We start from the raw sequence: 71,793 nt of genomic DNA, 5'->3' as shown, positions 1-71,793 counted from the left end.
TCCATGGTGGTCCAGTGGTTAAGACTCCACGCTTCCACTGCAGGGCGTGCGGGTTCGAACCCTGGTCGGGGAACTAAGATCCTGCATGCTGTGCAGCCAAAAAAACCAAGACAAAACAACAACAACAAAAAATGTATATATTTATATGTTTTAACAATTACAGGTAGAGTTCATCTTAGCACAGCTCAGCTTCATCGGGGACTCCTTGGTGCCCAGTACCGGAAATCATCCCATCCCTGTCACCTGGGAGCCCACGCCTTCACACATGAAAGGCAGGGGCTTAGGATGGGTTTCCACCCCATGGAAGGAGGACTGGACTCATCAAAGTCTTGGCTTGAAGTCCTAGTTCTGGCACTTTCTGGCTGTGGTCTCTCCTGACTGCCTGGGGTTTGGCGACTACCAAAAGATGGCTGAGACACTGAGGTCAGGTGTTAGACTCTGATGGGAGCAGTTCTGGGGTTTGGGAGAGAAGACAGCAGAGAGAAGAAAGAGAATGAGTGGAGTTCCTTCCAGGCCCACCATTCTCAGAAAAACCAAAAAGAAATTTGGTAAACAGTCTTATTTTAAAATTATTAAACTTTTATACTATTAATGACTTATAGTTTCTTTGTAATTCATTCTTTAAAAGTCTCACAGAGTCACCCGTTGTCATCCTTTCAATAGTGTGGCATTAGCACCTGGTGGAGGCAGCGTGGAGGGCTTCTTCCTGATGCTCCAGGCTGGGGTGGGGGTGGGGTGGGGGTAGGGTGGGGTGGATGATTTTGCCTCCAAGCCTTACATCACTGTTTACAAGTTCTTTCCTCCATGCCTCATCACTTCAGTGCCCATAAAAATGGATCACCCTAGAGTGACTGTACATCAAATAACGACAATGTCACCTTTACCTCCTGTGTCCTGTGTCCTGTGTTTTACCTCCCTCTCTTCTTCAATCTCATCGCTCGTTCTTCCTGGGTTTGGCCGATGAGAAACTGGTCAAGTGCTGCCACCTACTGGCCAAAATGTATATAACTAAGGAGCTGTGACCCGGAAAACGTTAAAACCTAGGGTTTCCAATACAAGGTGCTTTGTTGTAAGTGACTGGACTGCTGCTATTCACGTTATTCCGTTAGCAACCTATAAAGCAAGGAAGGGGTCCACAACTGCACTTTCAGAGAAAAATGAATTTGGGCAAAGTTGTTTAAAGCAAAGTTTTTAAACCTTTTATGTTGAAATAATTTTAGACTTACAGAAAAGTTGCACAAATAGTACAGGGAGTTCTGTTTACCCTTTATTCAGCTACGCCTAATAGTCACATTTTACATAACCATAGTGCAATTATTGAAACCAGGAAACTATAACATCGACACAATACTTTTAGCTACTCTAAAGACCTAATTTGAATTTTGACTGTTTTCCTACTAATACCCTTTTTCTTGTCCAGAATCCAGTCCAGGAGCTCACATTGTCAAGTCTCCTGAGTCTTCTCCAATAGTGACAATTCCTCAGTCTTTCTTGACCTTAACACTTAAAAAAAAAAGAAAGTTTATTTATTTATTTATTTTTGGCTGCGTTGGGTCTTCGTTGCTGTGTGCGGGCTTCCTCTAGTTGAGGTGAGTGGGGGCTACTCTTCGTAGCAGAGTGCGGGCTTCTCATTGCAGTGGCTTCTCTTGGTGCAGAGCATGGGCTCTAGGCACACGGGCTTCAGTAGTTGTGGCTCACAGGCTCTAGAGCACAGGCTCAGCAGTTGTGGTGCACGGGCTTAGCTGTTCCACGGCCTGTGGGATCTTCCCCGACCAGGGTTCGAACCTGGGGTCTTCGTTGCTGCGCGCTGGCTTTCTCTAGTTGCAGAGAGCGGGGGCTACTCTTTGTTGTGGGGCGCGGGCTTCTCATTGCCATGGCTTCTCTTGTTGTGGAGCATGGGCTCTAGGTACGCAGGCTTCAGTAGTTGTGGCACGCAGGCTCAGTAGTTGTGGCTCCCGGGCTCTAGAGCGCAGGCTCAGTAGTTGTGGCGCATGGGCTTAGCTGCTCTGCGGCGTGTGGGATCTTCCTGGACCAGGGCTCGAACCCGTGCCCCCTGCACTGGCAGGCAGATTCTTAACCACTGCGCCACCAGGTAAGTCCCGACCTTAACACTTTTGAAGAGTACTGGCCAGTTAATTTTGTATAATGTTCCTCCGTTTGTCTGATACTTTCTCAGGATTAGATTGAAGAAATATATTTTGGGTGGGGTACTGATGTTGATATGTCTTATTTATAAATAGTGATGCTAACTTTGATGTCTTGGTTAAGGAGCTGTCTGTCAGGTTTCTCTGCTGTAAAGTTACTATTTTCCCCTTTGTAATTAGTAAGCATCTTCTGGGAAGATACTTCGAGGTTTTGCACGTATCCAATTTCTCATCATACTTTTACCTACTGATTTCAGCATTCATCAATGGTTGTTGCCTGCAGCACTTATTACGGTGGGGTGGTGTTTGCCTAGTGGTGATTATCTATTTCAGTCTCTCCTTCTACATTTTTTTAATTGGAATTCTACTGTAGAGAAAGGCTGTCCCTTCCTCCCTTTAATTTATTTATTCAGTTATGTATTTATATTAGTATAAACTCATGGATATTTATTTACTTTATTGTATGGGTTATAATCCAATACTCTCATTATTTATTTTGTAGTTCAAATTGTTCAGACTGAAGCCTTTGGGAGCTCTTTTGAAGTCTGCTCCTGTGCCCTTCAACATGCCTCATTATTTTAGAAATAACAGAATTATTAAGATATAATTCACATAAAATTTACCCTTTTATAGTGTACAATTCAGTGGTTTTTCGTATATTCACAAGATTGTGCAACCATCACCACTGTCTAATTCTAGAACATTCTAATCACCCCCCAAAGAAACCCCACACCCATTAGCAGTCACTCCCCATTTCCCCTTTTTCTCAGGCCCTGGCAACCACTAATCCACTTTCTTTTTCTATGGACTTGCCTATTCTGGACATTTCATATAAATGGAATCATACAGTATTTGGCCTTTTGTGTCTGACTTCTTTCACTTAGCATAACATTTTTCAAGTCCATCCATGTTGTAGCATGTATCAGTTCTTTTTATAGCTGAATAACAGTTCAATACATGGACATACCACATATTATTTATCCATCTATCCAGTTAATGAACATTTGGGTTGTTCCCACTTTTTAGCTGTTATGATTAATGCTGCTATGAGCATTTGTGTACAGGTTTTTGTGTGAACATATGTTTTCAGTTGTTCTGGTTATATACCTACTAGTAGAATTGCTAGATCAAATAATATAGCCAGTCTAGTAGGCATGAAGTACTATTTCCTTGTGGGTTGGATTTGCATTTTCCTTATGACTAATGATGCTGAGTATCTTTTCCTGTGCTCATCTTCCCTGACATTTATCATATTTTAATTTACTTAGATCATATTTTTCTTTCAATGATGTGTTGCAGTTTTCAGTGTACAAGTCTTGTGCTTTCATCAAATCTATTGCTAAGTATTTTATTCTTTTTGTTGTTAATGTAAATAGAACTCTTTTCTTAACTTCATTTTTAGATTGTTCATTGCCAGTGTATACAAATACAATTGATTTTTGTATAATGATCTTGTATCCTGCAAGCTTGCTGAATTTACTTATTAGTTCTATTAATTTTTTGTAGATCCCTTAGGATTTTCTAAATACAAGACCATGTCATCTGTGAACAGAGGTAGTTTTTTTTTTTTTTTTTTTTTTTTAACAGAGGTAGTTTTACCTCTTCCTTTCCAGTCTAGCTGCCTTTTTCTTTTTCTTGACTAATTGCCCTAGCTAGAAACTCCAGTACAATTTTGAATAGAAGTGATGATCCTATACATTCTTGTTTTGTTCCTGATCTTAGGAGGAAAGCATTCAGTCTTTTGCCATTAAGTACGATGTTAGCCATGAGTTTATCATAGATGTGTTTTACCCGGCTGAGGAAGTTCCCTTCTACTTCTACTTTGTTGAGAGTTTTCATCATGAGAAGGTGTTGAATTTTGTCAAATGCCTTTTCTGCATTCCATTAAGATGATCATGTGGATATTGTTCCTCACTGTATTAATATGGTATATTACATTAATTGGTACTCAGATGTTAAATTAATCTTGCATTTTCAGGATAAATCCCCCTCAATCATGGTGTATCATCCTTTTTATAGGTTGCTGAATTTGGCTTGCTGTTGTTGCCGTGGAGAGCAAAATCATGCCTGGTTGAAAATCACTGCTGGAGGAAGGACTAAATTATCTTTCTATTCTTTTTATAGTGAACATCTATGTAAGGAGGAAATCTAAGAGTATGTAGCCAAGGCCTTGGCCTGATGGAAGTAGACTTTATATGAAGAAAAAGACTTCCCAGCCCCTCCTTCTGGTGGGCACAGCTGTATATGGCAGCCATTGCTGCTATGGAACTGAGGACAGATGGGGCAATCCTTGAGTCAGGCATAGGCCGAGGAGGCAATCAAATGTGTGTATCACCCGGGAGCTGGACATGTTAAATCTCAGATCCCACTTCAGAGGTTGAATCAGAATATGCATTTTAACAAGAACCCCAGGTGATGTGTGTGCACGTTAGTCTGAGAAGCACCAAGCTGAGAGACTTGTTGAAGATCGTAGAGACAAAAAAGCCAAAAGTGGGACCCATATCTCCTGACTCCTGCCTATTGTGTATTTATGTGTGTGTTGTTTGTGAGTAGCCATCGTGGATTTAATTAAATCCACAAAAGTGTATTAAAAGCCTCCCATGTACCAGTTAGTGTGCTGATGAAAACTCCATTTACAGGGCTTTTTTTTTTTTTTTTTTTTAATTTCACCTGACTCAGAGCTCACTCAATTTCAATAACCTTTTCCCTGGGGCACTTGTCAAAAACAGTCAAGTACAATTGTTTAACATTGCAGCTGCTTGAGGTAGTGACAGCAGGTGGGGCAAACAAGAAGCTGACCAAAAAAACTTAAAAGGAAAAGCTGGGGAATGAGATATCCATAAAGGGTTCTGAAAAGCTCTGAAGGATTCCTGGGAATCTGGACATCTATGCACATCGGTGTGGGATAATCTCTTTTACTTAGAGTCAAATTATGAACTGTAATCGCATCCACAAAATTCCTTCATAGCAATACCTAGATTAGTGTTTGATTGACTAACTGGAGACCAGAAACATAAAACTGACCATTATAGAAGAGAATAGAGCTATAGAGAAGCAAAGTTTTACATACTATTGAACTAAAGTTGGAGGTTTCTTAGAAAATTCCCAACAGGTCAAATAATGATAATTCTCCGAGAAGTGTGTTTGAGGAGAGCTCCAACCCCTTCTGCCCTCTCCAGTGGCTGCTAGACTGTTGGTTTTCACTGTTCTTACCGAGATTCAGCTGTTTTTCTTAAATAAGCGTTCTTCAGATTGTTTCAATCTGTGAGTTAATTCTAGGGTTCTGAGAAAGCTGATTTTGACAGTTTTTGCCAGTGTTGTCATTGCTTTTATGAAGGAGTGGCTTTTTGGAGATCCTCACTCTAACATCCCCCTGTCCTAGGGACACAAGCACAGAGGTGTGTCCAGGTGCCCTCTTAGCAAAGAAACCAGCCAATGCAGGCCAGTGACAACAATCTTCAGAACTCATAGTGTTTTTGAAACCCATGTAACTTCTCCATGGTTGTTACTTTTGTCATGTCAAGTCTGTTTCTCCTCAGGGTAAAATGCTAAGGTCCTGAGGGCCTGGATTGGGCACAGTGATGTGTCATGTGAGGTTCCTGAGACAGTTAAGAGACATTTCAACCCTGAAATCGTCTTTTGGTCAGTTCACTGTAGAGGGGGCCATGAAATAAATGATTGCAAATGTAAAATCTAAGCAACAGGAAAGCATGGTGATGGTCAGATATTTTGTGAGGAATGATTTCACAGGGTATATGCCCAAGTGAGCAAGCCAGATGTGGTGTCCACCCACCTGGAGAGCGAGTGTGTGTGTGTGTGTGTGTGTGCTGGAAGAGGGAGCAGACAAAAGCAGGCAAATAGATACATGAATAAAAATTAAGAAAAGAGTCATGGAGATAAGGGGCAAGAGGCTGTGCTAGAGAATGAGAGGGAGGGAACCAACTATTTCAGCTAGTTGGTCATGAGGAAAAGATGTTCAAGAGACTTAAAGGATGAGGATCCAGCCTGTGAAGATCAGTGAGCAATTCTGCATGATAAAGGGAGGGACAGCATTGCAGACAAAAGGAATTACCTTCAAAGTCTAAGCAGGCTGGGGCTGGGAGGGAAAGCCTGGGGAAGGTGGCATGATGTTTAGTAGGTCAGTAAGGGGCCAGCTCACACAGGATCTTAAGTGACTGTGTGTCCTGGTTTGCCTGGCATATGGTTTAGATGATAAATTTTATGGTTACCTTACTTATAGGCTATGGTAAACAACATGAATGTTAAGAATATGAATTTTATCCTAAGTACAATGGAGAGCCATGTGTTTTGGGGAGAAGATAAACCTTGATTAGGACAATTGATTGGGCTGCAAAATAACAGGTTATACATAACCAGCCAGACTGTTTCACAGAGTTTATCAAATTGTTGACAGTGAGGTACTGAAGTTCCCAGCAATTATGATATTGATCTCTAATTCTCCCTTCAGATGTGTTAGTATTGGATTAATATATTTAGGTGCTCTGATGTTGAGTGCATATATATTTATGTGTTATATCCTCTTAATGAGTTGACCCTTTATCATACAATGACCATCTTTGTCTCTTGTTACAGCTTTTGAGTTAATGACCTTCTTTGTCTCTTGTTACAGCTTTTGAGTTAAAGTCTAGTTTCTCTGATATAAGTGTAGCTACCCCTGCTCTCTTTTGGTTTCCACTTGCATGGAATATCTTTTTCCATTTCTTCAATTTGAGCCTATGTGTTTCCTTAAAGCTAGAGTGAATCTTTTGTAGGCAGTATATAGTTAGGTCTTTTTTTAAAAAATCCATTCAGTCACTCTGTGCCTTATGATTTGAGAATTTAATCCATTTACATTCAGATTAATTATTGAAAGTAAGGACTTACAAATGGCATCTAATTTTTTCTGGCTATTTTGTAGTTCCCTGTTCCTTTCCTCCTCTTTTTCTCCCTTCCTTTGTTTTTTTAAAATTTATTTATTTAACTTTTTTTTTAATTTTAATTTTTGGCTGTGTTGGATCTTCATTGCTGCGCATGGACTTTCTCTAGTTGTGGCGAGCAGGAGCTACTCTTCATTGCAGCGTGGGCTTCTCATTGCAGTGGCTTCTCTTGTTGCGGAACATGGGCTCTAGGCATGCGGGCTTCAGTAGTTGTGGCATGCGGGCTCAGTAGTTGTGGCTCATGGGCTCTAGAGTGCAGCCTCAGTAGTTGTGGTGCATGGGCTTAGTTGCTCCGTGGCATGTGGGATCTTCCTGGACCAGGGCTCGAACCCGTGTCCCCTGCACTGGCAGGTGGATTCTTAACCACTGTGCCACCAGGGAAGTCCCTCCCTTCCTTTGTGAATTGATGATTTTCTATAGTGGTATGCTTTGATTCCCTTCTCTTTATCTTTTGTGTATCTACTGTTGGTTTTTGCTTTGTGGTTACCATGAGGCTTACATAAAACATTTTATCAACATAATGGTCTATTTTAAGCTGATAACAACTTAACTTTGAGTGCATACAAAAACTCTATCTCTTTACTTCCCCTCTCTTATGTTTCTGATGTCACAATTTACCTCTTTTTATATTGTGTATTCATTAATAAATTATTATAGCTATAGTTATTTCTAATACTTTTGTCCTTTAACCTTTATACTAGAGGTAATTGGTTAACCCACCACCATATTATATATTATAGTATTCTGAATTTGAATATATACTTACCTTTATTGGTGTGTTGTATATTTTCATATGTTTTCACATTACTAATTAGCATCTTTTCATTTCAGCTTGATGAATGCCTTTCAGCATTTCTTATAAGGCAGGTCTAGTGGTAATGAACTCCCTTAGTTTTTGTTTGTCTGGAAAAGTCTTTATCGCTGCTTCATTTATGAAGGATGACTTTGCTGGATAGTGTATTCTTGATTGATATATTTTTTTCTTTCAGCACTTTGAATATATCATTCTGTTCTCTCCTGACCTGTAAGGTTTCTGTGGAGAAATCCGCTGATAGCCTTCTGGTGGTTCCCTTGTAAGTTACAAGCTTTTCTCTTGCTATTTTAAGATGCTCTATTTGTCTTTGATTTTTGACAGTTTTATTATAATGTGTCCTAGAGAAGATCTCTTTGAGTTTGTTTGGGGACTTATGAGCTCCATGAACTTGGGATGTCTAAATCTCTCCCCAGGTTTGGTAAGTTTTTAGCCATTTTTTCCTTAATAAGCTGGGGGTGCCCATGGCCAGTTGGAGGGGATCTGTCAGCAAGACGTCCCCAGTAGATCATGGGTGAGCTTCTTGATGGAGTCTGTGATGTAGTTAGTAGGATCTGCATCATTTTAATGCCCACTGGGAATCCTATCTGCCACTCTTCCTGCCACTTCCTACTCCAGTTGTGAGCTCACAATTCTGTACTCTGGATGGAGTGAGAGAGAAATGGACCTCTTTGGCAGCATCCTGCACAGCTGGGGAAAACGGGTGCTCACTCACATACTCTCATTTTCCCCTGTGGGAGAAATCACAGGCCAAGAAGGTATCTCTTGGCCCTGAGCTTTGCTGCCTTGGGTGATGCACTAAAGTTAAACTGTTCCTCTTACCTTCCCCAATGCATCCAATCTCATTTATTTTTGCCCTAATGTTGTGCTGGAACTTCTCTGCTGGACTCCTGGACTTCAACAGAAGCTCTCTTGTCCATGGGTAACTGTCTAAGACAGTGTTCTCCAGGGGCTCCTAGACCACAGCCAAGAGGGGGTGGAGTCAGCTCACACTCCATTGCAGGGTCAACAGCTACAATTGAAGTCTGTATGTCTATTACCTAATGCACACGTGGGCGAGACTCCACCCGGGTTCCTTGGTGTATGGTACTGGATCCCACAGCTCCCACAAAGGCACTTTTTTCCATGGATGGATGCCAAGTTGTTATTGTTGAAGAGGGGATATGAGTGAGTAACTTCTTATTTGGGCATCTTGCTGATGTCACTCCCCAGGTGTTGGTTTCAATAGCTGTTTTCTTAGGCTGCTGGTTAAAAAAAGATGCCATATCCTATGACCAAAATTCTTGTTGTCTTGGAAAGATGGCTTTTTTTTTCTTTTTTCTTTTGAGAGGTGGCTTTTGAGACCTAATGCCTTCCCCCGACTCCAAATCAAAAAACCTTAAAGAAGACGCCAAAGGCAAAAATACTCCTGCTTAACATTTTCTAAGGAACTGGCTGATGTAATAACCATTGTGGTCCTGACCACAGCAACTTGACTAAAATTCAAGTGGGGAAAAGTGAATGACCTGATAGTGGAAACTTCTTGTGGTTCTGTTGCTGAACCAAGTTTGGTTTGCCTGATGGGCTGAGATGCCAAAGTTTGCAGCAAAGAGAGGGTTTTATTCACAAGACAGCCAAGCTAGGAGACTGGAAAGCAAATTTCAGACCCACTTCCCTGAAAGCAGGGGGCTTGTGGTATTTATGGGATAAAGAATAAAGAAGCAGGGCAGTCTGAGGCTTGGGGAGCATGGGGAGACGTGATTGGAAAAAGGTGTGGGAATTGTGGTTCTGCACAGGCGTTAACTAAACTACAGGGCTCCGCACCTTCATGAGTGGAGGAGCTTGGCATGATCTGAAGGTGGAGTTTTCGGCCCTCTGATGTCAAAAGGTCACTGAGTGGACGTCCTTGCATACCCAGTTGGAGGGTCAGTGGTCCTATCCAGTCTTCACCAGCTCAGCTTGAACTAGACACAGCTGGAAAACAACTCAGGAAAACATCTTACTGTTTAGGCTATGTGCCCCTAGAGGACATGAAAGTCTTTTGTAGCAACAATTGAAATGACCTCGATTAGTGAAGGCAGGTGAAATAGATTTGACTAAAGATTACCCAGGGTTTCAGTAACACATCAGAGGGCTGGAGGTTGGGTAAAGTTTAAACACCTGAGAAAAGAACAAGGCGCGTTCTCTCCCATCACCTCCTTCATGCCCGTGAACACATATACTGAGTGCATCATACTCTTCACAAGTGTAATCACTGGAAGTGAGGACCCTGCCGAGGAGGGGAGAAATAGGAAAAACTGCTTTGGAAGGAATTGAAATCAATGAAAATTTATAAATATTTGTTTGCCATCTGCAAGCAGTATGTACACACACCATTTTCAGCACTTCAGTGAAATAGAAGAGAAATACTGACCCCATCTGGAGACTTCCATGTTTCTTCTGGCTTCCCTCCCCTGGGCTTTATTTATAACCCTTCCTCAGGGACTTTTAATCCCCCTACATCCTCCCTGTGGAGCTTTCTAAATCTACCCAAATTAACTTCACTCTCTTATGGACTCTACAGCTGACGCCTTTAGGGGATGGTGTTTGGGATGCCTCCAGAAGTCTCCCCCTCCTTTATAAGACTCAAGGTCACCCGCCCTTCAAAAACTTCCAGCCAACAGATAATTCTTTTTTCCTTTCTAGTGTCCTGGTACATAGACATTAAGATGGAGACCTCTTCAGGGTCAACCCACTGGACCACTTGAGAGGGCCACATTCACATTTTATTCTACAGCTTTCCCCACGTACCTCTGGAGAATATGATGTAATTACTGGGATTATGTCAATAAAGTAGCCCTGCTCTTATATTTAAAAAATGAAAAAACCTGACTTAGAAAGTAGTGTTTTTCTTAAATTGGAAAAAATCTGCATTTTAAGATATTTACCAATAATAATACAAATAGCTAAGATTTATTGAAGATTTGCCATATGCCTGACACTGTGCTAAGCTTAACTCACTTCAAATTTCTAATCCTCACAGCGACCCTGTAATATAGATATTTATCCCCATTTTACAGATGAGGAAACTGAGATGTAGGGATGTTAAATAATTAAATTATTTGCCCAAAGTCACATAGCTAGTAATCAGTACAGCAGGAATTCCAAACCCAGTTTCTCTTTTCCCTGAGCCAGGCCTCTTACTCAGTCAGTATACTCTATTAAAATACAAGAGGATCCTAATTTTTCAGCCCTCTCCTAGCTCCACACACACACAACACACACATACACACACACACATGCACGAGTTATTTTACTGGAGAGGATTTTAAAGGCCATCCTCTCTAATAATAATTTTCATTTCTTCTGAGGGTCAATCAGGTTAATATAAATGGCTAACATCTAAAAATAGAACGTCCCACTTCCATTTAAAAATATCCTAGTGCTCCACTAGAGAACACCTCTTTCTTTTTTTCCCCCTTAATTAATCTTTCTTTAAATCATGGCACTGGCTTGAGTTCTCAAGCCTGTTGTCCTCTTAACTTCACCCTTCCTCCAAAGAAAACCCACAAGCCACTCACTGAGGATTGCAGAGAGAATAAAAACAAAATAAGGCAAGAATTGTCTAAATTTAAAGTGCTGGAAAATCCAACATTTTATTTACTACATTTTGGTGACTACATAAATGCTGAAACATTTTAACACTGAAAAGCATGATGGCATCATCACTTGCTTTTTTTTCTTTTTTTCTTTTTTGCTTAGCAAACACAGCTGATGATATTGCACGGCATAAAGTGAGAACAGTAGCGAAGCTTAAAACAAATGAAAGAAACCTTAATGCAGTACAGGAGATACTCATAAACCAGAATAACGCCTAATGCATTACACTTTTTGTTGCTACACACAAAAATACAGAAGAAGCATTGGACAGAGAGAAAGAGAGACAAAATATCAGCAAACAACCATAACTGGGTACAATAATCATTTAGTCTGAAATGTAGATGCAACGTAGAAACTACCACTGCTTTCTAATTGACAAAGAAAATGACAGCAACATTTGTCTTTTATCAAAAATCTTCTAAGCCCCTCATGGTTAGGTTTTAAAATTATTATTTAATTATGTATTTACCTTTTTTTTTTCTTTTTTTCATTGCTAAGGAAGAACTCCCTCTGCTCTTGGAAGATTTTCTACTCTACTGATCTTTTTTTTAATTTAAATTTTTTTTTTTTTTTTTTTTTACCTGATGATTGTCTTAGGCACCCTCCTTACATAATAAACCATCAAGCTAACTTGAACAGGGAAACTGAGTCACACTCAAACAATAGCTAAGGTCAAAGGTACTGAAAATAGAAGAGGGGGAAAGGACAGGTCTAAGTGAGTGACAGATGGGCTGACTTCAGAAGGGACAGGAAACAGGGAGATATGAAGACAACTACCGAAGCAAGTGGAAGACAATGTTTTAAAGTTTATTTTGTTAAAAAATACTTGTCACTTGGTTCAGACGGCAAATGTAAAATGAACCCACAATGATTATGTAATAAATGCAGAACATACCACAAAAAAAATCGAGACTCACACAGAGACAGAAAATACGACCTTGTGAATATAACTGTTCAGCGTTTCATTGCTGATGGTAAAAGTCTACTCCCTCAACCATTTTCCTGGGCTTTCTATAATTCACTGCACAGCATTTGTATTAATAACAAGTAATTGATCAATGCTTACCAACAGAGCACTGAATGATCCTGCAACTCAGAGCAGATTTATTGCCCTATTAAAATACATAACAAGTATAAAAATGTTTCTAAGAAAATGTAACATTTGACCCAAAGTCTAAACCCTCCCTTTCCTTCCCCACCCCAAACACCCTTGCAAAAGAAAATAAGGTAAAATTCTTGTATTGGGAGAAAAAGTATTTACATCTATAGATTTATGCCATGTAGTTGAAGCAACTTATTTTAGCAAAATAAAACAAAACAGTGGGCACCGGGTGTTCTGAGGATGCCCTAGTCAGCTGAGAATTCTTCGTGTGTGCTGATCTGAAGCAGGGCCAAGTACCTGAACAGCCTCAATTAAGGGGGCCCGGGGCAGGGACCATCTTTAGTGTGGACAAAAAAACTAGTGGGAAGAGGAAGAGTGAGAAGACATAAACTGAAATAAGTCTGAAGTTCATTCACCCCCGGGACTCTGACATTTGAGAATTCTTCTAGTGCTGGTTGGGGGGAGGTGGTTTGGGGGGAGAAGGGAGTAATTGTGGGTAGTAGATTCCAAGAAAAAAACGTGGGGAGGAATACATAGCTTTGAAACGTCTTTCTTAAATTTGATTGCTAATTGGGGCTCAGCAATTGTGTTTTGCTTCTTCTGTGGGTTGGCTAGACCGGCAGGGGCCAGGTGAGCTGCCCCTCACCCTTGACTTTCTCTGTACGGTATGGAACCGTGATACTCTCTTAGCTCTGTGAAAGGGAACTGTGTCTCCATGCCCTGTCCCCTGCCTTGAAGCAGTTCAGAAACTTGGTGAAACTTAAGAGGATTTCCAAATTCAAGTTAGCTTGTCTCTTTGGGTTTTTACACTTTTTACTTCTCACACCCGGGGGAATGGTTGAAAAAAAAAAAAAGTAGCAAAGTTTCTCACAAATGCCGGTGCTTTGAAACATTAAACAAGTCTTAAATTCTTTGGAATTTCAGGTCTAACCTGCAAAGTAATCTTTTCTTAAAAAAAAAAAACTTAATAAATTAAAGGAAGAACAAGAATAATGCCTTTCTTCTCTCTAAGTGACAAAAAAAAAAAAGACTACTTCGAAACACCCATTTTGGCATGTACAGATCTTTTGAGGGGGGGAGCCTGGAGGTGTTCACAACACACATTGAAGTGCCTGCTAAGAAAAGCTAAAGATACACCCTGCAGTTAAGAGAAGCTCTTGCCTTCAGCTTATCTTAGCATCGAGAACAAAAAGATTGTAACGTAAAGCTTTGGCCATTTCCATTCTACTATATACATTTTAAAAACAACACAGTCATAAATTAATGCAGTGATTAAATAAGCTCATATAAAGTGTAATTTAAATTTTAAAAAAATCACAGCACATTATAGAGAAAAATAGGAACCAGTTTCACAAAAAAGAGATTATACATACTTTTTTTTACCCTGTGGAAACAAATTTACTACGAAACACAAAAACTTCATAAGTAACCATCAAAATGAAAATCAATTTCTTGTTCCATTCTTGCATTTTTACACAACCCTTAACCCACCTGGGGAACATTTCCAGAAATTAAGTCTTCCTTGAGCAACAGAGCAGTTCTTCTGAGAAAATAAACCCCAAACCGAAGTGGGGGGGCGGGGGACATCCCCAACATACAAACTACAAAATAAATAAGAATTATAAAGTTTTTTAAAAAGTAACCTTAACAGTTATCAAACTAGTAAGTTCTGCCTTATCACATAGACTCTCTATACAACATAACCCTAAAACTTTCTTACTATGAGGTATTTGGAGGAATTGGTAAAAGTGATGCACGGCCTGCCTGGTGAAGGGACTCGGTAAAGTGGGGGGAACTTTGAGAGGGAGCGAGGAGGAGGAGCTTTGGTTTATAAGCAAGAAATTGGGGGGAAAAAAAGTCATCCTTTGGTATCAAAGAAAGTTTCATTGCATGGTTGCACGGAAAAAGCACCACGGTGAATAATTATTCCTTTTTTTTTTTTTTTTTCATTAGTGGCCTTTCTAAGAGGCTGAGGTATTCAAAGAGTATAAGGTGAGAGAGGTCAACAGCGGTTTAACACTTTGGTTCAAGCAAGGCACTCGTCCTAGGAGTTTACAAAGGTTGCAACATGTTTGCCTAGAGATTTACAAGTAGAGCTACCAGTAATAAGAGTAGTATTTCCTAACGTTGTTATCATTATCGTATTATTATTATTAAGAATGAAGACAAGATTACACACTGAGTGAAGAGTGAGGTGGGGAGAAGAGGCGGGGGTGGGGAAGGGGCGGAGCTCCCTCTGCAGACCAAGGCCGTGCATGAAAATATCTTTGGTATTCTTTGGTATCATCAATGTGATTAAAATCACCAATGGAAATCGAGTGAGGTAGCGTCTTTGGTTCACACTATAAATAGTAGATCTTTACACTTTTTTTTTTTTTTTTTAATACACGTGGAAGTAGCTATTTCTTACCTTCTGCTTCTTTGTCCTTACTATTTAGGAAATAGTTACCAAATGTACTGTAAAGCTAACCACACCACAAGAATAATCCAGAAGGCCAATCGCATCTCAAAACGGCCTCTGGTGTTTGAACGCACCCTAAACAACTAGATAGGAAAGGGAGAAGTGCTTTCTCTTTGTTTGCTAAATGCATAGTTTTCATCCTTTATGTACAAAGAAGGGAGGACCTTTCTTAGGGAAAATGCCTTTATAGCTCATGTGAAAATGTCCTAGGACTCTTTGGTATAGCAAAGTTTGCATTTAACCTGCAAAGACCGGTTGTTCACCTGGGGTAGCAATGGGAGTGGCGTGAATCCAAAAACAGCACAGAGCTTTTACTTTTTTTCCTGGAAAATTATGCTTTTGAGGGGCAGAGTGAGTGACATGTTCAGTTAGAACTTCTAAATTTCCCCACACATTTTCTTTGGTTTTGGGGGCCTGTTCCAGCTGCACACAGGAACTGGAATACTCAGTGTCTGACATGCAGAATTCTTTTACCTGAACATTTACTGATGTCTGGGCTTTTGGGGTGTCCAGACATCACACCTCCCACTCTTTCTCTTGGCCCCCTTTCAGGGAAGCTTCCGGTCATGAGAGGACCTGAATGATTTATGGCCCAAACCAGTCTAACTTCCATTCTACCAAAAAAACCCAAAATGTGTTATTTGGAGTGCAGTTTTGGAATAAACAGGCATACAAAGAAAAGAGTGAGATATCTTTTTACATGAATTTTGCTAAAGGATTGAGAAATGATGCGTGAACAAATGGCACGGGATCTGCTCTGTAGAGTGTGGTAGGTGAAGAAACCTGAGTCATAAATTAACGCTAGACTAAACAAGAATAGAAGCATTTTCTACGTGCCAAGTCAGAAGCAATAAAGAATCAGTCATACATGATGTAATACATGTATTGCTTGTGAGAAGCTGAGTTTGTCCACTAGGATTTCTAAAAAGCAAAGGTTGTGGGTATGCTTAAACAGTCAAGTTAAAAAAAACTGCTTTTCAGGCTCTGATTTGTGCATCTGTTTATGAGAAAATATATCTCTAGGCCCTGAAATTGCATAATGGGTGCACATTCGATGCTGGTATGAAAATTATCTTTGGTGTTAGCAAATAGGATCACTGGTTATTTTTCAAAAAGAAAAAAAAAACCATTATGGGGACTTCCCTGGTGGTCCAGTGGTTAGGACTCCATGCTTCCACTGCAGGGGGCATGGGTTTGATCCCTGGTTGGGGAACTAAGATCCCGAATGCTGGGAGGTGCAGCCAAAAAAAAAAAACATTATGGTGGGAATATTAAAAATGTAGCAATATTCTTTGAGACTGTGTCTACACAGTACCAAAATAATTGGTTGAAAATGTAAATCACAGTCAGATTAATCTGAGGGGGTTATATAGGAAAAACAAAGCAAAAGACATGGTTGTCTGAATTCAACTATTGTTTTTCCTGGGGTATTGAATTTGGTAAGATTGTGTGTAGACACAACTTGAATTTCCCTGCATTTAAAATGCTCATGTTTTAAATAAATAAGGCTTTCCTCCCTCCTAAATGATAAATACATTATACAGCTGTACCCTGGCCCCTTCCTTTCCTGGAGAGAGAGAAAAAGTTCATCAGTTTTTTTCTTTTTCGTTTATGTCATTGACAAGATTACATTTTTAGCAAATCTCGAAGGGTGGCCATTTAAATGATCTCTTTTAATAGCTGAACTATAATTGTGCCATATTTAGAAGGGAAAATTTAAAGATGGAATTTGGAGCGAGATTAAAAAAAATACTAAGACAAAATGTGTCAAGGCAAATGCACTATTTCATCAAAGGAGAAGTATGTCTTGGTTTCCTTTTCTCATCCCACAGCAGACATGAAGGAGACACAGATGGCTTGTGGGTTTAGCCTCATCTCTCCAGGTGCCTGCTGCTTTTAGACCTGGACAAGATGCTGAGATTTGATCCTAAGGAGTTAGGTTTTGTGTCAAAATAGTTTAAGTTTTTCTTTAGCATTTTAACAAATCTCAATAAACAGCTTATTGTTGAGATAATATTTAATTTTATATTTCTAGTTAGGTGTGGTGATTAAGAGTACCCAATTCTTTACCTACTAGTACAAAAGGCATCTACTTAACGTGAGCTACAGGTCAACTGAATCCAGAGAGAATTTTCCTGGGACTCAAGCAATTCACTTGGGTACTACCAGAACAACTGTACTACTATTATTATTATTATTATTATTTTGCCTTGATTTCTATAGCCCTGGTTAAGTGATTTGGAAAAATAGAAATTAAAAATTTTGTATTTGTAAGTTCAGGTCTAGTTTTTAATCTGTCCCTGTTAGACAGTGGAATCTATGTTATAAAATTTCCAGCTTAATGCAGTAGCAAGAAAGAATGTAGTATTCTTTAGAGGCTATGCTTAGTGAAATAAATAGCTTAATACCTATGGAACCCAAGGTCTTGTCTTCCACTAGAACTCTTGCTTTTTCTATGCAGTTCCACCATTTCTCCGTTGCACTTGCTATTTTTATTGGTGTCCAAGTCACAAAATGTCTGGGGTTGGCAATAAAATCAGTTGATTATATTTTCAGGATATAATGAACTGCATAGTTCATTTTAATAGTAATGTTGGTCTGCCTATTTTGTGTGTTTGTAACGTATTTTAAATAGGTATTTGGTGTCAAATGCATAAAGCAAATTTAAGTCGAATTAACCTAAATATGGGGTCCTTTATTCAGTGGCCTTTTACTAAAAAGCATTACTTTGAACAAATTTTCTAATTTAGTTACCTGTCCTGTTAAACTTAGTTTTCTAAGTTTACAAATCGGTCCTACTTCAGAAGAATCCCCAGGTTTTCTCAGCTATGAACAGATCATGGAATCATGTCTATATGTTTACTTAAGTGACATTTACGGATCCCGAAAGGGAGGGTGCCATCTGGATGTACATGTATACAGCATCGACCTCTCTGTTATGATATTGCTTCCCTGAAGCTACATTCTTTCTTGCCAGTTCTGAAAACTAATATTTCAAATGCTTCAAGAGTCATAAATAATAGTCATGATTCTACGTGGTATGTGTATTACAGCTAGATCAGTTCATACGTATAACTTTACATAGTATCTTGTGTAAAAATAGCTTTGGTTATTAAAATCATTGCAATAAAATACCTGCACTATAATATTGTGTTCTTTGGTACCTAGGTGATTTTCTTTTTTAATGGATGGACTCTTGTTTCATTTCTTAAAAAATATCTGAACAGTCCTTAACAAACAAAGAGAATGCACTGGTTTAGGTGTCATTCAAATTTCTTTGCTGGGTTTGAATCTGCATTTAGGTCGCGGGCCTGCAGGTTCAAACGCTAGGCTAGACGAGCAAAATCACACTCCTAAGCCAATGAACTCAGACAACCCCACACTATGTCGGTTGCACTCCTACAGCACAACCCTTCCTGAAGACCAGCCCTGCCTAAGTCCCTAACCACTGGTGGTGGTGGAGGTGGTGGTGGTGATGGTGGTGGTGGTGGAGGTGGTGGTGTGTGTGTGTGTGTATGTGTGTATATTCATGCACATACCCACACACAGTACTGAGACACCATACACCTTTGTGGCGCAGTGGAGTGGATGAGAAAGTCTGATCTTAAAGATGTCCACTCAATGGCTCAAAATCACTATGCTCCAAACCACGGAACAGCCAAGCACAGCGAGGATGATCATGGACTGAAGCTGTAAGATCCAGTGGTGTCTTCCCGCTAGTAATTTTTCTTGCCAAGTCATCACCTGGCTGAAGTGTGTGTCTCCGAAGAAAGTCCGAATGCAGGTGAGCTAAGTCTTTGGTTTCTTTGGACTATAAATAACACTTTTTTTTTTTCTTCAAATATTTCTAAGTATAAACCTGCTATCTTGAGGTCCTGGTCTTTAAAAAAAATTTTTTTTTTTTTTTTTTTTCATTTAAAGCTTTTCCACCGAGGTTTCAGTTCGTGGTTATTCCTTCATGCTTTGGTACAAGTGCTTGATGAAGAAGATGAGTTGCCCGAATTGGAGCTGCCCTCGTCCTGCCACTTGTCCAGACTCCTCCTCCTCGCGTTCATGAAGAAGTTGCTGACGGTGCTGAGCTCCAACCCCAGCTGCTGGGAAATGGTGATTTGCAATTCTTTGGAAGGACGCTTATTTTCCTTGAATATCGCGTGTAGAGTTCGACGCTGGACATCTGTGAAGACCAACCTGGGCTTTTTGGGTGTGTTGCCTCTATCTTTCCCGTGTTCTTGCTCTTTCCTTTTGCAGGCTGCAAAGAAGCACAGAGGGTGTTAGAAGAGACTGCCTGGGAGAATCGAGAGTAGAAAGGCACAGCCCATATAATCTGTTAGGCATTCCTCATGGCCATGTTCTGCCTGCTGACCTCTGATTTTAGCACCATCGTGGGCTGCGAGGGAAGTGTAACAAAAGCATGGAGAATGAGGAGGAGGTGGAGTTCTGTGAGTCTTGAGCATGGGTCCTGGCTTTGATGAGTATCTATTTTGTTGGTGGTAAATCAATTAACCGACACCTGGGCCTCGATTTCTCATCTGCAGAATGTTGGGTTTTAGACAAATGAACTTATTGTTCGAATTTTTATATCACTATCTGTAAAGTGGATATAAGAACATCTACCTTGCTGGGTGTGGTAAGCATATATGAAATAATATGTAAAAGATAATGTTAACTAAAGTGCTTTACAAATGCAAAGTTTTATCACCTAGAAGTGGTTGTAGCCCTCAAAGGATTTACGGTCTGCTGCTAGTGGAATACTAAGAGCCTCTGTGAGGGTCTAAAAACCAAATAAAAAGGAATTGCATTTGCTTCTGATCTTTTTTGTTTCCTAGGAAACTGTATGTAAGAAAACTCTGTATAGAGTGTCCTACCATGCCCATCAAACAGTTTTCCACTGATTCTTCAGTGGAACCAGGACTTGGGGAGCTGTGGTGAAACCCACTTCCTCAACACTGGGGCTAAACCTGTGACATTAGCCATGTTCACCTTTGGGGTCTCCCTGTGCCTCTCTTTTGTTCTTCACGAGAGTCTTACTCTTGGAATCCCCCCTCTTCCCTTACCTCATCTCCACTGAGAAGGCCCATTCCCTGCGCATGCCTTTTGGTCCTGTATCATGAAGCTGCCTCTAGGCTGCTAGAGCTATTCTGGTGCATCATCCCAATGTGGTCCTCAGGTCCACAGGGTTTGGTGCTGGATCAGGGTCTCCTCACCTCAGATGCTGTACTCCTCTTTCTTGCCTAATGTAGCTCACTAGCTTCCACCTGCCAAAGGGGCACTGAATTGCTAATGACTCCCTCCCCCTCCCCGCCCCCAACCTCCACCATCAATGAATCCCTGCAAGCCATCCCCAGATAACCACGCAACTCAAGTAAAAACAGTGCTCTGGTGAGCTCCTATGCCCTAACTCCTGTCCCTCAGCTCCCCTGTGTAGGGGTTCTGGAGCAGCCATGGCTATCTTCACACCTGGCTGGTTACGCTCTGATGTGCGCTCCAACCACAGCAAAAGGCAGACAGGGCAGGGCATCTTCCTGGTGGAGGTAGGGACTGTCGCTCTTTCATGTCGCCTCCAGCTGGCTGCCCTGCCTACTGCTCTCTCCTGCTCCCCCCCTGTCCTTTTGTATTCCAGGTTCTCAATTCCTTCTTAGATGGTTCACCAGCTCTGGCTAGATGCAGCCTCTGTACTCTCCCCAGGTAGCCCTGCTCTTCAGCCTGCCCCTACCTTTCATTCCCAGCTGCTCCACATCGTGGATTCCCCTAAGGCCTTAGGTACCCATTAGCACAAATTAGCTAGGCAATCAGAGCAGCTAAAAAGCTAATGGATAAAGGTTGAAGAAGCCTCCAGTCTTTGGAGTCCAATCTAGGAGTCTCCAAGTTTTTTTAATCATGTGCTATTTAGTAAAAAATGTTTTGAGTATTACATTCCCTTACATTATTTCTTTATAAATGATATGCATGTGTTACTATACTACTGTATTATTATACAGTAGTATAATTAAAAAGCATACACAAAATATAGAAAATTTTAAAGGGGTAAAATAACATAAATAGACATAGAAATTCTCTTCTACAGGTGCATCAGCTTGCCCAGGCCCCAGAGTGCATTTGCCTCACTCCAGGGACCACAGGTCCAATATATTAGGAAATATAAGAATAAGAATTTCAGAAGGGACATGAGGGGAGACCTCAGTCATAAAAGAGAGATTTTTAGGCTAGTCAGGTCTTCTGGTACCTTTTATAACACATTCCATAGATCACTGGCTATGCCCTTTGCCCACCATGATGGAAAGCATCAACATAATGGGAAAGATTTATTAAACGCCCAGCTCCCTCAGAGCATTGAGCTATATATACTAAACTAGGTGAGAGTCCCCAAATACAGTCCCTCCCCCCAGGAACCCACAGCCTTCACTGGGCAACTAGATTAAGTCCCTGAAAAAAAAAGCTGAGACTAGGCTGAAGTCAAGCCTAGTTAGTTTGAGTCAGCCCATGTAGACACAGCTTTATATAATACTGATACACATGGCTGGTTGATTCATTCACTTACATTCAAAGATGAATATAACACAAGCCTTTCTCTTAATGAGGTCAGTCTAGTGGTTATGTAAGCAAATAACTGCAAGAGCATGAAAAGAGTATACAGGATATTATCTCTGCTTGAGGATATTAAGGAAGGCATCACACAAGAGGGGTGCTTACGCTAGGCCTTAAAGGATGAATAGGAGTTTGCTAGTGAGAAAAGTGGGAAAAACTCATTCCCAGCAGGGGGAACAGCATTCGTGAAGGACTGATAAGTAGTAGTAGATTGGTAGTGGGGCAAGAGTACATGCAAGTACATACATACTTCACAGGTAGACAGAGATCAAATTTGAACTATCTTGTAGGTAAGGTTTTGAGTAAGAGTGTCGTGTGATTAAATTTGGGTTTAGAAAAACCCCTCTGGTGGTGGTGTGGGGGATGAATTGGAAAGCATCAAGATTCAGGACCAATATGCTGTGTATGCCACTCTGACACCCTTCAGGACTAAGGCACTCACTCATTCTTGCACCTGCTGGAGGAGGCTGGTGGCTCTCAGCTGAGGTCCATACTGGGAATTGCCCTTGGCCAAAGGTTATGCCACCCTGGGGTGCAGTTGGGGGACTAGCCACACCCAGTGGGGGACGGGGGGAGTAGGGGATGGGAGTATGGATGGTGGAGGTTGAAGAGAGTAGGAATGTATTGGTTTAAGGCTCCCCCACCCCAAACCCTTGCATCAAGTAGGGACAACTCTGAAGGGTTATCTAGTTCCAGAGCACCCTGTAGGATTGGTTGAGGCTATTTTTGCAGCTACATCAAAGTTCAACTCCATCTGCCCGGTCTTACTTCCTCCACTCCCCTGACAGGGGTTAATCTCCATAGCCCTCTTCGATAACCTTCCTGCATGCAAGTCTCAGAGTCTGTTTCTCGGAAAACCTGACCTAAGACAGAAGCCAATTAGAAAATCAGTGTAACGAGGACGCCAAGATAGAAAATGCCAGTTGAAGATGGAAAATAGGAAGCAAATTTAAGAGCTTCTTGGAAGGTAGAATCAAGAGGAATTAGTAATAACAACCTGGCTGGGAGGCTGGAGTTCGGAACATCTCCCAGGTTTCTGATTGGATGGTAGTAATAAGGCCATTAGGGAATGCAGATGGAGAAATGAGTTTTATGAGAGCAGTAAGCACTTCTATGTGGGACAAATCCATTTGAAATGCGTGTTGGACATCCTGTTAAAGATCTCCAATAGGTGGTTGTCCAGCATACGGCAGGATATATGGGGCCTGGAGCTCAGGGAAGAGATCTGGGTTAGGAATACAGACTGGGAAGTCATTAGGGACCTAGATGGTAAATTGCACAGAACACATACCTATGGAAAAATAAATAACTGAGCATCGGGTGCAGACTCAACTTATTTATCATTCAAAAGGCAGAACAGGGACTTCCCTGGTGGTCCAGTGGTTAAGACTTCGCTTTCCAATGTAAGGGGTGAGGGTTCAATCCCTGGTTGGGGGGCTAAGATCCCACATGCCTCGCAGCCAAAAAACCAAAACATAAAACAGAAGCAATATTGTAACAAATTCAACAAAGACTTTAAAAATGGTCCACATCAAAATAAATCTTTAAAAAAAGGCAGAACTAAGGGAAATCACAAAGAGATATCTATTTTCTACATAACTAGTGTATCTGAATGACTTCAATGTGGTCCTTAGAATTTGGCAGGACTGAGTGGGCTGAAGCTACTCCAGAGCCACCCTTTCCCAAATGGCATCAGAGGCATGATATTGCCTCAAATAGGAGTTACTTGAAAAGATGGTTTGCAGGCCAAGTACATTCAGAAAAACCTACTATATGGCCTCTTCCTCAAAATGCGTAATATGCGTTTAGCAAATATAATTATGTTTTCCAAATTTATTTAATTCCAGAACCTTGTTTGGTAGAGACTGTCTATCAGTGTCTCATACAATACTAATGGGGAAATGCAGTTTGGAAGTTCCTGACCCGAGCTCTCAATGTTAGAACCTGGGAAGTGGGATTCACCTGGAGCAAGGAGCCTGGCAGACTCATTATGTCTCTCCAGGGCAGGCTGGCACAGTGCCTGGCTATAAGGGGAGCTCAGTGCCCATATGGGTACTGGATGGGGTGTCTGTGACTAAATTTGTGTGCTTTTACCTGGAAAGAACTTTGTGCAGAAGTTGGAGTGGCTGAATAAGAAAGCAGAGATATCTGTAGAATGGACAGTGGACTAAAGCTTGTTGACAGTCAGTGGGTAACCTCAACAAGGTGCCCAGGAGAAGCAACCCACAGAAATAAAATCATGCTTCTAGAAGCTTGTACTGAATTATAGTTGTGAGACCTGTTAAGAGAATATAAATGAGAGCAATGCTTTGGCATTCTCATGGAATTCATTTCAAGGTAGAGATTACCCATTATAAGGTAGGAAATCAGCAACTGGTCCACACAAGTGTGCAGTGGAGAGAGAGAGAGAGAGAGTGGGAGCAAAGTCTGACAACAGGAACTGCTGCTTAGGGAACAGCATTGCATGTGTTTTATGGGAAAGTTATACTTTTTTGTGTGGGTGTACAGTTTTCATTAAAGATAGAATAGTTATTATAGAACTGGATTAAAGGGAAGAAGATTCCTATTGCACGTGTAAGGTAGTACTGAAGAGGAAGAAGACCCGTCATGAGTCACCTCCATGAAGGTGGGCAAGCAGATATGTTTGTAGGATGCAGTGGCAAAGTGTAGTGGGGCTGTCTCAGGTGACTTGGATCTTCTCTGGGAATGAGGTCACCTACAGTCAGTACTATATGGGAGACAGAAGCAGACGTGGAAGACGGTAAAAGGCAGAGAACGATTTTGTGCACCACAAGAATAAAAGATTATAAAGGATTTTTTTTTTTTTTAAAAAGCAATGCATGAGGCTGCAAGCAAAGGACAAGCTTTCATCTCAGGCATGACTGGGGCCTATGCTTTGCCCATAGTTGGCAGGACAGAGCCAAGGGTATTTCAAGAAATATGAATTCTGCAGGATGTTGAAAGGCATTCCGTGAATATTGAGTTTCGAGGTCAGGCAGTTTGGGAAATGCTGAGTTAATTAATGATTAAGCAAGCTTCTTTAATGCAGGACTTCTCAGAGCCTTTAATATGCTAATGTGCACTGATACTTTCTAGCTTATGGGGTCTCCCAAACTTATTTGATTAAGCAACTCTTTATTCAGGGAATTTCTCTCAGGAATGGTGTTGCTTAGAACAGTGTCTCTCAAAATGTGGTTGCCAGACCTATGCTGGTCTGTATACTGTTACTGACCTGCAGCAAGATCAGAAAATTGAGAATAAGCAATTAGAAAGTTTTGTGGCCGCTTGGCATTGCTCCAACATTCTGTGATTATTGTTCTAGTAATACATTTTTTATCGTATTATCAAAACTATTGGTCCAGAACAGATGGAAATTAGAAACAAACAGCTAGTCCTTCACTGTTTAAGAAGCCCTGTCTTAGAATACACTTTATAAAACATGATATACAGTAACATCCTAGAATCGGCTGTCAGCCAAGCATTTGTATATCAACTTATATCCATTTTCCTGATTTAACGTCACAAAGGACATTACAACATCTAAACTGCTGATTGAACTATGCAAAAGTCTGCCAAGAATTTGTCTGGGAATAAGCAGGCACATTGCTGTACACCTGAAAATAACACAACGTTGTACATCAACTATAGTTCAATAACAATTACAAAAAAAAGATCTGTTGTACCAAATTAAAAAAAATAAGTAGGCACAGACATATGGGCCTGGGAGACATTTATAAAGCCAGATGGACTGACAATACAACTTCTTAGATGAACCTGGGCTCACAGGACACAAGCTCAAGGCCCAGCTCTGTGGCCACTGATAGATAAGTGATCTTGGGCAAGTCCCTCGCCTTCTGGAGCCTTAGTTTACCCAGCTGCAAAATAGAGGACAATGGCCTTCTTTCCTCTCAGGATTATAATAAGCATTAAATAAGATAAGCTATGTTGAACTGCTTGTTAAAACTATAAATGTTTAAGAAGTGTTCTAGATGTTTGCAAATTAATTTTCAGATCCTTCCTTTTTTCTTTGGTCAAGATGCAAGTATAAACACTGAATTTACACAGCAGGCTCAGGTCTTTGCTCTGTCTCTAGCCTGTGGTATAAACTTGGATGCATGACTTGATCTCTTTTTCTGCATCCTTTCAATGAGCAGGCAGTATTCTAAGGTCCCTGCGGGCCGGAAAGCCCTGTGGGTCAAGGAATACACCCCTGCAGTGTCTTTCCTGGTTTCCAAAGTCTAATATTATCTCAGTTAAAAAATTTCCAAGGTAACCTTACTCTGTCTTTTAGAATATATAGCCACTATGTTGACTATTCCAGTTCACCTTCTCCATCCTAATGGCTTCTCAAAAAGAGCAGGTAATGGCTCTGCAGGGACACCAGCCAGTACTGCAAATAATCCAGATTCACGTTCACCTGAATGAAGGCGATCAAACACAAACTCACATTCCTCACAGTTGCTTCAACCTCATAAGCTTTAGAGATTAAAACAATAACAACAGCAACTACCACAGACCCTGCGAACAGTTATGCATTTGCCCTCCTAGGACTCTGAGCCATTAAACAATAGGTACTCTATATTTTTACTAGTTTCTACTTTTTCATTAAAAATGTAGGAAAATTTGCTTAACTTGCTTCCTGAGGTTCTTGGTATATTTGTCCCAGAGTTGGCTGCTTCACATAGGATGGAATTGTGGATTAGAAGAGGCTGTCTTCTTGGGGGCAGTAGTATATGTTTCAATGTGCCCTTATGGAAGGAATGCCAAGGGTCCAGGTAGAACGAGGGTGTACGTTATATTCCCAGTCTATGAGGGAGGAAGGTTCTGTAAAAGCACTGCTCTAGTTGTCAAAAGTTTTGGGTTCTGGTTCTGGCTCTGTCATTAATTAGTTGGATGGCTGGGTTAAACCCCTTAACCAGGCTGGGTCCAGCTTCCTTAACTGTATAATGAAGCGACTTGACTAAATAACTTACAACCCCTTCTAGGTGCAGCTCTATGAGTTGACGTGTGTAAAGTCAACATCACTCCAGAGGGAAGATGTACAGTTCAGATTTCTACGTCATAAATGGGCACTCGGAGAAGTGTGAGGGTTGAACAGTTCACTCTAGCTGGCCCCCTCCCCGGCCACCTCCCCTCTTTTGTAAGGCTCTCCCTGTGCCACCACCTCCTTCTCCCTCCTGGCAGGCAGTGGGGAGAGAAGACTTTTGGGGTGGAGCACTTGCAGATGAGGTAGGAAAGGGAACAGGACCTGTGTGCTTAGTAAACCATATTACCAGGTAAGACCAGAAAATTGAACTTCATAAACTGTAATCGCAATTTGTAAAGGACCTTTAGAAAATTTTCACTGATCTTAGTTATACTGAAGAGGAATATGGAGAAATGTGTGTGTGTGGTGGACGCACAGACAAGTGACCGGGGAGCCACAGTATCTGCTAGAAGAAGATGGGGATGCAGCCAGATGAATGGTAAGCCATGGGTCTGTCACTTTAGAGACGTTATTTAATTTTAGCAACAGCTCTGTGAGGCATCGAATTTAATAGGAAATTTGGGACTTTAACCTGAGGAGGGGACAGTTTTGGCCTCAAGGTCTGGATGGTGAATCCTAGAGAGGCAGGATGAAAGGCTTGCGTGGGCGGGGCTGACAAAGAGCCAGGCTTGGGTGATTCAAATCAGATTTATTTGGTGGTCTGACTCTAAGGGACTGAGGAAGGAGACTGTATGCCTGCAGCTTCCCCAATCACATGTGGCTTTTACCCTGAGAGTCCTTGCACTATGGCCGTGTACTTCCTCCATACAACTGCTCCAGGGTCTGCTGTCCTAATGTGATTGAGGCGAGGTGGACCAGGGAACAGTAAGGGAAAGGGCTGGGATTCCAGGGCACGGTGAAACTGCCCTGTCGTCACAAGGGGCCTGCTAGAGACGCAGTGTCTTCCCCCTGAAGGCCGGTGCCAATGCTGAAAACGGCAACCTGCAGGGCCAAGGGCTCTTGAACAGGTAAGCCTGCGATGTCCCAAGTCACTCAGGGGAGATCCGGCCTGGATTTGGAGGAAGCGGGTCCAGGCAGCTGCTAGGGCCCTCAGCTCCTTTGCTGCTCCAGTGCTTCCGGGGAAGGTAGGGTGCACTGGGAAGGCAAAAAGCACACTCCGAAATTCTACCCAGATTCCTGACTGACTTGGTAGTGACATTCCTGCACACCCTGCTCAGGGGAGCTTGGGGCTTCGGGGACAGAGAAAAAGGATAAAAAAAGCAGCGGGGCCAGAATAGGCAAATCCATAGGGACAGAAAGAAGTTGGTGGTTGCCCGTGGCTGAGTGCGTAGTGGGGGGAAATGGGTGGGACTGCTAATGGGTATGGGGTTTCTTTTTGGGGAGGTGATAAAAAGGTTCTAAAATTGATTGTGGTGACGGTTGCACAGCTCTGTGAGTATATTAAAAACCACTGACTTATACTCTTTAAATGGGTAAATTGTATGGTACGTAAATTACTTCTTAGTACAACTATTTAAGAAAGAAGTAGCTGGGCATGCATACAGGGTGAGCTCTCGGCTCTCACTCCCCACTTGCCACCGAGAGGAAACCTCTTCTGGACTGCGGCAGGGACAAGGGGGGGTGCTGTTCATGTGTACTGAGCCCCCAAACACTGTCTCTTGACAGCTGAAACTGCTTTTCAAAGTAAACTCTACAAGACAATACATGTTCGTGGAGGAACAAGCAAGCAAATAAAACAGATTTCAGTAAAACAAGAAAGGAGGAACCATGGAAGTGAACGTGGCAGGTTCCCAAGCCCATTTTACAGGCCAGCATCCATCCTGTGGAGATCAAAGAGCCAGTGGGTGGGCTGCCCCAGCTTCAGGATTAGAGCTCAGACTCCAGGAGTGCTGGGTCATAGTGTTATCTGCTTTGCCTTGAGTTATTGTGCTGTCCTGTGCATATTTTCATAAGCCAGGCCCCCAGTTGTTTTGTCAGCTCTTAAGCAGCAGATTTGGAGAATACAGTATAAAGTACAATTTGAAAAGCTACTCCAGTGAGTTCTAACTGATACGGCCACGGGCAGCCTTTACACGGGAAGGGAACTCCTGCACAGACTATCTGGAAACAGTGATGCCCAGGGGAGGGAGGTGGGGCCGATACAACCTGCTGGACACAAGCTAGCTTTTCTGGTGTCTGTGACTTTGTGGGTAGCTCAAGCACCTATGGAAACTCTTCTGGGCATGAGTGTGAAAGATCTAATAAAAACATGCAAAGAGCAGACATTCTTAGTCAAGAATGATCACTATAACTCACCCCCGTACCTTGCTTTATGGTACTTAAATCACCTCCATTCAACCTTCCCATGTGATCCCCACAAAACTCAGGTGAGGAAGAAATGGGTATTATGTCTTTTTCTGTAGGTGAAGAAACAATGTCAAAGAGGTGAGGAGACTCGCCTATGGGCACGCAGCTGGTTCATTGGGCGACCTCCAACTCCACTGTGCCCTGGAGGCAGATGCCAGCATGGTGGACACATCATGAAAACTTTCCCCAGGATGGTTACACGGGCAGGAGCAGCTGGTGAGGGGAGCCCGGGAAGCCAGAGCCATGGTGTGTGGAGTAGGAGCAGCTAGCCGGCCAGGCGGCAGGCCCGTTGTCAGCCAGACGGGTCTGGCTCTGGCTGAAAGGACTGCAGTTGGCCCATCCAGGAAATCGGGCTGCATGGAAGTTGAGATGAAGGGAGCTCAGGCAGTGAAGGGCACGGAAGACCCACGCTGGCCTGGGAGAGGGGCCAGAGTGAGTCTAGTTTCAGTAGCGGGACAGAGGAACACTAGACACTGTCTCCGTGTGGATATCGGCTCTGAGAGGAAGCAAAAGAAAACTGAGCTGACCCAAAGGAGAAGGAAAGATGGGGAGCAGCTAAAGCCAAGAGAGGCCTGCTGCATCAAACTCAGGTTGGAAAAGTCACCCGAACCTCTCACAACCCCACCCCGTTTGCTTCTATAACTGAGCTGTCCAGGACAGAGACCTGCCTTCCCGCCCATCTGCTGCCTGGAGTCCTTCTGGAGACAGCGTATAACATATTTCCATCAATCTCTCTTCTCTAGGGACAGCTCCACAGCTGTAACCCAAGAGGTAGGGCTATTGGACTTTATGATCAAAGGAGGGCAGAGGCTGCCTGGGCCTGGGAGGGATGGAAGAGGATCAGCTGAAACGTACAGCTGCTTCCCCTGTGCTAAGCTGCACACATGTATCACCTTATGATGTCACTCAACAACTGTGGGAAGCAGGTGCTATTACAGCTGTAGGTTGCTTCCCTGGGCAGCCCCACTGCTCACAGGTGCCCACGATCTGCACTTCTTCTGATCTCCACCACCTGTCTGCCTAACCTGGCTTTAGACTGAGCATTTATTTACGAATAAAATCGTGGTGGTGGTTAAAAAAAACAAAGTTTACGTTTGTTTACAAATGTACAGCCTGAGGCTCAGAGGTTAAGGGATTGGCCCAAGGTCACCCTGATAGTAAATGGTGGATCTGGGATCAGAGCCAGGGCAGGGTCCAGTGATGGTGTGGAGGAGCTGATGGTGTGGAGGAGGTGATGGTGTGGACGAGTTGATGGTGTGGAGGTGATGGTGTGGAGGAATTGATGGTGTGGAGGAATTGATGGTGTGGAGGAGGCGATGGTGTGGAGGACGTGATGGTGTGGAGGTGATGGTGTGGAGGAGGTGATGGTGTGGAGGAGGTGATGGTGTGGAGGAGGTGATGGTGTGGAGGTGATGGTGTGGAGGAGGTGATGGTGTGGAGGTGATGGTGTGGAGGAGGTGATGGTGTGGATGAATTGATGGTGTGGAGGAATTGATGGTGTGGAGGAATTGATGGTGTGGAGGAGGCGATGGTGTGGAGGAGGTGATGGTGTAGAGGTGATGGTGTGGAGGAGGTGATGGTGTGGAGGAGGTGATGGTGTGGAGGAGGTGATGGTGTGGACGAGTTGATGGTGTGGAGGTGATGGTGTGGAGGAGGTGATGGTGTGGAGGAGGTGATGGTGTGGAGGAATTGATGGTGTGGAGGAGGCGATGGTGCGGAGGAGGCGATGGTGTGGAGGAGGTGATGGTGTGGAGGAGGCGATGGTGTGGAGGAGGCGATGGTGTGGAGGAGGTGATGGTGTGGAGGAGCTGGGGCTCGGGTATTCCTCAGGCACAGACTGGGAGGACATCAGAGAATCACACCAGCTTTCACTTTCCATGGCTCCTGAAACAGCCCTTTTTGTGTTATTCTAGACTATCTTAGTACTTCTCCTCGCAAGCTTTGTCTTCTCTCATTTTTTCTGTTCCCTCTGGTACAGGCTGAACGTGAGACAGAAAGGTGAACTGAGAATCCTGTTGAATGAATGCATTTTCATACGCATATGATATTTGCAACCATCCTCTTGCTGGCCATTCACTGTCACATGCACACATTTTCCTGTGCTTGAGCACAGGCCCAAGCTTTTTGAGACTCACCATAAGAGACACGACCACCTGACCCTTGCCTCCTTGAAGCTCTTTCCCTGCATTGCAGCTTCAAAAGAACCGGTGGGAAGAAAAGCTGCTGCCTCGCACCTGCTCCTTCAGTCAGTAACAAAAGGTAATGTGGCTCTTTAATGAAAGGTTGGCTCAGGAATTCTGATTTTTAAATTCCTAAACTTCTGCTAATGCCTGATCCATTGGGGTTTTATTACATCAGTCTCCCTCATCTTAAAGAGCCCCTCAATAGTTTGGGCTATAATAATAATAATTGGAAATATGTGATATCGATGCCCTAGTTATGATGTTGATTCTGCAAAACAGTCAAAACAAATGGCAGACCTGATGAATTACATGCTTATTATGCATTATTATCTCATGCAGGCCTATTGTGAATTGTAAGTCTTAGCTTATTGATCCCATTTCTTTAATTAATAGCCATATATAACGCTTTATAATATTCACAGCAATTGGAAGTTATAAAATGGAACTCCTTAAAAAATAACCTACAATTTTGACTTTTCGCCAAGTCATCAGACATTTTTCACAGTTAATTTCAAATTAGTGGTTTTCCTTGCTTGCATTTCTGGGAAGTCATCTGTAGAGTCAATTGTAAATGCTGTTCTCCCAATGACACATGTATTATACAATTGGCTTCACAAGGGTCTCCAGTAAGCTTGAGAGGAAAGCCCTTCTTGGCTGCTCCATCAAGATATTCAAGGACCTTGACCCTCTGACCCCAATCCCCTTTTCCATTTCACTTCCCACAACTGCCCAGCCACCATCCACACTGAGCCACACTGCTCAGAAGTCAGTCCTAAATACATTATGAATGTTCACACCTCTATTCCTTTGCTCAAGCTGTTCCCTCACCCAGAATGTCCTTCCTTCTCTTTCTTGCCCCTATGTAATCAAGGCCCAGCTCAAGCATTTCATTTTCTATTAAGTCTTCTCCATCCCCTCTCTCATCTGGGGTGAATTGTGGTCCCCTGTGCCCATAGAGCTCCCCAGATAATTAGTTATTACCTACCCATCTCTCTCACTAGGAACCCATAGGCTAGGCTGAGAACCACTATTCTAAATTAGTGCTTCTCAAACTTGAGTGTACAAACTAGAGTCATTTGGACATTTTGTTAAGATGAAGATTCTGATCCAGCAGGTCTGGGCAGAGCCTGAGATTCTGCACATTTAACAAGCTCCCAGTTGCTCACTGCTCAGTTGCTGGTCCAGGATGGCACTCTGAGCAAACAGGGTCTAGAGTCCAGAGCAGAAATTGTAAGGCGTGGGTCAAATACATCAGCATCACCTGGGAGCATGAAGGGGAGGCTTGTTCAAAACGTATATTCCAGAACCCTATCCTATCCCTACTGAATTAGATTTTCTGAGAGAATGGGATTCAGAAACACACATTTTAAACAAGTTTCCCAGGTAATTTAGAATAAAGTTGGAGGAGATTCTGTCATTAACTGATAGAACTTCCTAATGCCAAGGGGCAGAGGGGCGGTTGCTGTGGAGCTGGAGAGCACCCCCTCTGGCAAATGAAGGTACTTCACACCCATGCCTCCCTCTTCCTCCTGATTATCCACCAGGCTGGCAACGGAACAGAAACAAATAACTGGGGGCTAATCTTCTTTTACATCACACCTCCACACGCATGCTGACAAAAGGCTGTGATTAGTCTGCACTGCACCTGTTTTATGGTTGTTACATTTAGGATCTTTTAAAGTATTATTTTACATAATAACATGTTGGCACAAAGGCACACACACACACACACACACACACACACACACACACACAAACATATCACAAACCTGTTCTGCATATTTCAGGCTGTGCTTCTCAAACTTTAGTATGCTTTAGAATCATTTAGAGAGCCTGTAAGAAGACAGATTACTGGGCTCTTCCCCTGAGTTTCTGAATCAGCAGTATTTCTAGCAAGTTCCCAAGTGATGTTGGGGCATATGTATGGAGGAAGAATTGAAAATGAATGTTACAGAAAAATTTTTTAGCAGGTTTGTTTATTTTATGGGTATGGGTGAAGCAATTTTGAAATTATTTTAGGATTGAGCAAATGAGTAAGTGTGCGTGTGTGCTGGGGGGTGGATATGTTATTGAGTGCCAGGGTTCTCACTGTAGAGGAAAGGACACACAATTATGGAATGAGGGTAGGCAAGAAGAAATCCTATGGGGATATATTGCAATTAGATGTGGAGGTACTTGTGCGAACTCATGATTTTAAAAATATGTATGTAAGCATGTTTATGTGCACGTGTATATTATATATGTATGAGTGCATATGTATATTTGTGGTGTGTGTGTGTGTAAATATACATGCATATTTTTCCTGGATTTTTCTGAGGGGGCCAAAAAACAAAGTCACGCTACTAGCCATGAGCACACCTAGTGACCAGGCCTTCTTGGTCTCTAATACCATTCTCCACCAGAATAAACCAGGGCTCATCAAGGAAAGGGCATATTCTAGGGCTGGGACAGGGTAGGTAACAGATGATCTTGGAACATCTTATTATGATGCCAGGAAGTAAAAGAAAAAAAAATGGAGGAGAAGGAGGAGGAGGAGGAGGGGGAAGAGGAGAAGAAGAAGGAGTAGGAAAAGAAAGATGGAAACAAGTCACAAGAACACAGGAGCCAGATTAAAGGGGCTCCCACTGTCAAATCTGAGACAGTTTGAGCACCAAAATAGGTAAGTACAGAATTGAATGAGAAACCATTGGGAAAAAAGGAATGTGTGAATCTTATCCAATAACAAATGGATAAGTAAACGAGAGAGAAGGGGCTCTTGCTCACAGAAGAAAGCTGAGAGCTGACTGTCAAACAAGGCAGGAGTGCCGGAGATGGAAAATCATTTTGAAGCCGTCGTGATAAACAGGTCAGGCAAGAATCAATAGATGCTAAATCTGTGGGGAATTTTGATGAGGAGTAGGATATTTGCATAATCTTAAAGTATCTCCCCACAGACTGCTTATTAGTTGTAAGAGAGAGAAAAAAAATGTGATTATACAGTGGAGAAATTAGGCAACACCTCGACCAAGTGATCAAAATTAACTCTCCAGTTAAGTGGGAGACAGACAGACTTCATGGGCCTCCAGATGTGATCCCCTGAGAAGGACACACCTCACCCATGCAGCTTTCTGGGCAAGAAAGCACCACCTCAATCTAATCACGAGGAAACATCAGATAAACATAAAATGAGAAATATCTTTTTTTTTTTTTAAAGTGGGGACTATATTCTTCAAACATTTCGATGTTATAAAAGGTTAAAAAAGGCTGTGGAAATGTTTAGGATTAAAGAAAAGAAGAGATATGAAACTTAATCCCAGACTGGATCCTCTCCTGGAGAACAATGCTGTGAAGGACATTACTGGGTCAATGGACAAAAGTGAGCTGTGGCTACAGAAGGGAAGGTTCATACTCGTGGAAATACATTCTAAAGTATGTAGGGGTGAGGGGTCATGATGTATGTAACGTACTCTGAAACGGTTCATGGAAAAAAATTCTGTGCATTTGAGAGCGAGAGAGAAAGAGAGATTGAGAGAGAGAAAGAGAGAGAGCACGCGTGTGTGCACAAATGATAAAGCAAATGGGGCAAAATGTTAACAACTGGTCAACTGGTGGGTAAATGGTTTATGTTCTTATTTTATTTTTGCACCTTTTGAAAAATTTGAAAAAAACTTCCAAATAAAATTTTCTTAAATCATGCTTTTGAATAATATTTAATGACACTGAGATAAGTTTGACTGTAAATTCTTTATGAGCTCAATTTTGTGAAAAATAAAAATTAAAAATGTATCTTATTTACGTACTTTAAAAAAGCTAGAAGGAAACAAACTGACACATAAACAGGTATCATCTCTGGGTTATGGGATTATGGATGATTTGATCCTGTCATATTGTTTATAGTGTTTCATATTTTCCAAAGTTATGAGAGAAAAATTATTTTTGAAAGAGGAAAACAAATATTCAGAAAAGTTCTGTGTATGTTGCTGACTGCTGTGCCATTGACTGATAATAGCAAAAACAAAACAAAACAAAAAACTTGAAATCATTGAAATGTCCAATGAAAGGTTGTTGGAGAGGTTATGTAAGTTATGATGCTTCTAAAATATTATATAGTCATAAAATTTATGTTTGCCCAATCAATTTATGGACCAACTAAGCATCCAAAAATAGGGGATTGGTTAAATTATAGCATAGCTGTAAAACATAAAATGTGCAGAAAGCTTTTTGATCCAGAGCGCTCCAGGAGCAGAGGGAGGGCTTTGACCTCTTTGCTGTCTTGCAAACTGTAAACACTCTGTCTATACATATCTGCTAAATGAATAAGTGCTCCTCGTGAGGTATTTGGGAGGGGGCAGAAATGGTGGAATTACCAGGGGGTTTTATTGTCTCCATTTTTCTTTTATGTATTTTCAAATATTCTATCATAAATTTAATAACATGGGATTTTTAATTTAAAAAGTTATAGTATGTATGGATCATCCCATTGAGAAGAGATTGGAAAGATATTCACAAAAGGGGGGTTATCTCTGTTTGGGGGTATTATGGGTGATTCTTGTCACCTTTTTTCTTGATGAGTAGTAATAATTTTACAAAGAAGTTATTTTTAAAAGGCACTGGACCATCATTAAAAAGTCTACAAATAATAAATGCTGGAGAGGGTGTGGAGAAAAAGGAACCCTCTTGCACTGCTGGTGGAAATGTAAATTGGTGCAGCCACTATGGAGAACAGATGGAGGTTCCTTAAAAAACTAAAAATACAGTTATCATATAATCCTGCAATCCACTCCTAGGCATATATCTGGAGAAAACTCTAATTTGAAAAGATACATGCACCCCTATGTTAATTGCAGCACTATTTACAATAGCCAAGACATGGAAGCAACCTAAATGTCCACTGACAGATGAATGGATAAAGAAAATGTGGTGTAGATATACAATGGAATATTACTCAGCCATAAAGAAGAATGAAATAACGTCATCTGCAGCGACATGGATGGACCTAGAGATTATCATATTAAGTGAAGTAAGTCAGACAGAGAAAGACAATATCACGATATCGCTTATATGTGGAATCTAAAAAATGATACAAATAAAGTTCTTTACAAAACAGAAATAGACTCACAGACATGGCAAACAAATTTATGACTACCAAAGGGGATAATGGGGTGGGAAGGGGAGATAAATTAGGAGTTTGGGATTAACAGATACACACTACAAAATATAAAATAGATGAACAGCAAGGAACTGTTGTATGGCATGGGGATCTATATTCAGTGTCTTGTAGTAACCTATAATGGAAAAGAATCTGAAAAAGAATATATATTTTCTCCATCTCTGCTGACAATGGCATGCAACCCGACCCTCATCATCTATTGCCACCCTCCTAGCTAGTCCCCTGCTGCTGCTACGTCTCCTATTGGCTCACACTATGCTGCCTTTCAAAAGCACAAGCCTGACAACTTCACTCTACTAGAGGCCACAACTTCCTTCAGCTCCTGCTGTCACAGACCCAAGTCCCTTGGATGGCACAGGCATACAAGATCCTATGTACTCTCTTTTCAGCCTTCTTTCCAGTTCCCTCCCTGCTCCCACATAACTGTTTTCCTGCCTATCCCAGCACTCATCAAGGACATTGTAAGTATTTGTTTCCCCGCACACATCCTCCCGTGAGCTCCTCCAGGATACGGCACGTTGTGCCTCTTTTGAGCCCCAGTACTTAGCCCAGCGCCCTTCACATAGGAGGTACTCCATCAGCCTGAGGGCAAATGAAGGAAAATGGACCTTCTGAATGATGTAATATGACCCTCAGTGACTTGAATGTGCACATGAATCTCCTAGGGATCTTGTCAAGGTGCAGGTTCAGATTCAGTAGGTTTGGGGTGGAACCTGAGAGTCTGCATTTCTTACATGTTCTGCTGCTGGTCTGGGGACCACACTGAGTAGTAAGGACCCAGAGAACAGTAAGAGTTTTTCAGATGGAGGAAAGTATGGACACAATCATTCTTATAGGAATATTGAATTTTTTTTTAACATCTTTATTGGAGTATAATTCCTTCACAATGGTGTGTTAGTTTCTGCTTTATAACAAAGTGAATCAGTTATACATATACATATATCCCCATATCTCTTCCCTCTTGCATCTCCCTCCCTCCCACCCTCCCTATCCCACCCATCTAGGTGGTCACAAAGCACTGAGCTGCTCTCCCTGTGCTATGTGGCTGCTTCCCACTAGCTATCTATTTTACATTTGGTAGTTTATATATGTCCATGCCACTCTCTCACTTTGTCCCAGCTTACCCTTCCTCCTCCATGTGTCCTCAAGTCCATTCTCTACGTCTGTGTCTTTCTTCCTGTCCTGTCCCTAGGTTCTTCAGAACCATTTTTTATTTTTAGATTCCATATATATGTGTTAGCATACGATATTTGTTTTTCTCTTTCTGACTTACTTCACTCTGTATGACAGTCTCTAGGTCCATCCACCTCACTACAAATAACTCAATTTCGTTTCTTTTTATGGCTGAGTAATTAGGAATACTGAATTTTTGAGTGAACTTTTAACCTCAAAAGAGATAAAAGAAGTAAAACATTATAAAATGATATAATATTTATATATATTGTGTATCATTAAAAAATATACATAAAGCTATGGAACTATAGGTTATTCCAGAAAAAGGGTAAAATAAATAACAAAGGGGCAAAAATATAAGTCATTTGCTCTTAAATTCTCAATATCAATATTCTTTTTTTAATAGAAGTATAATTGATTTACAATGTTGTGTTAGTTCCTGGTGTACAGCAAAGTGATTCAGTTATATATATATATATATATATATATATATATATATATATATATATGTATATATTGTTTTTCAGATTCTTTTCCATTACAGGTTATTACAATCTATTGAATATAGTTCCCTGGGCTATACAGTAGGTCTTTGTTGTTTATCTATTTTATACATAGTAGTGCTCAATATCAATACTCTAATTATCAACTTGGAGTTATCGTAGAATCACCTGGGAGGCTTTTTAATCAGCATATATTTTCTTGCCACCTCTCTGCCACCAATCTGATTTGAGGAATATGAAACTCTCCGCCCACCCCTCCCCACTACAAAAAACTACAGCCTTGGAGAACGCTTTTGTTACTGATGGGAAGGCATCGTTTCACTCAGCTGTGCTGGGGAAGAAACAAGCTTCCAGCTATACAATAATTCGGATCCAAGAAATCTTCTGCAAAGGGGTTTTAGCCACGGCATCCACACATGCTATTGTTCCCTCTGCCTGAAAACCTCTTTCCCCAATTCTGACCAAGTCCTGTTTTTTTTTTTTTTTCCAGATCTTCAAAACTATTCCTTCATCACACCCTAAACTGTTCCTTCTTGGCACAAAAAAAGCAACCAAGCTATTTGTCTCTCTTCCCCACTAGACTATGAGCTCCAAAAGACTTGTCTGTGCTCAGTACATCCCCAGTACTGAGCACAGCACTGTCATAGCTGTACTCAAATGAATAAAGAAAAAAAACCACTCTTTCCATATCTAATGAAATTTCCTCTTTCACATCTTATGCCCTGTCCACAGTTGGCCAGATATAATTCCTAAGAGAGCTGACATTTAGTACAGGGCTAACAACTGTGTAAATGACAACTCAAATGTCCTGGGGTTTATTTGGTCCAAGTTGTTCGGGTTGGGGAATCAGACAGAAACAATCTTTTTCCTCCCCAAAGTTAAAATTAAATAATATTTACCTCTTACAAAACACGTATATTTAAGATAGGAAGCACAGGAACAAAATGAACACTGGTGAAGGCAGCACCTGACAAAAGAACTAGAACATCTGCTGTCTGCGAAGCTACAAGGGTGTTCTCTCCTTTTATCTCTAGCCTTTCCCTACTGGAGGTACCACTCTTAGGAACTTGAGTTTATTATTAGTTTGTTTTTTCCACATACTTACGTATCTCTAAACAATAAGTTGTTTAGCATTTCTTGCTTTTAAGCCTTGTAAAAATGGTATTGTTCTGGTGTGATTTTCTATAGCTTGTTTTTGTTTTTGTTTTTTTTTAAAAAGAAATTCAACACTGTTCCTAAGACTCAACTATGCTGTTGTGTATAGCTGTGGCTCATTCATTTTCATCACTCCAATATACTCCTGCATTATATGAATACATCACAGTTTATTCCTGCACTCCTCGTCAGTGGACATTTGGGATGTTTCTGGTTGTTTGTTCTTAGGAGCAACGTTGTTACAGACCACCCTTGTACTCATCTTCAGGAGCACCTGTGAGCTTATCTAGGGTATATACCAAGGGGTAGACTTCGTTCAGCTGTGGGTTCAGGTTTATAAGCCAAATTATCTTTTGAAGCAACGGTGGCAATTTACATCCCCACCAGCAGTGCATGAATTCCTGATGAGCCATATCCTCACCAACACAGGTATTGTAACCTCAAGCTGCAATATTTTTGTGCCAGAAGGCAGTGCTCCTGACTGGAAAGGCTGTTTCCTTCTGGCCATCTGATAGGAGAGCCTGATCTGAGACTCTGCCCAAGAGATGGGCCCCAGGGACTTACACCTTGTTGAATCCTGACTTTGGGACAGAGCATTAAATTGAGAAAAGAGACTGTCATGGATACACAGTCATCACAGAAGGCAATCATTCATAGAATGTGGGATCTGGAAGGACTCTAAGGCCAAATCCTTCATTCTACATTTAAGGAGACTGAGACCCAGGAAGGTTAAATGACAAGTTCACAGAGCTAATTAGTACAAGAACCTGTCTCTGGGGCTCTCATTTCTTAGTCTAGGGTTTTTTAAAAAAAATGTGTTTATTTGGTTTAGTAATTTAAGATAACACAATCTAGTAAATTAAAAATGACTCCGTAAATATTCAAATAACTGCCAATTTATCTTTAAGAGGTAGTTGTTTGACTTCCGTGACTGATGAATTTGATAACTTCAGCTTCTTGTGAAGTAAACAGTAATACTGAATTTCAATGGGAAAAACAGGGGAAAGATGCACTCTCCATAGTAATGGTTTTCAATAGGCAAATTTAACAGTATTAAAAGACACTGATCTCCTGGGGAAATTTTTTTTTTTTTTTTTTGAGATTTGCCCATGATGTTTATCTAAAGTTTGTTCAAGCTCATTGACATACAGTATCCACCGAGTAACTACATTTACAACTGTGAGTCTACACAGTAGATTTTACCCGTTCTCCTGCCGATGGGCATTTGATTGTTTCTGATTTTTTTCATGTTGTTCGGTGAATGTGTTTCTTTGGGGCACATACCTAGGAGTGGAATTGTTGGGTCACAGGGTCTATGTGTGTTCCGCTTTGGTAGATCCCACCAAACAGTTTTCCAAAGTGGTTGTACCAGGTTATGTCCCATCCTCACAGTGAGTAAGAGTTTCTCGTGCTCTGCTTCTTTGCCCACACTTGGTATTTTCTATTTCGATTCCTGGGGAAATTAATTCCCAATTTTTTGACGGATCATCCTCATCCTTGGATCACCCCCCCAGGCAAATGATAGGCGTGGGCTTAAGAAGCCATTTTATGAGGAAGGCAAACTTCAAATGCAGTGAAATTTCAATTCATCCTCCTCTTCTGAGTACTCAAAATTAACCTATCGTAGGAGGCTGGGAACTGTTTGTGGATATTATGGCAAAAGAGCCTCAGTAACCCGATGGTATATAATCTTAGATGCCTTTACTTGTGAATGTTGGAAAACTCTGAAAAGAGACCAGTTTGCAGCTGAGGTACTTAGTGTTCTTCAGAGTGTGCATAAGAGGCATGATGTGTACAAAGGAATCTGTCCCCATATACGAAGCAGTAAACATGCAACTGGGGAGGGGAGGAAGACTGCCTAATAGGAAGGGTGTCTGTGTGAAGGAGAGTGGCTTCGAAAGCCTGCAGTGGAAATCTTCATCCTGGAGCTGTTTCCTACAGGGACCCCTCCCTCCACCTCCCTTGCCCAAATGCCTTGCTCCTCTCTACCCCAAGAATCCATTTACCATTTGAAAATATCTTTGGTTTAACAGTGTCGGCAGGCTGGCAATAAAAGCTTTCCAAGAGGCATCCCTCTTTTAATGTCAGGATAAGACTCAGGAGCTGCTTATTGCTTTGGGGCGGCGGGCGGGCTTAGAGGGAAAGGACACCAAGTAATTTTGCTAGGAATGCTGACCAAATGGTACTGAGGTACTCCTGGTTCAGGTTTTCCTCCCAGCAGTCATTTTAATCAGCACTTCCCCTATTTAATGAGCTTGTAGTGCCATTACATAATCACCCAGCTCACTGGATTAATGATGAAAAGAGGAACTGATTTTTCCAGTTGCATCATTTGAAGTAAATGTTAACTTTCTGAGTCCTTAGTTAACCGCATTAGTGTGACAAATATGTCTTTGTCTAGCATAAGTAATTAGAATTTAATCACTTTAACTGCATCTTAATTACCCTAAATGAATTGAAAGGACATTTAATAGTAAAGATTAAATTGCCTTAATGAACGATTTTTGCGACTCCATCAATACTTGAATCGCGTTAGCCACTCCTCTCACGCACTTCACCTGCAGTGAGCACACGGGTCACTAGGTGGCGCGCTTCGCTCGTTTATTTATTTAATTTCCCCCATTGATCTGTTTTAGAAGACATCAGGAAAGAAAGAGAAAAGCATAGAGTTTATTATGTTCCTTTGATAACCTCTCTTTGGGACTACGAGGTCATCACCAGATGCAAAATGAAAGCAGCGATTTCAGAAACTGTCGATTCTGCGTACCCTATGGCATATGCAAAGAGAGATGAGAAACGCATGGGTAACTGGAAACTCGCGGTGCTTGAGGGAAATTGTAAGTTGCCCTCTGGATGATTGCCAACATATATACAGAGTTTAAGTCAATTTATTATTTTTTAGTGCAGAGTCCTAAAACATGAGTAACAGGCAAGCTTGGAATAGCAAGACAGGCACTGATGTGAAGCCAAGAAATATAATTGCTGTGCAAGTGCAGATCAGAACACCAATGCCTGAAAGAATGGGAGGTTTGGGCCTTTGGGCCCTCCTCGAGGCTGGCTCCCAATGGATCAGTCCTACCCACAGAACACATCTAATGAGATGGGTCTTGCCTGTGAATAATTGTTTAAGTGAACAAATGGATAGAGAGACTTGGGTTCCAGGTCTAGTTCTGTGACTGCCTCACATTCCCTCTGGCTGCTTCCTCAAAAGAGAGCAATAAAAAGTCTCTCTTATAAGTCTTGAGTAAAAAAGAAATAAGTTTCCACAAGTAACTCTCTTTGAGAGTCCCAGAGGGAAGACACACATTCTCTAATTTCGAGACCTTACTATGCAGAGACTTTCCAGATTGGTGTTTATGACAGTGGATCAGACATTTCCACATTCTGGGTCCACTGACCTAGTGGACTTGCACCCATAATCGAGGCACAGGATGGAGGGTAAGGGTGTTCTGGGCTTTGAGCTGGGAAAGCTGAGTTCAGGGTCTCAGTGATTTCCAGCTGTGTTACCACAGGTAAGTTATTCAACCTCATTGAACAGAGAAACAGGAAAAATAATGGTAATTGCCCTGTAAACTAGCAGGTCCCGAACTGTGCTGCGCATTAAAATCACCTCAGAGCTCTGAAATATCCTAGTGCCCAGGTCATGCCCTATACTACTAATGCCAGAATATTTGAGGTTTTAGCCAGGAATCATTTTTTTTAAAAAGATCCTTAAATGATTCCAATGCATAGCAAGATTTGGGAGCCACTGGCACAGACAGTGAGTATTAAATGAGAACATCTGTGTGCCTAGCACAGTACCTGACTAATAAAATGTACACAATGGACACAAACTCCTTCCTTATCAATTGACTTATCACTTGCCAAGACAAATGTGAGGGTTGTACTTCAAGGTCTGGTTCTGTTCAGCTGTTATCTTATCAGATTGTCTCACCTAAAGGAGAAGAAAATTTCTAGAAGCTAATTTGTTCCAACTTTATGATAATGTAACATCTTTTGGGAGGAACATAATGTGGATGATTCTATAGCAAGACCCTGTGATAAGACATAAATTTATATGTTTGTATCAAAATAATAAGATTGCCCTGTGATTGGTCTGGTCCTCTAAGCCAATCTCAGAAGAAAATTAAGCTTCATTAGTATTAACATACTTGTATTAAAATAAAAGTCTGTGCAAATCTGTTGATAGAAGACAGGAATTTATGATTTTGCACTAAATTCATTCACATTAGAAATCAGTTTTTTCCTTTTTACTAAACTCTGTGAGGCTAACACTTTTCACGTAAAAATAATGTGGCTTTCTTCTCCCAAACGTGCTTACCCGTCTTATTTAAGTACACACAAAATGAAAATAGTATTTAATGAATACTTGTTGAATCCTTTATCCAAGATTATAGGAAGTCTATCCTCTAACTACCATGACTTCAATAAGACCCTCCTTCTGTTGCTACCCTAGGTTGGGGACAATTCAATCTTGCCAAGAGTGTGGAAACTGCTGTTTTCAAGGGGACTGAAATGAGACTAGTCACTTCTCATCCAATCCGTCAAGGCTCCTTGGTTGACTTAAAATATTAAATTGGTGTTTAACTATTCCAATATGTGGAATTTACAAAGAGCACTGAGCACTCTTACTTGAAGGGCAAGGCTTCTAACTATGGATTTTGAGGAACAAGACACCTGAGAACCTCCTTTTTAATTACTCACCTTCATTAGACTTGAGGATTTTCTTTCTTACAAGAAAATCAAGAATAAATTTTACCGATATACTCTGTAAGAACTATTTCTTCTGAGAACTTTGGGTAGCAGCGTCTGTTTGATTAGCTGAATTTGCCACCAATGTGGAAATGATGACATCAAAACCGCTCATGTAACAACCTCCTTAAAGACCTTGTAGATTAGAGATGACTATAGATTTTCCCCAGCACGGATCAAAGGGACTGAATTGAACGTTTTAGCTTAATGATCCAACCCCTGTCACACCCATAGGGACTCGAATTCCGATTGTATAAGCAGGTGTGCCCGTGGACTCAGAGGCACACAGAAAGCTGCTGGGAAGGGAGGAAAAAGATCAACCACCTGATCGACGAGGATAGGTTTGATCTTTTCCATTACTTGACTGTGCCCGTGTATGCTACTGGTGGGGCCTCACGATTTCTCATAAACTTTGAAATATTAGCTGTTAGTTTTTGTTTCCTCATCACAACTGTTCAAAGCCATCCTAGCCACCCTCCAGGGGCAAGAGAAACCTAGGCAACAGGCCTGGCTAGGCCCTGTCCAGGGTCCTGACGCCGCACCAGGGCTCCAGGCCGCTAGGCCTCCCAGAGCCCTTTGACTCACCCCACCAGACAGCAAACAAAGACCTTCAAGCTCAGAGCCTCAGGGCAGCCTTCTAACTCCCATCAGTTAGCTGGAAGGGGAAACAACAAAGGGAACGCTAATCCACCCTGCCTTCACTACACCCCGAGCCCCAACCTCCCATTTCAGACTGCCAGGGTCACCTTCTCTACTGTGACCCTGATAGTCTCAAACAAAAACATGCCAGCAAAAGGATAATTTGGATATAATTTCCAAACATGCATCTTGAGAGGTTAGAGTTGGGGTATAATTTGGGGGGATGGCAATTTTGTCTCATCAGTGGGGTAATACCCAGGAATTGTTTAGGAGCAAGACAGATCCACTAGGTATCCTTCTCTCCCTCCACTACACTCTCTACCTGTCAAAATAGTTTTCATTTTGAAAATCACTAAGACATCAATGTTCTAAAAACAAAGCCTCTCCTCTCCGCAGCGGGTTGAACCGCGGAGGCTTGCTGGGTGCCTGGCCTTGCGGCCTGCAGGGGGCATGCACAGCTACTGGGGAAGATGAGTCCATCAGTGAGGGCAAGAGTTTAGCTTCCCGTGGTGCTCTGAGCGCTTGAAGATAAAGAAAGATGCAGCCTGGGCTTTGAGTCGCTTTGCTGCTACAACACAACCATGCTATTGTTGGCACAGACCGTCCCAAGTGCCAGCTGCAAAACAGCGACGGCAGGACTGGGTCTCTACTGACCCCGATCGCCCTCTGGGTGCTTCCAAAGGGCCTGGGGCTGCATTCGCTGGCGGGAGAGCCAACCACCCTCGGGACAGGCCGCAGGGTTTATTGTCTCAGGCAGCTGTGCTCGATGTTCTGACACCAGGTCACCACAAAATAACCATCAGGCCTCCTCAAGCCACAGCAGCAGGTCTCCTCCACTCTAGTCAAACTCTCTGCTCCAACCTTCACCACATGCACACTTCTTAACTCCATGTGCCCCTTCCTCTCCTCCCTGGGGTTTGTGCTCCCCAATGGGGACCGCAAGAGAGAACTGTTGCTACACACCCTCCAGGGGTCAGACATGGGCTGTGAGAAAGGCCCACGAAGAGCTTTCTGGCGCTTGTCCCCAAGAGCCAGACCTATTCGGCTGGCGTGTGTGTGTGTCTGTGTGTGTGTGTGTGTGTGGGCGGGGGTCCCTAGCCAACTCTCCGGGAGCACGGGCGACCCTTAGGCCTGAGTTGGTTAGGGGACTCTGGAACTCCTCGGCCTCCGCCTGACGACTGGCTGGCCCCCAGGCCACGCTGGGAGGACTCTACCATAAAGCTTCGGAGGTGGCTCTCCTCCGGGGCAGCCAGCCCCCATCGCCCCCAGGCTGCTAGGCGGACGCTGTCGGCAGCGCCCCGCGGGCCCTTTGTTCGGGCCGCAGCCGGCTGAGAGCAGCTGCACTGCCCGAGAACCGCCCCGCAGAGACGCCGGGCGTGGCGGGGGACCAGTCCACTTGGCACCTTCTCCTCCGACTCTTGGGCCCAGGAACCCTTCCAGTTCCTCCATCCCACACGCCCAGTTGTGGCTTTTCTCCCGGCCCAGAGTCTTCGAGGATTGGAGAAGCGGAGTTCCCAGGGCCCAGCATCGAACTCCTTCTGCTTGGCTCCCATGGCCCAGAGAAGTGAGGGGACAGTTGAAATGTCACCCGTTGGTATAAATATTAACAAAAAGCAAATGGACTTGCGCGGGAGCCAGTTAGTTATCAATCAACCAGGCAGCAAGGCCACTTATGGCAAACATGGCCCATGTTGGTCCGGGCGAGACTTTCTCATGGCCACCTCCCGGTCAGACTGCCCCTCCTCCCCTCGCTCCCCGATCCCCGGGTGGTCCTGGGGCAAATCCCGTCCCGGAAACAGGCGCAGTCCCGGGTGCTGGAGACACGTCTGGCTCTCTGGCGCCGCCGCTGGGAGGTTTCTTCGCCTCCAGGTACCGCAGGGTCGAAGCGGCTTAGCACCCACCCCTGGCCGATCCCGGGCCTCGCCTGCTGGGTCTTTGCAGCACCCGCTGGTGGGTGTGCAGTGGCAGCCTCTTCCTGCGCTGGCAGCTCCCCTACTGAGGCCGGAGCCTTCTGGAATCTTTAATTGGAAGCTAATCTCCCCGCGTCTTAATAGACGCCCACGTCAGAGGCGGGGCACCCACCCACCCGCCCAGCCCACCCTCCCCACCTGGGATGAGACGCAGCGTGAGCCTGGTTGCGCTGCACTTTAATGGGGAAGCAGCAAGTGTTACATTGAGGGAACATATATTGATTTTTTAAAGGTAGTTAATTTGGTGAGAATTTCCGCCTGTCTCCCGTCGTCCGCCAGCCGATGTAATTTCGTGGAGAGAAAGCGCCTCTCCAAACAGGCTGCCGCGGGCGGGCGGAGGGTTTTGACCCTCCACACCAGGCTGTACGGAACCTGGGGTACCAGGAGGGGCATGAAGAAGCCACCCTCCCGCTACCCAGCGAAGGAGCCGACCGCGATGGGCCTTGCCTCGCATGGGGTAGAAACGAGTTTGAGGGGTCTTTGAGTGCAACGGCGAGCAAGAGCTGCAAGTGGCACCTCCCTCCGTGCACGGGAGCTGGCAGTGGAGAGGAGGGAGCAATGTCTCACAGCTGCGTCCAACATGCCCTGCAATCCGTTTTTAGTCACCTGCAGTCAGGGCCTACCAGAGGTCATTTGAATGGTTCAGGAAACGGCCTCGCTTCCCCCCCCCCTAAATTAAAATGTTAACGGGACGTCTCGTTGTTCTTCGGCGACTTAATAACAAGTCTTGGCTCTTGCTGCGTAATGGGATTGATCCCGTCTGGCTCCGCACGCGCGCTCATCCCAGCCCGCCCCACCCCTTTAATGAAGTTAAAGAAAGGAAAATGGGAGAGACGACTCCGCATCCGGGTCTTAGGATAAAGAGTTCGCTGGGGGTTTGGCGCCAAACTCACGTCCCGCCAGAGTCACCGATTTTCCTTTTTTTTTTTTCGAGGAAAAGGCCACGCGCCTCTGTCCAAAGGCTGGGCATGACTCTCTACGCGCTGCTGGGTGCCAGGCAGCGGCCCCTTCGATAACCTCCTGGGTCTCGTGAGCCCGGGCGGGTACGCCCACCGCACTTCCCGTGTGCAGGTAGCAGTACTAGGGCTGCCCATGCGAGGAGGTGAGAGGGCGCTCGTACAGGGCAGGGCGCTAAGGCGGGTTTCCAGGGCCCCGGGGTCGTCCCTGAACCTAATTTATCAGTGTCTTTCGAGGGAACGATAGGAGGCAGTGGGGGAGGAGAGTCATTTAAGTCCTGAGCAAGCGCCTTGAGGAGGTGGGGGGTTTGGAACGAGCTTCCCTGGGGACGGGGGCGGGGGACGGCTCTCCATTTGCATCCCCTCCCTCCATTCCCCCCAGCCCCACTAACCTGCTTGTGTGTGCACTGCCTCGGTAAAAAGTCCTGAAACCGGGCTCGAGGCTGGCGTGTGCGTGTGAAAGGGCACTGACTACCTTGGACGCCGGCATAGGCGTATCAGTCAGGGAGAGGAATAGCCTTTTCGGCCGTCCCTTCCAGAACTTCGGCTGCCCTCGGGTCTCGGTCTACCCATGGGATGGGGGCGATCTGGTGGCTGCACACAAGCTAGAGAGTGGAATTGCGGGGGCCCCAGAGGGTACCCGGTCAACCTCCCCCCTCCCGTCCCCTTACCCCAGCCTCTCCTGGCTTCTGGGCTCAGGCTGCAAGAGTCCTCGTGGGGACTTTGGAGCCAACGAGCGCGGGGTTGGACTGAAAAACCTGGCGGGGCAGAGGCTCAGACGGTGCGGAGCTCCAGCAGGGAGGCCAGAAGAACCCAGACCCCAGGACTGCTTTGGGTCGCATCCGGCTGGAGTCGCAGGCTCGCGGGGACGCCGGCACCCGCTTCCCTCTAGCTTCTCATTGGCCCGCACGATGTGGGGGAGGGGGCCCTGGCCTCTTGCTTTGATTTTAGACTGTGAAACGGCTCAGTGCCCCCGGCTCTGCGCGGATTGACTGTCTCTCGTTCTCCAGGGACGAATTAATGGAGAACGATCAGTTAATTAACAAGCCCTCACTCCGGCTTTTACCTTTTTCTTCGCCAGGACTCAGGCTAGGGCGCCGGGCTGAGATTGGGTGGGGGAGTGGCAGCATGTACCCCAGGAGTCAATCAACTCAGCCCGGGTCTCATCAAACCGAGTCCAACCTCGGCTGCCCTTAGCTCTACCTCTCCGCTTGTCCTCCGCCCTAGGTGGTCGCTGAATCTGCTTGAAATCCTCCGTGTGATTCAGGCTGGGGTCAGTTGTCCCCTCCGCCGGTCGGCCGGCCAGAGCCTTCCCCTTACCTTGGCTTGGAGAGGCTGGGGGAACTGGGCGCTGTGTCTATGCAGCGCCGCCAAGACCTTCCCGCTCAACTCGCAAACACCAGGCCCTCGGGGTTTTGGGCCCGGCGACCTCTGCTCGAAGACTTGGTTTTTTCCCTCACACTCCCACCCACTGCATGGGGATTCAGACGAAAATTCATGCAGAGGAATAAAACAAAATGCGAAGTCCTAAGCGAGTCGGCAGCGAAATCGGTCTCTGGGCTAAGCTAGAAGCTCCCTTGTTGCTCGGCCGCCCTCACCTGGACCTTGGCACGATCTGCCTTCCTCTCTACAGCCGGTCACAAGCGCAGAGCGCGTGCTAAACCTTACGGAGCGTCTGCGCCACACACCCACCGCCGCGCGGCTTCGGAACCTTTTTTGGAACTCCCAGAGTGCGTTCCCCACCCTCCAGCCCCCCACCCCGCCCCGCGCCACTGAAGTGAGCGCGGGAGGGGGGTCACCGCAGCGAGTTCAGCCAAACATTGGCGGGCAGCTCCCGCACGCTCCAGCACAGCGCCCGGGTATGTGCCAGGGATACTGGTTGGCAGCACCTGCGCGCAGTTCCACGCACGCGTAGCCTCTCTCGCCCCCCAAACCTGGAGTGCCAAACCCAGAAGAGACGCACAGACCGTATCCAGCCAGGTGCTGGGATTTCTTTCCTCCTACGGTCGTGCGAGCTTCCTGCGCTGTCTCCCAGCACAAATGCTCCTCTGCAATCACCGAGGCCGCGCTGCTCAGTTCCCGGAGCCTTCCACATGGCCCAATGCACTGAGTCTTGCAAGAGGCTGTCTGCTCCCAGGAGCCACGCTCTGGCTTTTCCAGGCCTAGGGACCCCCCTCTCGGTGAAAGGAGGACGGGATGGAGCGTGCACAGATCTCTCTCCTTCCCTGCCTCCTTGGGTCCCTTCAGCTTCCCCAATACCTTATCTCCCCGCGCGCCCAGCTCCTTGGCCCGCTCACCTGCTAAGCGGAGCGCAGACATGCGCTGGAACTCCGGCTCCTGCAGCCACTTCCACATCCTCCGGAAGGTCTCCCGGCCGGATTTGAGTTTGCTCCAGGGTTTGGGGTTGCGCAGCAGGTCCGAGAGGGTCCCTTGGGAGCGACAGAGCACCCTCTGCGCGAAGATGGCCTGTGGTATGCTGTAGCGCTTAAGCTCGGTGGTGATACGCTGCGCCACCTCTTTGGTATTGATCTCTTCCATCTGCCCTGAATTACTTCCATTGCTGACCTGCGCACCGGTTACCGAAGGGTTGGGCTCCCGGGCCGTGCCCAGGAGTTGCCCGTGGCCCTGGGCGTTCAGGTGGGCGTGTGGGTGGTGTGGAGGAAGGCCGTTGATGGGAACCATGCCGGCCGAGGTGGGCGTGAGGTGCTGCTCCCCGTGACGGCCGAGCATGGCCGGGTGGTGGGCTTCGAAGCCATTGGGGGTGAGCATCTTGTCGGTGGGCATGGCGGCGCCCGGGTGGGCATAGTGGGGGAGCCCTTGCTGGGAGTTGTGGATGCCGCCCAGACCGGAGCCGGAGAGGGGAGAGAGGCTCTGACCCATGCCGGCCACGTCCTTGTGATAGGGGGTATAGAGGTTATTCATGGAGGCCAGCCCGCGCTCGTCCCGCATGAGCGTGAAGCTACCGCTCACGTTGCCTGCCAGGCGCTGGTGGTGGTGCGGGTGGTGGTGGTGGTGGTGGTGGTGGTGATGGTGGGGGAACTTGTCCGAGACGGTGGAGATGGGCGGCAGCGGCTGCAGAGGGGTTAAGGTGGTGTAGGTGGTGGGCATGCTCATACCTGGGGGAGTCTCGCAGGCCATGGTCATGGTGGGGTGCAGGGGGCCGGTCAGGCTGTGCTCGGGGGCCCGGTGGTGGTGGTGGTAATCGCCGCTGCCGCTGCCGCCGTCCAGCAAGGACGCCATGCCCATCGAGCGCGGGTGCGCGGGGGGCAGGTGGCTGCCGCGGTGCGCCACGGAGCTTCGCGCGTGGGGGCTACCGCCCAGCAAATCGGCAGGGGCAGGCACCGGCTCATGGCTCACCCCGTGCAGCTCCCCGATCGCCTCCATGGTCAGCTGCGCGTTCATGGTGATCTGGGCGAGCGGGCGGCGGACACAACATCGATGAGGCCGGGCAGAGGCGGCGAAGGGCGCATGCAGTCCGGTCTTCACATCGGCTGCTGGCGACTGCTGCTTTCCTTCCTTCCTTCCTCTCACTGTGGGGCTCTGTCTCCCTCTCAGTGTGTCTCGCCTTCCCTCTTGCCCCCACCTTCCCCTCTGCGTCCTCGGCTTTTTTTTTTTTTTTAATATTAATTTCCAAAAAGGATCCGCGCCGTTGGGCGAGCGCGGTGCCCCCAGCCCGCCCGCCCCCGGCCCCCTCACGTCCCTCTCCTTCTTAGAATTGTGAGGCCCCCGGCTCCCCTGACGCACCCCTTGCGCCTTCCGCGGCTGCTGCCTGCCCGCGCCGCTGGCCAGCTCCAGCCATGGCTCGGTTACTGTTGCAGACTCTGTGGCCGCCGTTCCGCCGCCGCCGCCGCGGCCCGCCCTCACGCCCGCCGGGCGCAGCGCGCAGGCGCGCGGATCAGCCCCGCCCCCTCAGTCCCCGCGCGCGCGACCCGTGACGTCCCCGTACAAATGAAGGTGGGGGTCCCAGCGCCGCTCGTAAGGCGCTGGGCGGCGGGGGAGTGGTACGCACGTGCGAGTGTCTAACGTAGAGTGCGATCTGGGGCTGCTACCGCAACCCTGGGAAACGTGGGCCCCTTTCGGCTCCCTGGCTCGGGTGGGCTCTCTTCCCAGCCCCCGGCCGCACTTGCTGGGCTCGCCTCTCGGGTGGCGCAGTTGCCTAGAGAGCCATCGCCCCTCTCTCCAGTTGCTGCCTCCCGGTGCAGGTTTCCCGGGGAGCCTCAGCTGGTGTCATCACTCCTTCCACCCTGGCTTGTTTCCCGGGAGGGCCTCTGGGAGTCCACGCTCTCCCCATCTTCAGGTGCTTGGCCTTTTGAGGGGGAGGGGAGCAAATATTTTAAAGGCCTTGGTCAACCTGGAGGCTGTTGACCCGACAACCACTGTCCTCCCTGATAATTCTCTGCCCACCCTGACTCTTCCATGCTCTGCGAAGAGGTGAGCGTAGTGCCAAGAGTCCCAGCCCCGGCCATACCTCGCTGTCCTCCTCCGCCTGGGTCCTTCTCCGGCTCAGCTGATAATTAAGGCGGCGCGCCGCTTCGTGAATGACTCGGCGTGTGTGTGTGTGTGTGTGTTTTGTGAGTGCCCTGGTGGGTTCCTATGTTAACTCGTGGGTTCTGGTGGGGCCGCCGAGGCTCGGGCTGTTCCTGCGGTTTCTTCATGGCCCTCCTGGTAAAACACCAAGAGGCCGCTGCTTGCGGGAAGGACTGACGCCGGCAGGGTGGACCAGGCGCGCCGGTCTCTTCTTAGCCCGTAGGGACGCCCTCTTCCCGGCGTCCCTGCGAGAAGCCTCCAGATTTGAAAATCAATTCAGCTTCGGGCGTAATTGTTCGCTTCCCACAATCACGGTCCAATCCGGAATCGAACCTGGTCCTTGGGCCTGGTGGGGACGCGTGGGGAGGCCCCCAGTGTGGGACGTATACCCGGCCGCCACATGCCGCGGCTTTCTTTCATTTACAAAAGAAAGGAAAAAAAAAAAAACCGTAACAAAAGGCAGAGCGTGTCCGCTTAGGTGCTTTCATCCCTCAGAGAAAGGACAGATGTGCCCATTGTCCAGCCCTTGGCAGTTATGACCCGGTCAGCGCCGAGCCTCAGCCCCGGGTGAGTGGTGGTCACAATGGGGGACAGCTTCTCAGAACCTGGGTATATGGGTTCGGATATGGAACAAAGTGTGTGTGGCCAAACTCAGACTGTATGTTCCTTTCCTGGGGCACCAGGTCGGAGCCCACCACCGGTGTCTCTGCTGGGAATGTTCCCAGACCCTCGGAGAGGTCAGGGTGGTGGAATGGTAGTAGTAGTGGTGGCTGAGTCCCTTAGGCAAAAGCTTGGACCAGTCTATCCTTGGGGGAAACTTCTCACCAGCTAAGGCATGAGCAGGCCAATCTCTGCCCAGGTCCCTACCACCGCCTGGGTAACATCAAGATCAAGGTAGGTCAAGGCCAGTGGGTTACTCTACCTGCCTTCCTTGAAAGTGGTCATGTCCTGAGATCGGTTAACCTGGTTGGTTTCATCACCACGGACACTCCTGTTTTGTCCAAACAATGCCTATGGAGGTCCTGGAGATGGGGGTCGACTTAGCATCAGCTTGCACAATGAATATTTAGGAATTTAAAACCTCCAGAGAGTAAAAGGTCTTTGGGAAAAATACAGTGACAAAAAGGAACTCAGAAAACAAAATTACTCTATTTAAAGTTACTCTTGTATCTACATCTCTCTAGTCATACATACATATATGCAAGCTTAAAACGTATTTTCTGCCTAGTGGATCACAATATGTTGGTGGGAAGCTGAATTCTTGGCTCCTTATTGTTTCTGTTCTCATTTCTTACAACATAGAGCATGTAGCTCTTATATGAGACCAAACAATGGGTTAATGTAGAAGGCAGACTTTGAGCTAAACCGTTTGCCCCCCCCCATATTTTAATCCCCCTGAAGTGATCGATTTGCCCTTATGACAACTCTCTTTCCCAAAGGCAGTTTGTTAAAAGAAAGAAGTAAATACCACCAAATGCACAAATTGTTCATGGTTTTCTCTTTGTGTAACTAATTAGGGACTTGATCCTGGAAACGCTCCTTCATGTGAGGCTCTCGGCTGAGCCCCGGAGTCTACCTGAAGAGGGCTGGGATCAGGTGAGCTTAACTCCCTCTGCCCCCCCGGCCCCACCCCCCATGAAAAGGGGGCCTGGTTCAGTGCTGGTCCCTAAAGGAGGAGCCAAAGTAAAAATCTGGGTAAGTATTGTATATGGTGGACTAATGTGAGTGCAGAACTTGCTTGGGGAGTTTGCAAATCTCCCTAATCTTTCTTGGCTGTTCATTCCTTTTATTTAACCTTTGTTTTCTTGTAGTTGACTGAATTGCAGTAATTTCTCAGAAACATTTTATTCTTACTCAATGTCTTGGAAAACTTTCCTATTACTAAGAATGTATGATGGGTGGGATGGATGCTCTTAGGCCTAGTTAGGGTGAATGCACATGTATGCGTGTGTGGGGGGGGGGCGGGGAAGGACAGGAGGGCTGGGATAGCTTTTTGTCATTTTGTCCCTCTCTTCCCTTCCCCCTTCCACTGCCCAGCATAACATCAGGTGCACTATGGAGGATTAAAGAGGCCAAGGAGGGGTCTCTTGAAATTACTCAGTGGGTCTAGTGTATGCGATTACAGGATACTGTACAGTTCTTTATCACAGCCAAGAAGCTTGAGGGGAGGGCTCATTGTCAGCTGGTTAGATTTTGAGTAGCTGCAGGGAACTTAAAGAAAAAAATAATGTCAGTCACCACCCCATTTCATACATGTATATATTTAAGAAAAAGGGAAATAAGACTATGGACTGGATGCTTGTGGTTGGCAATGTTTTCAGTGTGGAAACAAAGATTTTAGACTGCTTATTTTGTAGATGTTGGGGTGCTGCTGGTGGTGGTCAGGCAGGTGCAATCCTTCCTATGCTGGGTGGGCTAGAGCTTGCCAGGTGACCCCACTAGGCTTAGAAAAGAGAATGAGAATAAGGTCTTTCCTCCAAATGCTGGCCACACAAGGTTCTTTGAGAACCTTCCGTCAGTTTCAGAGTTACTGCTTTAGTGCTCTTTGTGAGTAACAGAGATGTAACATATGGCCCAGTCCCAGTTTTCAGGACCGTTCCAAAATACTGTTTCTAGCCTCTCTGAGCCATTAAATGTTAACTTCCCATTTGTTGACCGCACAAACAGCAAATCTGGGTGTCAGGGAAGATTCCCTCACCCAGGGCTCCACAGAGAGTCTGACTCCTTGGCCAGGGCCTCAGAATGTAACTCACCAGCATTTCTGAATCCTGTAGCAAGTCTAGAATTAAACTCTTGGTGAGGAACCATTTCTTTGGTGTCTGGCACAGTAGGGCACTTGATAACTGTGGGTGAAGGATTTGGTCCTGGGTGCTTCTGGCCAGGTTCTCCTGTCTTCTTCCCACCTCTGCAGATTTTTTTTTTCCCCCAGAAAATTGCTATTGGCTTACAATGGAACGCCAAAAAATTCACAGGAGGGTGGCCTGATGATTCATTATTGACAACCGTTAAAAAAAATCAGTCAATGGCTTCTCTCCACTTTATGGGGACCAAGGAAGCGGTAATCAATTATTCTAGCCCTCTTCATCAACCTTTGACCTTCATAGACTTTTTATTCATCTGTTCGGTTTCGTTTTTCCCTTTTTAATGTAAATTACGGTGTTTGCTCATAACAATATATTTTTTATTCTGTGTTTTGCACTCTCCTTTGTTCCATCTCCTAACCACACCCTCCACACCCCAGAGAAGACGCTCTGGTGAAGAGCTCTTTGACAGCTGGTGCCAACCCCAGCGGACTCCAGGTTCTAGGAGGTGCACAGAGCGGTCGGGGCAGCGCTTCTAGGACCTCAGACCCCTCTGGGAGCATCTCCGGTTACTTCCATTCTTGGGGCATCCGATAAGCTAGAGGCGGCTTCTCTTGGGCTTAGATTCATTCCAACGGTCGCCCACTTCGGCGAGGGCTTTTCAAGGTCTCCAGCTGAGAGCACTTGAAGGGATAAGGGGCGTCCTGATGCCGTGGGGCTTTGGGTGGGGTCCAAGGCTCCCAGGTGGGACACGCTGGCTTCAGGACCCCGCTGCGGACGCAGCCAGCTAGATGCCGGGGCAGGTGACCTTCTCTGGCCAACCCTTCAGTGGATTTTTTTTCTTGGTCTTATCTTTGTACTGTTGAAGTATATTACAAAGGAGACCTATCCGGGCTGCGGGGTGTGGTAGGGGCAAAGAATTTACCAGATTTGGGGCGGCGGTTAATGCTCTTGCAGTGCCTCCCTTCTGGGGCTCTACTCTGGGTTAGCCGCGCGCCGCCGAGGTAGAGAATGCCAGGGCTGGAGGCTGGGGAGGCCAGAGGCAAGGGAGAGGGGGGTCCTTTCTCTGGAGCAGATCAAAGCGACCCAAAGTGTGGACAACTCAGAGCAAAAGGGGCGGGCAGAAGGCACAGTCGGCTCACGAAGGTCCCCAGGTGCAGCAAGCTCCGGACCCGGAGGACAGGAAGGGCGGAGGTAGTGGGGTGCTGGCCAGCCGGGAGCCTGAGGCGGAAGGGGCGTGGACCCGCGCCGATAGCCCCGGGCCGATTGCGGCCTCTGCTGCCTGCCGCGCGGCGCGTTGGCCGATCTTTTCCGCAGCCTCGCAGGATAATGCCGACCCGGGCCCGAGAGCAGCTGCCCTTGGGAAGGAAAACTCTTTAAACAAATCATTTTGGTGTCTAATCAATTAGTGTTTGCGAAGTCAAGTACCATAGATTTAACAGAATAATCGTTACGGCCCTTGTCTTTATTTGACCCGCAGACACCTAGAAGATTTAAAAATGAAACGCCGGTGTTCTGGGCTCCCCATCCCTTGCTCGTGCCTCCCTCCCGGGCTGCGCCGGGCCTTGTGTTTTCTCCAGGCCGAGCCTTCTTTTTCCCTCCCAACCTTCGTCTCTCCTTTCCCCTTCACACTTTCCACACGTTTCCTTCTTTTCTTGCCCATCCGGCCCTGTCCGCCTTGCATGTCTCGGCCTCCTCATCCCTTCACCTTCGTGGCTGGCACGAGATGCAGCCTCTGGCTGTGGGACCCTCCGGCTCTGGGCGAGCGCCTGCCCGAGCGCCAATCCGGCGAAGGATTATGGAGTCGTCAGGCGCCCAGAAGTCTCTCCCCAACCCGCATCCCCGCCCTTTAACCCTGAAGTTCACCCTCTTGCCCCCTTCTGAACCGTCCAAAGCCCAAGGGATTCTGTGCAAGCCCTTCAGCGTCGGTGGAGCTCAGAAAAGACCTTCACCTTCATGCGGCGGGACCTTCGTGCGTGAAGGTATCTTGCCCCATAAATGCGGTGACCCAGGGCGCGGGAGGGGGGTTGGGAAGAAAAGCAGAGTGTGTGACCTTAGAACCCCTCTCCCCTAATGGCAGGGTGAGGCGACAAGGCCTGCGGGGGTGGGGGGCGGGGGCTGGGATTGGGTGAGGGGAAGACGACCCTGGGGACTGATATGGGGGGGGAGGGGCGTTGTCTCTGAGGCACGCTTCTCAGGACCGGGCCAGCATCCAAGGTCCTGAGTCGGGGCCGGGAGGGTCTCCAGGCGTCTCCCTCCCCACCTCGTATCTTTTTTTCAGGCCTAACGGTGTAGATGCATGTTATGCATGAACTTGTGTAGGCGCAGGGGCTGTGCTCCCCTCCAGGCCTCAGGCCACCGACTGGCATGTGCGAGTCCCCAGCCTTGGGGACTCTTGGTCGAGACCCAAGAGGGTAGATGGGATGGTCACCAGGGCCAATAGACCTGGAGGCGGGGCTAGGAGGCTGTGGGGAAGTTGCGTGGGGGGGGCAGTGAGGAATTTTGGGTGTCAAGAATGCCTCCACCTCTCAAGTTCTCTAATCATCATTTAACCCAGCAACAGATTGAGCCAGACATACCAGGGTAGTGGGTTGGTTAAATAAGCCTGGAATTCTAAAAGGAGGGGGGAGGGAGAGCGAGCTGGAGTTGAGGTTGTCTTCTCCCTACACTGCCAGACCCTGGGGGATCTCGGATGCCCTTACCTGGGCCTGGATGGTCTTGAGCCCCTGGAAGTGCCTCATAGTCCTGAGCCTCCAGCACTCACCTGAGAAAGGTCGGTCTCAACAATAGATGATTATAATGTACTTGACTAATGCCTGCATTTCCCTGTTTAACATACATTAATCCAAGTAACAAAAAAAATCAATATTGCTAACAATATGGCAAACAAATCCGAGTCTCTCTCACACAAAACCTCGTCCATCTTCAGTCACTCTGACCCACTTGAATTTTGTTATCTCTTCTGGCCCACTGGCAGCTCCTGGATAGCGTGGAATCCAGACCTGGCTTTCAATAGCTTTTCTCTAAAAATTCTATGTTTTTCCCCCCATGGGGAGTAGGGGGAAGGACTTGGGACCCTCCCAATCATAGCCTCCTCCCTCTTGGAGTCCCCTTGAGGACTCTGAGTTTACCTAAAACTTTGTTTCTTCCGCAACCATCGAATGCCCAAAGTCACTGCCCAATGATTTTGGATTTTGTTGTTTTCTCTTCCTAACAACCCCCCGCCCCTGCCCACCACCACGGGGCGGCTCTCAGCCCCTCGGAGGGCTGAAGACCCCATACTCCTCTCTTCCAGCCAATCAGCCCCCACCCTTGCCACCCTTAGCTAATTGCAGACAGTGGTTCCTGGGAGTTTATTATGATTCTTATTAGGATTATTTTTTAAAATTAGTGTTTTCCACCTGGAAGGAACAAACCGGAGGGGCTGGCTAATGAAGGAACTTAGGTTTGCAAAAACACTGTAAATAATTTAGTGTTGTATTTCAAGGGAAAAAAATAGCTTTCTTAAATCATCCCTGCAATATAAATTGCAGACTTACAGTATGGTCCTGGTAAGTCTAAATTTTTAAAGGAGCAATATTCAAAGAGACATAGATGTCTGTATTAATTATTTATTCGCCGGTGCCTTCCTTCGTTTCTAACTTATTATTAATTAGGCGCCTCTAGTCTTTCGCAGAGCGCTCCACCGAGCCGGTTGCAGCTTTAAATATGAATTAAAAGCAAATCCAAGCTACTGTAATGCGAAAATTATTCCGTGTCTTGCATGGCAGAGATGAATAGCCGCGTGGATCAATACCGTGAAACTCGGCTCCGAACGACAGGGTTATTGATAGCTTATATTAAAGATGTTAATGATGGAAAAAGGAAAACAACGGCCCACCCGACTTAGAAACTTTTTAGCCGCTGAAACCCCGCAATAAAAACGGGAAGGGGGCAGGAATCGGGCTTAAGTGTAATAAGAAAATTATTTATGAAACCGGATGAATGACTTCAGAGCTTTGATGCATTTGAACCTAACGCTCTCGGCTCCTGGCGGCCCCGGCTCCAGCTGGGGAGACCGCGAAAACCCCAAGCCGCGGGGAGCTGGGGGCGGAGGGTGCTCCGCCCGCCTCTGCAGCCTCCGGTTTGCCGCCCACCTTCCCCCGGTCCCCGCCAGGAGAGCCCTCTGGGGCGCCGGTTGCAGGCGCTTTCGGAAGTTAGTGGAACGGGGCAGGCGCTAGGCTGGTTCCTGCTGTCCCGGCAGGGATAGTGAGGCAATCAGCTGGGCCCGGCAGCACGGACTTTGGTTCGATTTCTTCACTGGTTCTCTTGGCACCTATTCCCACAGAGGAGTTAAATGCTTCGGGCTTGAGGGGGGCACAAGTCTGACTCTGCTGCCTCCCACCTGACCAAAGCTCTTCAGATCCCCAAAATGCAAACGGGTGGCTGGTGTCTGAGGGGTGGGTGACACTTTGAAAGAAAAGAAACTGCTCTAAACAGGGCAGGAAAAATGGGCAAGAAGTCCACTCTCTTCCTACGTGCCTCAGCGGGTTCTTTACCAGGTACGGGGTTTAACTGGGCCTTGGCATCCAGCGCCAGGCAAGCGAGGGATCCTTGAGGCTGGGTTTTCTGGGCGTGGGGAGCAGAATGAGCGCGGTGGTTTGGGCCCCATCCTCTTGCAATTCGGCCTGGGCGCCGCCCCCTCCTATGCTGGTCCCAGATATTGACCCACTCTCCCCAGCCGAGGGCCACTGAGTGGCGGGGGCGGGGAGCGAAAGGTTAACTACTGACCCTGGAGGACGGCGGAAAAGGTCAGAGCCCTAGGGTCACTCGAAGGCCCGAGGTTCCATCCCCCTCTGCCGGGCATAGAACTGCCAGGTCCCCTCCCCCCCCAGCCAGGGTCCTAGGCCCTTGGAAGCAGCGGCGGGGGGCGTGGGGGGGGTAGGGGGGAGAGGGTGACCTTTGCCATTCACCGCCGGGGGTGTGGGGGGCGTCGGCGGACGCTGGGTTAGTAGGTGGGTCTCTGCGGTCCGTGTGCCCTGAGTCCAGCCTTTTGGATTGGAGTAGGAGTTGAGCGTCTTTGAATTTATGCTCGGGACTGTCATTTGTTCTGTGTTCCAGGAGGGAGGAGAAACCACCCGGAGCTGCGGGAAAAGTCCCAGGTAGTCCACAGAGCAGTTTCCCTCTTAAGGATGGGGTAATTTTATTTTTTATTAGTCTTTTAAAATCTATTTTTCCTTTTTCTTTTCCTTTCTTCCTCTCCTTCACCGTCCTTTTCACTTCTCCTTTTCCCTTTTCTATCTTCCCCCTCTTCCTTCCGTTTTTCTTTCCTCTCCACCTCCTCTTCCTTTTCTTGATTTCATCTTTCTTCTTTCCTTCCTCTCTCCACCTCACTCTTTTCTTCTCTGCAGCTTTCCCCCCTCATTCCCTCCCTCCTTCTCTTCCTTCTACAGCTAGGTGGAGGCCTGGCCCATCTCTCTGCACCTCGAGACTTTCACAAGAGAGGTGCCAACTCCATTTGTCATCAACATCAAATATAGTCTTGTTTTTGAAAAAAGAAAGAGAGCACCATAATTCGGAGAAATCATCCATGCCTCTGAACCCTTTGGCAGTAACTGGCATCCCCTGACACTTCTCCGCTGGGCCTTTGCAGCAGTCCAAGATTGGCCAGCTCAGGGTCATGCCCCTTCCTGAACTTGGGGCTGCTGGGAGAGCGCACTCCCCTTGCTAATGCTCCTCATGGTGTTGTCTAAGCCCCTGACATCATCAAGATTTTTGGGGTTGTTGTTTTTATTTTTGTTTATTTGATTTTGATTTTGAAAAAAATTAAAGTGAATTTCTGAGGCCATAACTCCTAAAAGCACCAGTTGAGCCTTAAATCTGTCCTAGGGCACCAGGCGAGGCCAAGTTGAAACCATTACTAGATAATTAGACAAAAACCAAACTTCCTGCCACCCAGGAAGAGCCCCCTCTCAGCTACCTGGCTTCAAAGTCCACAATCAGCTACATGTAGTGAAGTCTTAGAGCCACACAATCTACCAGCAAATGGCCCTTCCTCAGAAAGGAAATACAACAGACAGTGCACAAAATCACTTGATTCTGGAAAAAATCAATATCCAAATTAGGTTTATTGTCTGCTTATATGATTAAAAATGACAAAGTGTTGCCTTTTATTTTCATAAAAAGACAGAAGTCTGAATAAAATAATTTACTATTGAGTTCTTCTTGTTTCATTTGCCTGCTAAAACCTGAAGGAGGCTGAAAAAGCAGTTGGGAGGTGCAGTGGCCGAGCCAGAGGCTCCCTGGGCAGGGGTGAGCTTGCCATCGGAGGAGATGTGTGCTGCTGTGTGTGCGAGGAGAATATATTTCCTAATGTCCAGATTGCAGCAACGCCGGGCCAGCTGGGTAGTTCTCAGTTCTCCCTCATTCCCAAGAAATGTTCAGTCATCTGTCACTTGCCCCTACCCTCTTTAGCTCAAACCTAGGTCCCAGGTCTTTTTTCCCAAAATAATTATCAGGATTGCGCTGCTTTAGTGGTTGCACAACTCCGGCAGTGCCAGGGCCTCCCTCAGCCGTAGCCTCCCAGATCCCCATCCAGCCACCCTGGATCTTCGATCCTACGAAGCACTGCCTCCGTCTGTGTGTGTGTGTGTGTGTGTGTGTGTGTGTGTGTGTCTGACCCACTACTTGGCCCGGATGGGGCTCCCTCCCCTGGAAGCCTCGCGGGGTTCCAGAGCCTGGGCTGCAATCAGGAAAATGGGGTTTCCGAAACCACTGTGGGCTGGATTCTCCAAGTGTGGCCGGTGGGGCGCGCATTCAAGGAACACGACTGCATTGGGCGTGCGCGCTGGTTACACCAACGCCGGGGTTATCTATCTACGTTAAAAACAAAAAGAAAAACAACAGCAACTAAAAATCCACTGTGTGAATCTCAGCGTAAATACCCCTCCCCTATCCCCCCATCCCCAAAAGCCGAGTTAGAGTCTACTCTCATCTCTAGGCTGCTGCTCTTGGGTGAGAGTCCAGCGTGCACAGAGCATGCTGCCACCCCGTTACCACCTTGTTCTAGAACAAAGTAGCTCCCAAACGCGTGAGGGTTCATGGAGCGCGGCCCTCGAGAGAGTGCGGACAGTTTCACGCACACTTAGCACCGTTAGGAAAATAACTGCCAAGACGGATCCCTTAGAGCCCCAACTGTGCCTTCACCTTTGGAGTTGGAGCTGTTTGGCGGGCTGCACGCGCCGACTCATTTGTTAAAGTCGTTAATTGGTTCTCCTTTTGTTCTGGAACCGAGGGCACTTATCTCCTGGTGGTTGTGGAAATGAAACCCAACCAAACCATCTCCTCCACTGAGTCCCCACGGGCATGGCTTCTCCAAGGTCGTCCTTGCCTTCTCTTGGGGGCGAGGGCTTATGGGGTAGCAGCCGTGGATTACGTATTATTGGGAAATGTGACAGGCCCGGCTGGGCGCCGACGGCGGGCTAGCAGTGGTTGAGCCCCACCTGCTGCCAGGCTCGACGTCTCCCTCTTAGCCCCGGTAGTGTCAGGTCAGCGCACCCTCGAGTCGGGGCACTTTTCATGGAGACGCCCAAAGGGAGGCCGCGAGGGCGCAAGGGTCCAGACACGCAGGTCCGAGGAAGCCACCCTGGGGAGGCGGAAGGCAGCCCGAGGGTTGAGACGTCGGGTGGCCCCTGCTGTAGGGCAGCTTCGGTTCCTTTCGGCGTGAAGCCAGATTCAGCCACTAGCTTCTGGGGGAACAAACCTGGCCTCTCCTTTCCTCTCCCAGACCATTTCTCCAGCCTCTTTTTCCTACCTTCGTCCCTCTTCAGCCTTGAGTGCCCTGGAGCTGCTAGCCCTAGGGTCAAAGGTCAGGCCTTCACCGGGCCGGGGTGGGAGGGGGGACCTCCTCGTTCAGGCACTGGCCAAGTACGGGAGTCGCCCGGGCTATCATTCGGGGCTGGACGCCCATTGCCAACTAAAGAGAGAACAGACGCTGAACTCAGAGCTCCCTCCTCCCGTACTTAGCCCTCTTTGATGACACGGGGTCTTGAAGGGGATGGCAGTTTAATTTAGAAAATTATATCGAGACCATAAAGTCACTCATCTGGATATTTTAGGAGTTTTTTTTTTGGGCGGGGGTAATAATTTCCATAGGTGTCCACATTGGGGTGGTTTTGAGCACAGTACTGATCACAACAGCAGGCCTTCATTGTGTCATTTCCCTTGCCTTAACCCTGGCCAGAGCTAGAAAGAAGTTGCCAGAAGGGATCCAGGAGAGGGAAACTGAATGCCCAGCCTTCTAAGAAGGCAGATCTGTTCCAAAGGGCCGACATTTTGCATGACAGGGGGCAAGGCAGGCAGAGTAAAAAGCAGATCTCTATGCATGTTCATGTGGCTCAATGTAATGAACACATCTCCATCAATTCCTGGAGGCGGAGGGCTCAATTTACTTGGGTTTTAGCCGAGGAATGTCCTCAGCCTCAGCTCTGACTACAGAGAAGCCGAGTAGTTAGAATTCTCTCTCCAACGAAAGCGATGGTCAATAGAATTCTCGGTATCAAATGAGCAATAATTTGCTGTGGCTACATGCTGGATAATGAAAGATGTTAGTGGGATCAATAAAAAATGAAAACACTTTTACTTACATCTTGAGTTACTGTTTTAAGAGAGTGAGAGGGATGCAACAAACGCAAAGCTAGGCTCAGAGCCTCTCCAGACCCCCTCAGACCCACAAAGCTCTGTCACCACCAGACAGAGTCTTTTTGCCACCAGGACCTCTAACTTCCAGATTCTGTGCTCACAGGCAAGTAGGTTATTTACATCAAATTAACCCCTTAGAATCTGGTAATCGTTTAACTGTCAGGATTTAAAAATTTTTCTTTTTTTCTACAACCAAAAGTAAATTTTAAATTGTTTTCCATCAGAATTAAACTGGTTGTAGTTTATGGAAAAAGTAGGAAAGCACCCCAAAGCTGACTTGTCCTTTGAAATGCCTCAGAATGTGCACTTGACCGACAAACCCAGGAGGGCCTGTGTTCTTTGGTTGTGAATAAAAAAAAACATAGGTAAAAGAATAGATTTAATTCCTTTCAATTTGTTATGTGTGGCCATTAAATCTGAAAAATTCAGACCTTAAAATTGCTCTTTCCAGACCAGTTAATTCCCTCATCTTCTTTCATAATCATTTCCTCTGTTCGTTTTCAGTTTGCATTGGGTTTATTTGTACATTCCAGTCTGCTTTTCTCACCATCCAATCCCCAAAGCTTCCCTACATATCTGGTTCTTAAGAAACCTATTGCAAGACGATCGGGAAAGCATTCTCTCTCTCTATATATATTTTTAAGATACAAGACTAAAAAACATCCCGAGTGCTCTGCATGAAACAGGCGCAACGAAAAAGCTCATGGTCAGACAGCTTCCAGCACCCGAACCGATATAAACAAAGAACATTGGGAAATCTGTGCTTCTTTTCGCCATTAAAGGAAAAAAAAAAAAAAAAAAAAAGGACACGAATTTAGTTGCTGCTTTAAGCTGTCCGACCAGAGGAGCTGGTTCTGCCATCGGGATAACGGTCAGTGCTGCAAGGACAGTGGCCTGTGATCATCCTTAGCAGGTTTGGTCTGGATTTGGAGAGACAGCCAAACAACCTGGGAGATTTAGAAAGCGGCAACCAGCCTAGGGAAGTGTAGACAAGTTCTAATTTGGGGATTTCCTTGGGTCGGTTAATCTGGCTAGCTGCACTTCTACGACGCGCACGACAGCAGGTGCGGTTCTGCCGCCTCACGCGGCTTCGCGGGAGAACCGCGCACAAACCGCAGACGCGCGCTCGCATACCCGCCTCCACGCTGGGCACGCCCGGATTATTTACACCCTGTTTGGAAGGCCTCCTCCCCGCCCTCATTTGCTACTTTAAATTTGCCAGGAGGACCTGTTAGCGGCCGAGGCCGTGAGGGCAGGCTGGGAGGGGGGCGCCCTCGTTCGGCTCGCTGGCCGTGACGCGGCTTCTGCCCTCCTCCCTCGGCTCCCACCCTGTTCGCGTGGCTACAGGCTCAGCAGGACCAGCGACGCCAGGGCCCTGGAGCCCCTGCCCCGGCCTACCCCCCATCCCCACCCCCGCACGCGCCTGTGAGACTGGCTTACCCTTGTGGGCGAGTCGCGGCGCATTAGCGGATTTCATGGCAAGTTGCTTCTGTGACAAGTGATCAGGTTCGCGTTTAAGGATTTGACCCCTAGGAGGGAGGGAAGCGAGAGTCAATCTGCGTAATTTCAAATGAGAAAGAAACCGGGAAACGAAGCGGGGGAGCCCAATTTCTAGTCCCCTAATTTCCTCCTCCCACGGATCCTATAAGCCACCCCCCTCCCCGCGCCCCTCAGCCAACGCACAGTAAGAAAAAGTGATCCGCACACGTCGCCGGTGATACCTTTTATTGCTCTCATTTTAAAGACAGGGACGGGATGGCTCCCTCCATGAAGCCTTTCTCGGCAGCTCGGCCCCGGGCAGGTGGGTCAACCAGGCAGCTCCAGGGCCCGCAGATTGCTGCAAGGTCGCAAGCTGAGGGGTGCGGAAAAGAGAGACCTCGGGCTTCGTGCCAAACGGCCCCCTTCGGCGCCCGGGGTCTGAGCTAGGCGCACAAACCCAAATTCCCTCCAGCGTCTTCGGCTCCATCTTTAAGTCCAGGCAAAGATCAATTCTCCCTTTCTCTCGCACGCACACATTTGCAGCCATAAATAAACAGCTCCCAGCTAAATCAAGAACCCGAGAAGAGAAAGAGAGAAGAAAGAAGAAGAGAGAAGGATGAGATCCAGAGCAAGGGTCTCGCTTCTCCCGGGCGCCGGATGGCTCTTTTTGGTCGGGCCAGTCTTGCATTTGGGGTTGCAACTTGCATTTGAATAGCTGCCTGGGCTTGTTATGGACCAGGGAAAGCACTGAAAGGGAATCACTATGCAAATTGTCCCAGTTACAATCGAAAGGTTCGATCTCCAGGAGCTGCCTGACGGAAGTTGATGTCAGCTATCTAAGCATTAGGATTGCATTACCGCCTTCGCCAGCCTCCTCAACACCCCCGCTCGCGCCTGCCGGGGAGGCTTTTTTTTTTTTTTTTTGCGTGTATATTTCCCTCAGTAATTTAAAAAAAGAAAGAAAGGAGAGAGAAAGAGAGAGGAAAGAAAGAAAGGAAGAAAGGAAGAAAGAAAAAAAGAAAGAAAGGAAAGAAGGAAGGAAAGAAAGGGAAAAAAGGGCTTAAGGTGGCTGTGTAGCTGGCTCGGGCCCGGGAGGCCCACGGGCGGAGGGGAGGAGGTGCGGGCAAGAGAGGAGGAGGGGGGTGGTCGTTCTTTTGCAGCAGGTGTTGATGGTGCGTTTGAAATCAAACATTTGGAAACGGTTTTCTAGCGCTTTGCAGGACTAGGCGGCGGCGAGGGGTGGGGGCGGCGACGTCTGCCTCCGCCCGCCTGCTTGATCCTACAATGCCGGCTGCGGATCAATACCCGCTCACTGTAATCCCAGTAATTGTAGGGCTCGCAGCTTTTATTTTAAAGAAATAGGACACTAGGGCGCGGGCGGGCGGCTGAGATAGCGCTGCTGGACCTTGGTGCCTCCGGGCGCCCATCTTTTACCCTAGAGCCCTGAAAGCTCCTCGCAATGGGGTGGTTTCGGGACCCCAGCGTGCGGACATCAGCGTGGCTCGCGTGGCCTCCGGCAGGGAATGGCGCTCGCCCGAAGGCGCTCGTGGTGGCTCAGGGCAGGACGCGTATGGCAGGGCTCACGGCGTGGAATCCGGCCTTTTCCGGGCCTGATCGCCGGCCCAGGCGGGTGGGCAAGCCTGTGGGTGGGCATCTTGGGCTTGGACGCTGGCCTGTTGGCCTCAGGCCGCACGGATCCCAGACCTCGACGCTCGGGGCCCCCGGTTGCTGGAATATGGGCTTTCCGGCACAGACGGCGAGAAGTTTTGTCCCTTTTCGGCCGCCTTCCAGGGCCCGAGGCCTAGCTTGGGCCTGCCCTGTGTCGGGCGCTTTGCCTGGGAGGGCGGGAAGGGGCCTATAGGATCCAGCGATTTTTCGCCTGCGCGGCCACTTAGGCACTTGTTTACTAGGGGGCGCGGGGCCGCGCGTTTGGCCTAAGCCCACCGTCCCCGCCGCGCTGGCGGGCCGCCTGCTGCCTCTGCCGGCCCGCCCCTTGCTGGCAGGGCCGGGGCAGGACCGCTGGGGCCTGGGGCCGCAGCCCCCGCGCGGCTGGCAGCCCGCAGCTTCTGGCGCCCCAGAAGATGACCATCTGTCATTCAATTAAGGTTTCAGGGCAGCTGATGGGGGAGCCAGGGTCAGCGACCTCAGGACAAAACGGCCTGCTGCCTCGGATAGGAGAAGTTCAAATGTTAAATGCAGAACATTGTGCCCTCTCCCAGTCCCGGCCCCCACCCGGCCTCAGGTTCGGCCGGTGGACAGCAGCGGGGTGAAGGGCAGCGGTCATTAGCACTTAGATTTCAGCTCTGGGCCGGGCTCCTTCTGTTGGGTCATTTTGACCAGAGAACCTTTAACCCTTTCACGCCAGCCCGCCCTCTAGGGAAGGCCAGCTTGTCTGATGGAGGAAAGAAAGAGGGCGCTTAGATGCACCCATATAAAGAGGGGTCAAATTGTATTTCGGGTCACTTCTTCATTGGAGAAGAAAACCTACAAGGTAGAAGGAAAACAGTTCATTATAGCCAAAACAAACTATAAGATCTTAATAGTTTTATTTTTTAATTTTTAGCTTTGGGGGAGAAGTACATTCATTAAATATGATCAGGGAACTACTGGGCCAGTGTGGGGAGAATGGATTTGTAAAAAATTCCGAACTCCACCCATAATTAAGTGTATTTACCCAAACGTGTGTGAGTGGTGATGAGCCACTACAGACAACCTGTAGTCTTAAGACAGCTACAGACAACTTTCTTTAAAGTATTGGTGACTGCAGCCAGCCTCATCTACAGTTGAAAATACATTGGATGGTTGGGACTTTCTGATAATAAAATGAGGTTAAAAATAATTTTAATGAAAGGAATTCGTAAAATGCATTCATTAAGCATTCACAGGCTGTGGGCATTTAGGTGTTAATATTCCTGGCTTCCCTACACTAGACAGAAGGAGAAGCAGCCACATACTTAGCAGTTTTCAGCAGAAGATCCAACTATTCCTCTCAATTATTAACCATGAAGCCTGAAAACAACTCTATTAGCAAGATATCATTTCAAGGCTTGGAAAACTAGGTCCTTCAGCAGGCTAGTTAGTAATAGAGGGAGGAACTGGGGCTTCTGGCTTCCAGCCCCACTTCTCAATATTAAACCTAGTCTTTACTTTTTGGAAGTAACTATCAAGAAATCAATTAATCAATCAGACATTCAGCATTGAAGCACCTTAGCAAATTTTTCATTGGATAACAATGAATAATACATGGCCCTCCAGTATATTGACTGTGGTAAATGGTCTTTAAGGTAAGGTGCTGCAACAAGTACCTTTAAATAAAATCAAAATAAAAAGTTTACCACAATCATAATAAATTGTTCAGTCATCTTCCTATTGACTCACATAGCATCTTTCTTCAGGGGCATTTGGAGTTATTTTTTTCCCCCTTACAAACAGACCAGAACAAATTGATGAATTGAGCTTTCACTATGCTAATTTAGACATTATAAATATTTAATTAACATCCCTAATAGCCAGTCATAGAGGGCCCCGCTCTACTTTACACTGTTCTTAATCTAAAGTAAATGCTTTTCCCATTAATAGCCTGATGCCATATTAGCAGCTTCCTCGGTAAAAGAGCCCCACTTAGTCTAAAAGGAGGCAGCATTGAGTAGTCTGCATTAGATAGGGGTTTATTCTTGTTTGTAAAGGATCCAGGGAATGGTATCAACTCTCTACAAATTCCACCTTTCCCAGTTCTTGCTTAGACTATTCTAAGAATAGGGACAACCTCTCAGTTTCACTTTTCTAGACAAGGTTACCTTTTGAGGTTGTACTAGAATAAAAATGAATTTATTTTAGTAAAGCTTACATTAAAAAGTGAATCATAGGCAAAGGATGACAAATTGCCAACTGTGAAATGTACTAGTCTTTTCAACAGAGTGGTGCAGTGAAAATAATTCTGTACCAGGAGTCAAAGGACCTAAGTTCAAATCCTGTGACACTCACTAGCAGTGGGACCCTTGGGCAAGGCATTTAACCCCTCTGCGCTTCAGTTTTCTCTTTTAATGAAACAACTAATGCCTATGCCACAGGGTTACTTTAATGATTAAATGGGAGAATATATGTGAAATTACTTGGCACATAGTAGATACTCAATATTGGGTTAATTTCTAAATGACTGCCAAATATTCATTAACCTTTCTCTCCTCTTATGTCTATTCTTGTCTTCTCTAAACTATTCCCTTATCATAATCTAAAATTATCTTTGCAAATGTGGTTTGTCTCATCAATTCTTGGATCTAGTTTCTATAATGTGAAGTGGGGAAAAACTGGGAGGCCTATACCCTGACCAGGAGACAGTGTAAGAACAGATACTAGAATTTAGACTTTCAAAAGCTCTGAGTCATAAACTCTGATCACTGATATGTCGTTATACAACAGTCCTTGTGTGGTTTAGAAAGATTCCAGAAGCAGCATTATATTTCCCAGGGGGCGGGAATCAGGCCAGAATTGAGAGATCAAGAAATTAGAAACTCTCCAGGCTGATCTAACTCTGGGACTAAAATCCGCAGATGCCAAACATTAGAGTAAACAGCTGAAGAAAGGAAAAGCAGCTTCAGACAATCTACATTTAAAACATTAGAAAGATAAGCCATCTTATTGTGAGAATATTTCTCAAAGAATCTGAGGAAAAACCAAACTGACTTGTTGGATGTTGCTGGTTACAGAGACAAGAGAAACCCTGCATTATTCTTATTTGCCAGAACAAAATAAATACTACTTAATGTAATATAGGCACTTATATTGATAAGATAGATACTTATCTAGATAGAGTAAATATCCTAGTAAAATCACATAATTTGGATTTTTGGTACAATACAAATTTTCCTTTTTATTTTTGGTCAGCAGTGGAAAATCCCAGATAGAAAGATCAATGGGAAAGGGGCAAGGCATTGGCTGGGATGATTTCTCACGGAAAAGACAGTAGTAGGAGGTATAGGCAGACAGACAGCAGATTCTGACATTGAACAGCTCATTCTTTCTTCCTTGCACTGCTCTTCCTCTCTCCTGCTCTTTTTTCTCTCACTTTCTCGTTATGCTCTGTGATGATGCATTAAATCAGCAGTCCCCAACCTTTTTGGCACCAGGGACCAGTTTCGTGGAAGACAATTCTTCCATGGAAGGAGTGTGGGGATGGTTCAGGTGGTAATTCAAGCAGTAATGGGAGCGATGGGGAGCGGTAGATGAAGCTTCACTTGCTCACCCACCACTCAACGCCTGCTGTGTGGCCTGGTTCCTAACAGGTCACGGATCACTGCATTAAGTAGAAAGGGAAATATTTTTTATTGTCCCCTCCCCCCCAACATTTTGTTTTGAGATACCCATGAGGAATGTTTTTGACAAGTGGCTCCCAGGAGTGTCCCAGAGTATACTTTCTGAGGACACCATTCATTCTATAGAAATTCCTATAGGAATTCTATAGGAATGGGCTTACAGAACTCTCATTACCTACTTCTTGGGCCTCCTGAGGGCGATGGGCCTCTTGTAGTTAAAATACGGGAAGTTGCCCTGATGCTCTTAGGAACAGAGTGGAAAGTGATTTGCAGTATGGAAAACTTCATGTTTGCTTAGCCACCCAATGCCTGTTGCACAGGGGTTAAGAGAAAGCCAGAAGTGGTCCTTGTTCCTGATCCGAGGGAACCGACAGATATTTGGGTGCTACTTCAGAGATCTGAAGAAAGCTGTAAGAGTAGAGAGGATGGGTAGCTGTCTGGGTAGGGAGTTTATCACAGATGGCTTTCTCAAGGAAGCAACCCCTCAAACTCAGGAGGAGAGATGGAGTTGGGCAAGTGAAGATGAGGATGGGGGAAGGACATAGAGATAAAGAGAATGAATAATATGTGTAAGGGCACTAAGGTCGGAGTGTTCAACCTAGCCATTGTGAGAGTGTACAACTCAAGAAGAAAGTCAGCTAGGACATGTGAAGGGCCCTGTTGCCAAGTTCGGTTTGGGTTTTATCATTTAATCAACAGGGAACCAACAGAAGTTTTTTAATTTATTTAAAAAATTTTTTTTAATTTTATTTTTTTTATACAGAAGGTTCTTATTAGTTGTCTATTTTACACATATTAGTGTATACATGTTATGTATACATGTCAATCCCAATCTACCAATTCATCCCACCCCCCCCTTTGCCCCCTTGGTGTCCATACGTTTGTTCTCTACATCTGTGTCTCTATTTCTGCCTTGCAAACCGGTTCATCTGTACCTTCTGCCCATTTTTTGATTGGGTTGTTTGTTTTTTTTAATATTGAGCTGCATGAGCTGTTTATATATTTGGAGATTAATCCTTTGTCTGTTGATTCATTTTCAAATATTTTCTCCCATTCTGAGGGTTGTCTTTTCGTCTTGTTTATAGTTTCCTTTGCTGTGCAAAAGCTTTTAAGTTTCATTAGGTCCCATTTGTTTATTTTTGTTTTTATTTCCATTATTCTAGGAGGTGGGTCAAAAAAGATCTTGCTGTGATTTATGTCAGAGTGTTCTTCCTATGTTTTCCTCTAAGAGTTTTATAGTGTCCAGTCTTACATTTAGGTTTTTGATCCATTTTGAGTTTATTTTTGTGTATGGTGTTAGGGAGTGTTCTAATTTCATCCTTTTACATGTAGCTGTCCAGTTTTCCCAGCACCACTTATTGAAGAGGCTGTTTTTTCTCCTTTGTATATCCTTGCCTCCTTCGTCATAGAATAGTTGACCATAGGTGCATGGGGTTATCTCTGGGCTTTCTATCCTGTTCCATTGATCTTTATTTCTGTTTTAGTGCCAGTGTAACATATTGTCTTGGTTACTGTAGCTTTGTA

The 71,793-nt window shown here is 45.8% G+C and overlaps 1 protein-coding gene across 1 annotated transcript; it reads right to left on the bottom strand.

Moving 5' to 3' along the window:
- Positions 1–19,029: 19,029 nt before the first annotated feature.
- On the bottom strand, positions 19,030–50,873 carry ONECUT1 (one cut homeobox 1). The gene is made up of 2 exons (XM_059915536.1): positions 49,769–50,873; positions 19,030–19,322 (listed from the first exon to the last, which is right to left on the bottom strand). The coding sequence occupies exons 1-2, from the start codon at positions 50,871–50,873 to the stop codon at positions 19,030–19,032; spliced, it is 1,398 nt and encodes a 465-aa protein (XP_059771519.1).
- Positions 50,874–71,793: the final 20,920 nt, after the last annotated feature.

This window comes from Balaenoptera ricei, chromosome 2 (genome assembly GCF_028023285.1).
Source record: "Balaenoptera ricei isolate mBalRic1 chromosome 2, mBalRic1.hap2, whole genome shotgun sequence".
Lineage (NCBI taxonomy): Eukaryota > Metazoa > Chordata > Mammalia > Artiodactyla > Balaenopteridae > Balaenoptera > Balaenoptera ricei.
The sequence above is the reverse complement of the archived record's forward strand: the minus strand, read 5'-3'. Positions and strand labels throughout refer to the sequence as shown.

Coding starts and splice junctions, on each gene's coding strand:
- ONECUT1 (XM_059915536.1), bottom strand. CDS start 50,873: ATGAACGCGCAGCTGACCATGGAGGCGATCGGGGAGCTGCACGGGGTG. Junction 19,323..49,768: donor GTCTGCGCTCCGCTTAGCAG/GTGAGCGGGCCA, acceptor GCTTCTTTGCAG/CCTGCAAAAGGAAAGAGCAA.